At 40.2% G+C, this 72,089-nt stretch overlaps 2 pseudogenes; both read left to right on the forward strand.

Annotated features, from left to right (window-relative positions):
- The first annotated feature begins 27,415 nt into the window (after nucleotides 1-27,415).
- LOC133755309 (la-related protein 4B-like) lies at nucleotides 27,416-29,330 on the forward strand (annotated as a pseudogene).
- A 5,329-nt stretch (nucleotides 29,331-34,659) lies between these two features.
- LOC133755164 (NIF3-like protein 1) lies at nucleotides 34,660-46,333 on the forward strand (annotated as a pseudogene).
- Nucleotides 46,334-72,089: the final 25,756 nt, after the last annotated feature.

Consider the following 72,089-nt stretch of genomic DNA (forward strand, 5'->3'; position numbering starts at 1 on the left):
ATTGTTGGACAGATGAGTTTCTTGGAAGCAGCAAAAAGATGGGTTTTGTTCCTTAACCCAATCAGCCAATCATTGTCTTTTAACTGGACAGTTCAAGCCATTAACATTCAATGTGACTATTGATAAGGAGTAACTTTGCCCTGTCATTTGCCAAAGTTTTTTTCTAATACATGCTTTGAGAATCCTATGATCTTTTGCTGTGAGGTTTCCTTCCTTTACCTTCTTTCATATTGGTGACCGTGTTTCTGTGTTTCTGTATGTAACACATCTTTAAGCATCTTTTGCAGGGCTGGATGAGTGGCGAGAAATTCTTTCAATTTCTGTTTGCTGTGAAAGGTCTTTATTTCACCTTCATTCACAAATGAGAGCTTTGCAGGATATAATATTCTGGGCTGGCAGTTTTTTCTCTCTTAGTACCTGGGCTATATCTCGCCATTCTCTCCTAGCTTGTAGGGTTTCTGATGAGAAGTCAGCTGTGAGTCTAATTGGAGATCCTCTGAGAGTAATCTGGCGTTTCTCTCTTGCACATTTTAGGATCTTTTCTTTGTGTTTCACTGTGGTGAGTTTGATTACGATGTGTCGTGGTGAGGATCTCTTTTGGTCATTTTATTAGGGGTTCTTTGAGCTTCCTGTACTAGGATGTCTCTGTCCTTCTCCAAACCTGGGAAATTTTCTGCTAGTATATCACTGAAAAGGCCTTCTAATCCTTTCTCCCTTTCCATGCCTTCAGGAACTCCTAGCACCCGAATGTTGGGTTTTTTAAGAGTATCCTGTAGATTCCTGACAGTATTTTTTAGATTTCTGATTTCTTCTTCTTTTCTTTGATTTGCCTGTTTCCTTTCCTGTTCTCTGTCTTCTAATTCCAATATTCTCTCTTCTGCTTCACCCATTCTGTTTTTAAGGCTCTCTAATGTGTTTGTCATTTGATCTATTGAGTTCTTCATTTCATTGTGGTTTTTTGTCACTATCTCAGTTTCATGTTCTACTAGTTGTTTCATTTCATTTTGATTCCTCCTTAACATTTCATTTTTGCGCAAGAGATTTTCTATCTTGTCCTTTAAGTATTTCCGTAGTTCAAGAATTTGTTTTTGAGAACTTCTTAATGTTCTTATCAATTTTTTGAGATCTGCTTCTTGCATTTCCTCTATCTCTTCATCTTCATAATCTTGCATTGGCTTGTCTTTCTCCTTTTGGGGCGTCATAGTGTCTTCCTTGCTCTTGTTACCTCGGCTTCTATGTTTGTTTTTTGGCATGTTGGAGATAATTTATGGTGTTTTTGTTTGTTTGTTTGTTTCTGTGGTGTTTTTTTTTCTCATTATTCTATGCCTCTAAGTGAGCTCTCTACTTTGTTGGATCCTTAGGGGCTGTGATGAGTGTGGCCAGAGAGCTATGCTTGATTCTTCAGGTTTAAGGCTGTGCAAAGAGTGACTCTCCCAGATTGCTCACTCCCTTGCTCCTTGCTGGAATGCTTTCTCTCTCTCTCTCTCTCTCTCTTTTTTTTTTTTTTGACTCAGTTGGGAGTGGAGTTGAGGGTAGTTGAAATCTGGCCTCTGTGAGTATTCATTTGATCTACCCCTGGGACCACACGAAGAGTTTATGCAGCCCTCAATGTGTTCTCGAGTTTTGCTAAAGTTACTGAGTTTGGCTGCGCTTTACATATGTAATATCGCGGTGCTCTTTGTTTTGCTTGGTGAGTGAAGGGAGAGGCCTCTGTTTCCCCCCCCACATTGTCTCGGCTTTCTGAGATTTTTGTCTTACCCTCCTCCGTTGGTTCCCACGCTGGTGAGATTCTTTGGCTCGTCTCCCGCCGCTCAGCTCGTCTCCCGCCACTCGGCTCATCTCCCGCGGTTGGTTTTCCACGCGGTGGGCTCCCTGTAGGTCCTCTGTGTCACATCCACTGGATCCCCATTCTCAGGCTTATTAGCAGGGAACTAGATCAGAAGTGCAGAATGGGCTGCTGCTGTGGTGTAGCAGGTAAAGCCACCACCTACAGTGCCAGCATCCCATATGGATGCCAGTTTGAGTCCTGGCTGCTCCACTTCTGATCCTTCTCTGACTGGGAAAGCAGTAGAAGATCGCCCAAGTCATCAGGCAGCTACACTTGAGTGAGAGATCTGGAGAAATTTCCTAGGTCCTGGCTTCTGATCAGCTCAGCTCTATCTGTTGCAGCCATCTGGAGAGTGAATCAATGGATGAAAGACCTCTTTTTCTCTCTGTTTCTCCCTCTCTGTAGCTCTGCCTTTCAAATAAGTAAATAAATCTTTTAAAAAAAAAGAGAAAGAAGTGTAGCAGTTAGTACATGAAGCAGTGCCTATATAGGATGTCATCACTGCAGGCAATGGACCCAAGATATATTTTTGATAACTGTAATGCTTGATATCTTGGGGATATTTGAACAGGTAAACACATACATAAATGACATACATCCCAGGGTTCATCTTTACCTTTTGGGTAGGGCTAAACATCAATGGCTCCTCAGCACTCCAATTCAGAACCACTCTCAGTGGGTTTATATATTACACTGATGAGTAAACTTGCTTCAAGTGTTCCACAATGAGAAATTACTGAAATGTGTCAATTGGACTCTCTAGGGAGCAATAGTGATGTGCAGTAAAACTCCAAATCCAGTGAATTGTTGGATCTTCCATAACTCACGTGGGTTATGGAAGCCACAGGAAGGCTTAGGAGACTGCAGCTGACAAACCTGTCATTTGGAGGTTCAGAAAAGGGAGCAGTAGCATCTTTCTGTAACTTGGGGGTCCCAGCAGGGAAATCTTGTGGTGTTTCCTCCAAGTAGTACAGAGGCTGCTTCTCTCCTCTGGGATCAGGCCCCAGATTCCAGGTCTCTACAAAATTTAAATGTTCATTTGCACTCCCAGCCAGTGCTGAAGTCTTCTATGACCCCTTGCTAGCTGAAAGCTGCTGTCATCACAGCATCCCTTGTGACCTGGAGGATGGATGGGCTCTTGTGGCAACAGTGTTCCTGCTCAGAAACTGAATCTCAGAGGAAACAGGTTTGGAGGAGTAGTGACTAGGTTTCAGAATATGAGGGACACTTGTAACATGTTGAGGTACTGTAGAGTCTGACACATACAAAACCCCTTGACAAATACTCGCTGTCCCAGGAGCACTCTCAAAATATTGGAGGGGCACCATTGTGGCATAGTGGGTTAAGCCACTTCTAGTGATGCCAGCATCCCATGTGGGTGCCAATTTGAGTCTTGGCTTCTCCATTTCTGATCCAGTTCAATACTAGTGTGCCTAGGAAAGCATCAGAAGATGGCCCAGGGGCCAGCACAGTGGCATAGCGAGTGAAGCCACAGCCTGCAGTGCTGGCATCCCATATGGGATCTTTCATCTACTAGTCAACTCTCCAAATGGCCACAATAGCTGAGGCTGAGCCAGAACAAATCCAGGAGCCTGGAACTCCATTAAAGTCTTTCATGTTGATGAGGGGGCCCAAGTACTTGGGTGATGACTCCGGTGCTTTCCAACATATATTTATAGGGTGTTGGATTGGAAAAGGAGCAGTAATGACTCAAATGAATGCTCATACAAGATGGTGGCATTGCAGGTTGAGGCCTAATATTTGCACCACAGTGCTGGCCCTGATTTTCAGAGATTTCTATTGGTCACTATGGATGTCATGTAGAATGCTTGTTTTCTTGGAAACAAGCAGTTAAACAGTCACTCCAAAGACACCATGTTAATCTGTCATACAGATTTAGATGTACTAGAAATCTCACATCAAGTATGCCCACTGTCACAAAATTTCAGACAATAGTAACATTTACTATGACACTACAATGGATGTTAAGCATTTTAGAGTATAAACCAAGCTTTGAAAAGTTGATGAATGTTGGTGAAGGATAAAGATATGGATAGTAGAAATTCCTGTAATTTTTGTATTTGTCTAAGAAAGATACATGCTTTCAACAGCTTGAATTAGAACATCTCCTTGAGTCTTATCTTTCTGTTGAAATGATTCTGGGATGCAACAGTGACATCACTGCTGAGGGTTTGCACTATGTTTAGTGTCTTGATCCACAAATATGCACATCTCATCTGAATGGTGTGTGACTTGTCTGTGGGTTCTTTGTTGGGTCAGTCCATGTTGGGCTGTTTTGTTGCACTGGAGCTTACCCATGTCATGCAAAAGCTGGAAGTCATAAGTGATATCGCATGGAGGCCACTAAGGTAGCATGTGTGACACTTTTCCTGCACCAAGTCAAAAGCCTATGGCTTCATTTATACAATGAGGAGAGTTAGAGACAGTGGGAGGATTTTAGTAGGTGAGGAAACAAAAGTGCTTGGAACAGACAATCCAGAGAGGAGAGCACAAGGAGACTAATATGTCAGAGATCCTGAGACACTGGAACATCTAGAAGAAAAGTCAACCAGAGAAACAACCTGGGATGTGTTAAATAGCCTCCAGGAACAAGTCTGAGTGAAACCTACATTTGTTCTCAGAAAAATAAACTTTTCTCTGCCTTCTACTGCAGTTTAGTTCACAGGTTCAACACAAAAATGGAATAGGAAATAATCATCAAGAACATGAACATAAAATTCAGTTGCTGGGACTGACATTGTGGTACAGCACATTAAACTATCACTTATGATGCCTGCATCCCATATCAGAGTGCCAATTTGAATCCTAGCTGTGTTCTTTCTGATCCAAACTCCTAACCTGTATGTAGGAATTAGCAGATAATGGCTCGATTACTTGACCCATATGGGGTTCCTGACTGCTAGCTTCAGTCTGGCCCAGGCCCAACTGTTGCAGCCATTTAGGGGAGGGAATCAGTGAGTGGAAATCTCTCTCTCTCTCTCTCTCTCTCTCTCTCTCTCTCTGCTCCTCCCTCATGTCTGTGAATCTCCTTCCCTGTCACTCTGCCTTTCAGCAAAATAAAATCTTCCATCATGATCAAGCATTTGGAGATACTACACTTTAGCAGGAAATGGATTGATTTGTTCAGAGTACTCAAAGCAGCTCTTTTATATCCCACACTTATGTTTTTATAGCACTTATTATGGCATCAGTGTGTTTTATTCATTTTCTCATATCTGGTCCGTGACCTATTAAAAAGCAGCCTTCCTGATTGTGTGTCTTTTTGCTGCTCCATCCCATATACTTAGAAGAGTGTCTAGAGTTCCGGGCAAGATGGCGGAATAGGCAGAAGCACACTTAGTCTGGGGGGAGAGAAAGTTTAATATAAGTGGAGATACTGCAGGGTCAAGGAAGAGTAGGGGATGAAACAGCAGAGGAAACTCTTCCGGAACTAGTGATTCACAGTGGACCTGCGTGGAGAGCGTGGGAGCCCAAGTTCGGGACACCAGCGGCAGATTCAACGCACCAGCGCTGGAATGCGAGGTGAGCCGAACCTCCATAGCCCGAGATACCAGCGAGCAAGCAGAAAGAGGAGGCTAGAGGGAACGAGGCTTGAAACTCCGTGGGGAAAAGTTCACCAGGCTAACTAGAAGAGAGAGAAAAAAAAATAAAAAAAGTTACTGATACGGACACAAGTTTCTCTCTCTCCGCTCACCTCTCAAAGGCGAGCAAGACAGAGCAGGCGCCATTTTGGACATACGTCATAAGCAGGGCGACCTCAGGTCTGCACCGGCCCTGAGCCTAGCAGAAAAACCTGACTCTGGGGGGAGGGGTGAAATAACAGGAGATTAGCATCTAACTTGGCAACCCAGTGGGAGATTGCAGGAGAATTGGAGCCCACACTGAGGGCAGCAGAGATTCCCTGTGTGGTCCTTGGGAAAGAGCTTCCGATCTCTGGCTCCTGTGGGTATATCATTTGCCTGCTAACTACCTCCAATTACGTTCAGCTGTGCGGAATTACTTCCCTTTTGAATCAAAAAAGAGAGAGATTTACCACACCTAACCTGGGAGTATCATCTTTGACACACCCTCAGCCCTGAGGAACCAAACACAGCTATCAGTCCACACTCATCTCAAGCCTCTAAGGCACCACTGAAAGCAGACAGTCCACTTAATATAGAGCCATAGTGTAACAAGAAAAAACACCACAGTGAAGAAACCAAATATCTCCAACATGCCAAACAACAAACACAAAAACCAAGCTAACAAGAATAAGGAAGACACTATGACACCCCCAAATGAAAAAGACACCCCAATTCAAGATTATGAAGATGATGAGATTGAAGAAATGCAAGAAGCAGATCTCAAAAAATTGATAAGAACATTAAGAAGTTCTCAAAAACAAATTCTTGAACTACAGAAATCCTTCATGGACAAGATAGAAAATCTCTCTCGTGAAAATGAAATATTAAGGAGGAATCAAAATGAATTGAAACAACTAGTGGAACAAGAAATGGTGATAGTGATGAGAAATCATAATGAAATGAAGAATTCAATAGATCAAATGACAAACACATTAGAGAGTCTTAAAAACAGAATGGACGAAGCAGAAGAGAGAATATCAGACTTAGAAGACAGAGAACAGGAAAGGAAACAATCAAATCAAAGAAAAGAAGAAGAAATCAGAAATCTAAAAAATACTGTCAGGAATCTACAGGATACTCTTAAAAAACCCAACATTCGGGTGCTAGGAGTACCTGAAGGCATGGAGAGAGAGAAAGGATTAGAAGGCCTTTTTAGTGATATACTAGCAGAAAATTTCCCAGGTTTGGAGAAAGACAGAGATATCCTAATACAGGAAGCTCATAGAACCCCTAATAAACATGACCAAAAGAGATCCTCACCACGACATGTCGTAATCAAACTCACCACAGTGAAACACAAAGAAAAGATCCTAAAATGTGCAAGAGAGAAACGCCAGATTACTCTCAGAGGATCTCCAATTAGACTCACAGCTGACTTCTCTTCAGAAACCCTGCAAGCTAGGAGAGAATGGCGAGACATAGCCCAGGTGCTAAGAGAGAAAAACTGCCAGCCCAGAATATTATATCCTGCAAAGCTCTCATTTATGAATGAAGGTGAAATAAAGACCTTTCAAAGCAAACAGAAACTGAAAGAATTTGTCGCCACTCGTCCAGCCCTGCAAAAGATGCTTAAAGATGTGTTACATACAGAAACACAGAAACACGGTCACCAATATGAAAGAAGGTAAAGGTAGGAAACCTCACACCAAAAGATCACAGGAATCTCAATCCATATATTAGAAAGTATCTTTGGCTAATGGCAGGGCAAAGTTACTCCTTCTCAATAGTCACATTGAATGTTAATGGCTTGAACTGTCCAGTTAAAAGACACCGATTGGCTGATTGGGTTAAGGAACAAAACCCATCCTTTTGTTGCTTACAAGAAACCCATCTATCCAACAATGATCCATACAGGCTGAGAGTGAAAGGCTGGAAAAAGATATACCACGCCAACAGAAATGAAAAGAGAGCGGGCGTAGCCATCTTAATATCTTACAACATAAACTTTACCACAAAAACTGTTAGGAGAGACAAAGAGGGGCACTATTTAATGATTAAGGGATCCATTCAACAGGACGATATAACGATTATCAACGTATATGCACCTAATTACAGGGCACCAGCTTATTTAAAAGACTTGTTAAGGGACTTAAAGGGAGACTTAGACCCCAATACAATAGTACTGGGGGACTTCAATACTCCACTCTCAGAGATAGACAGATCAACAGGACAGAAGATCAACAAGGAGACAGTAGATTTAAATGACACTATAGCCCAAATGGATCTAACAGATATCTACAGAACATTTCATCCTACATCTAAGGACTTTACATTCTTCTCAGCAGTACATGGAACCCTCTCTAGGATTGACCACATACTAGGCCATAAAGCAAGTCTCAGCAAATTCAAAAGAATTAGAATCATACCATGCAGCTTCTCAGACCACAAAGGAATGAAATTGGAAATTGGCAACTCAGGAATCCCTAGAGCACGTGCAAACACATGGAGATTGAACAACATGCTCCTGAATGAACAATGGGTCATAGAAGAAATTAAAAGAGAAATCAAAAATTTTCTGGAAGTAAATGAGGATAACAGCACAACATACCAAAACCTATGGGATACAACAAAAGCAGTGTTAAGAGGAAAGTTTATATCAATAGGTGCCTACATCAAGAAATTGGAGAGGCACCAAATAGATGAGCTTTCAAGTCATCTCAAGGATCTAGAAAATCTGCAGCAAACCAAACCCAAACCCAGTAGGAGAAGAGAAATAATTAAAATCAGAGAAGAAATCAACAGGATTGAATCCAAAAAAACATTACAAAAATCAGCCAAACAAGGAGCTGGTTTTTTGAAAAAATAAACAAAATTGACACCCCATTGGCCCAACTAACTAAAAAAAGAAGAGAAAAGACCCAAATCAATAGGATCAGAGATGAAATGGGAAACGTAACAACAGATGCCACAGAAATAAAAAGAATCATCAGAAATTACTACAAGGACTTGTATGCCATCAAACAGGGAAATCTATCAGAAATGGACAGATTCTTGGACACATACAACCTCCCTAAAGTGAGCCAGGAAGACATAGAAAACCTAAACAGACCAATAACTGACATAGAAATTGAAACAGTAATAAAGGCCCTCCCAACAAAGAAAAGCCCAGGGCCAGATGGATTCACTGCTGAGTTCTACCAGACATTTAGAGAAGAACTAACTCCAATTCTTCTCAAACTATTCAGAGCAATCGAAAAAGAGGGAATCCTCCCAAATTCTTTCTATGAAGCCACCATCACCTTAATTCCTAAGCCAGAAAGAGATGCAACATTGAAAGAGAATTACAGACCAATATCCCTGATGAACATAGATGCAAAAATCCTCAATAAAATTCTGGCCAATAGATTGCAACAACACATCAGAAAGATCATCCACCCAGACCAAGTGGGATTCATCCCCGGTATGCAGGGATGGTTCAACATTCGCAAAACAATCAACGTAATACACTACATTAACAGACTGCAGAAGAAAAACCATATGATTCTCTCAATAGATGCAGAGAAAGCATTTAATAAAATACAACACCCTTTCATGATGAAAACTCTAAGCAAACTGGGTATGGAAGGAACATTCCTTAATACAATCAAAGCAATATATGAAAAACCCACGGCCAACATCCTATTGAATGGGGAAAAGTTGGAAGCATTTCCACTGAAATCTGGTACCAGACAGGGATGCCCTCTCTCACCACTGCGATTCGATATAGTTCTGGAAGTTTTGGCCAGAGCTATTAGGCAAGAAAAAGAAATTAAAGGGATACAAATTGGGAAGGAGGAACTCAAACTATCCCTCTTTGCAGATGATATGATTCTTTATTTAGGGGACCCAAAGAACTCTACTAAGAGACTGCTGGAACTCATCGAAGAGTTTGGCAAAGTAGCAGGATATAAAATCAATGCACAAAAATCAACAGCCTTTGTATACACAGGCAATGCCACGGCTGAGGAAGAACTTCTAAAATCAATCCCATTCACAATAGCTACAAAAACAATCAAATACCTTGGAATAAACTTAACCAAAGACATTAAAGATCTCTACGATGAAAACTACAAAACCTTACAGAAAGAAATAGAGGAGGATACCAAAAAATGGAGAAATCTTCCATGCTCATGGATTGGAAGAATCAATATCATCAAAATGTCCATTCTCCCAAAAGCAATTTATACATTCAATGCAATACCCATCAAGATCCCGAAGACCTTCTTCTCAGATCTGGAAAAAATGATGCTGAAATTCATATGGAGACACAGAAGACCTCGAATAGCCAAAGCAATCCTGTACAACAAAAACAAAGCCGGAGGCATCACAATACCTGATTTTAGGACATACTACAGGGCAGTTGTTATCAAAACAGCATGGTACTGGTACAGAAACAGATGGATAGACCAATGGAACAGAATAGAAACACCAGAAATCAATCCAAACCTCTACAGCCAACTTATATTTGACCAAAGATCCAAATCTAATCCCTGGAATAAGGACAGTCTATTCAATAAATGGTGCTGGGAAAATTGGATTTCCACGTGCAGAAGCTTGAAGCAAGACCCATACCTATCACCTTACACAAAAATTCACTCAACATGGATTAAAGACTTAAATCTACGACCCGAAACCATCAAATTATTAGAGAGCATTGGAGAAACCCTGCAAGATATAGGCACAGGCAAAGACTTCCTGGAAAATACTCCAACAGCACAGGCAGTCAAAACCAAAATTAACATTTGGGATTGCATCAAATTGAGAAGTTTCTGTACTTCAAAAGAAACAGTCAGGAAAGTGAAGAGGCAACCAACAGAATGGGAAAAAATATTCGCAAACTATACTACAGATAAAGGGTTGATAACCAGAATCTACAAAGAAATCAAGAAAATCCACAACAACAGAACAAACAACCCACTTAAGAGATGGGCCAAGGACCTCAATAGACATTTTTCGAAAGAGGAAATCCAAATGGCCAACAGACACATGAAAAAATGTTCAAGATCACTAGCAATCAGAGAAATGCAAATCAAAACCACAATGAGGTTCCATCTCACCCCAGTGAGAATGGCTCACATTCAGAAATCGACCAACAACAGATGCTGGAGAGGATGTGGGGGAAAAAGGGACACTAACCCACTGTTGGTGGGAATGCAAACTGGTTAAGCCACTATGGAAGTCAGTCTGAAGATTCCTCAGAAACCTGAACATAACCCTACCATACAACCCAGCCATTCCACTCCTTGGAATTTACCCAAAGGAAATTAATTTGGCAAATAAAAAAGCCATCTGCACATTAATGTTTATTGCAGCTCAATTCACAATAGCTAAGACCTGGAACCAACCCAAATGCCCATCAACAGTAGACTGGATAAAGAAACTATGGGACATGTACTCCATAGAATACTATACAGCAGTAAGAAACAACGAAACCCAGTCATTTGCAACAAGATGGAGCAATCTGGAAAACATCATGCTGAGTGAATTAAGCCAGTCCCAAAGAGACAAATATCATTTGTTTTCCCTGATCGGTGACAACTGAGCGCCAAAGGGGAAACCTGTTAAGTGAAATGGACACTATAATCAACAATGAACTGATCAGCTCCTGTCCTGACTTTAGATGTACAATGTAATACTTTATCCTTTTTAGTATTTGTTGTTGTTGTTGTTGTTCTAGTACTATTGGTTGAACTCAGTAATTAACACACAATTATTCTTAGGTGTTTAAATTTTAACTGAAAAGTGATCCCTGTTAAATCTAAGAGTGGAAAAAGAGAGGGAGGAGATGAACAATTTGGAACATGCTCAATCGGACTGGCCGCAAATGGTGGAGTTAGAAATGTGCCAGGGGATTCCAACACAATCCCATCAAGATGGCATGTACCAATGCCATCGCACTAGTCCAAGTGATCAATTTCAGCTCACAATTGATATTTCTGATAGGTCTAAGAGTCAAAGAGATCACACAAACAAGACAAGTATCTGCTAATACTAACTGATAGAATCAAAAAGGGAGAGAAAGATCCAACATGGGATGGCAGATGTCCTAAACAACACTCTGGCCTCATAATCAGCCCTCAAGGCATTCAGATCTGGCTGAAGAGCCCATGAGAGTATAGCAGGCATGGAAAGCCAAGATATCATGGAAAAAAAAAAGACCTAAATGAAAGATCTCTGTTAGTGAGATCCCAGTGGAAAGAACGGGGCCATCAAAGAAGGAGGTACCCTTCTCCGAAGGGAGGAGAGAACTTCCACTTTGACTATGACCCTATCGGAATAAGACCAAAGTCAGCGAACTCTAAAGGCTTCCATAGCCCTGGCAACTCATGACTAGAGCCTAGGGAGATTACTGACGCCATGAACAGGAGTGTCAAATTGTTAAATCAGCAACAGGAGTCACTGTGTACTTACACCCCATGTGGGATCTGTCCCTAATGTGTCGTCTAAAGCGAAGTGATGCTATAACTAGTACTGAAACAGTATTTTTATACTTTGCGTTTCTGTGTGGGCACAAACTGATGAGGTCTTTACTAATTATATACTGAATTGATCTTCTGTATATAAAGAGAATTGGAAATGAAAAAAAAAAACAACCTGGTGTTAAAATGGAAATGGCATAGAAAATTAATTAATTTGAAAAAAAAATTATGTAGGATCTCTGTCTTTAATGTGCTGTACATTGCTATTTAATGCTATAATTAGTAATCCAATGGTAGTTTTTTCACTTTGTGTTGCTATATGGGCAAAATGTTGAAATCTTTACCTAATATATACTAAACTGATCTTCTGTATACAAAGAGAATTGAAAATGAATCTTTACATGAATGGAAGGGGAAAGGGAGCGGGAAGGGGGAGGATTGCGGGTGGGAGGGAAGTTATGGGAGGGGGGAAGCCATTGTAACCCATGGGCTATACTTTGGATATTTATATTCATTACATAAAAGTAAAAAAAAAAAAAGAGTGTCTAGTGCCTGATATGTAAAGAACAATTGCTGAATGAGCAAACTGAGTTATTTACTAAGTGTTATGAAGGAGCTCATGTATAATCAATCCATTTATAAAATAAAGCTCAGCAGACTATGTAATGTTTATATTTTATATAAAATATATATGACTTTGCAGTCTGCCTTTGAACTTGGTCATAAGCATCAGCATCCTGGTCTCCTAAATGTGTTGTGGGCAATAAGAAGATTTCTGTCTGCTCTGCTTAAAGGTCCCCATGGTTCTCAGTATTCAAAGATCTTTTCTATTGGTGACCTTTCATGTCCACCTGGTTTCTCTTTGTATCTAAGCCTGGACTTGAGGATTGTGATTGTTGATATGTATCCCAGCTCAAAACTTAAAATGGGGGCTGGCACTGTGGTTTAGTGGGTAAAGCCACCACCTATACTGCTGGCTTCCCATATGGATACCAGTTCGAATCCCGGCTGCTCCACTTCTGATCTAGCTCTCTACTGTGGCCTGAGAAAGCAGCAGAAGATGGCACAGGTTCTCAGGCCCCTGTACCCATGAGGGAAATCCGGAAGAAGCTGCTGGCTCCTGGTTCCAGATTGGCTCAGCTTCAGCCATTGTGGCCATCTGGGGAATGATCCAGCAGATGGAAAACCTGCCTCTCTGCCTCTCCTTCTTTCTCTGTGTAACTCTGCCTTTCAAATAAATAAATAAATCTTTAAAAAACTTCAAAATGAACCCACTGAAATATTTTTTTTTATTTTCTTTTTCATTTCTTCTTCAAGCCAATGGCTGTTTGACAGTGTGAATTGAGATCCACGTATGTGTGACTTTTCCAGTTTTTCTAGAATAGATCTCTATTTTTATTCCAATGGAGATATGAAAGACAATGGCATGACTTCAATTTTCTAAAAATTGTTGACATATTTTTTTCTGAATTAGATAATCCCACCTGGAGAATTTTTAACAGCTGTTGAGAAAAACACATGTTCTGCTGCTGTCAGGTAGAATGTTCTCTGTGTAACTGTTAGGAAAACTTGATTTACAGTGTTGTTCAAATCTACCACTCTTTATTGATTTCCTACCTATTCTCTTTTATTTTGAAAGTGCAGTATTGACCTCTTTTGTTTGTTCCATTGCCGTTTATCCCTTCAGAGCTGTCAACATTTGCTTTATATATTGTAGTGTTCTGAGGTTGAGTATACATGATGTTCAACCTAAGAAAGTACAGAGGTGAACAATGCAAGAATATCAAGAATAATACGGGAACAAAATGAGGAATTCAAAATATGTATAGAACCATGAAGAAGAATCAATCAATTTTCAAGATGTAGAAAATTGTGAATAAAAAGAAAAAAAAATAAAAACTTCTACTTCAAGGAAATACAACAGAAGGATTATTTTGTTATGCACAAATGAGGTTGGATTTGTATGATCCTCAAGCTCTGATGCATTTCCCTGGCATAAAACCATGTCTTCTACTGAGAACATTGTCCCAGGACTTCTTCAGGGAGTGATCCGTCCCATCTGTCAGTGCAAGTGTTAAGTGAGGATAGAACTAGCTCTTGCTGCAGGGGCAAGGGTCATGCTTGTTCTCCCTGCTGTGGAATTTTTGGTACATGAGGAATTGGGGCTCAAGTGTGCACATATTTGAGGAAATGCACAGGCCCCGGGATTTAGCCCTGGCTGTGAACAAACGGTCTTTATCTTCATAACAAGGCACACCTGCTTGCACCTAAGTGTAAGATGCCCAGTGGAGCACCCAAGACTCAAACTGGCAGCCATATAAGATGTAGGCATCACAGGCTGGAGCTGTGCCATAGCCCATCCCCTATTTGAACACTTTTTAAATGTACTTTAGTGTGGTACTGACAAAACAAAATATAGCTGATGAATTTTATCATTTAAGCATTTCTTTTTTTTTCATTTTCAATTCTCTTTATATACAGAAGATCAATTTAGTATAAAGATTTCAACAGTTTGCACCCACATAGAAATACAAAGTGAAACATACTGTTTGAGTACTAGTTATAGCATTAAATCACAATGTACAGCACATTAAGGACAGAGATCCCACATGAGGAGCAAGTGCACAGTGGCTCCTGTTGTTGACCCAACAAATTGACACTCTAGTTTATGGCGCCAGTAACCACCCTAGGCTGTCGTCATGAGTTGCCAAGGCAATGGAAGCCTTCCAAGTTTACCGACTCTGATCATATTTAGACAAGGTCATAAAAGACAGAGTGAGGATAGTAACCAATGATCCTAAGAGTGGCATTTACCAGGTTTGAACAATTATACAGCATTAAGTGGGGAAGAGGACCATCAGTACACACAGGTTGGGAGTAGAGCCATTGGGGGTAGAGTAGAGGTTATGATTACAAAGGAATGAGGCCCAATTACACTAGACATGGCCTAGAACAAAGGACAGAGTCATTATTAGAGGAGCTAAGAAAGGTGCTGTCTGATTGAGAGGCAAATAGAACCTGATAGAAGGGGCTTGATAATAATCTGGTGGGCTTTAGGCCTTGTAAGTTAAGAGGCCCAGACCTATCTATCTCTTCACATGGGGTATATCCTAAGGGAGGTGTGAACCTCCTAGGGGAAGGCACTCTGTTGACTTTCATTACTTGGCTGGCCTGGGAGGAGAGCTGGCCAGGTCAAGGCAGGGGGCATCTCTAACAAGAAATTTACAGTTCTGCCTGCAATGTTGCTGACCCTACTTGACCATCCCCTCAGCTGCAGTGGTCACTTTGGAAGTTGGGCTGACTGAAGGGCTTTTCAGCTTAGAGCCAATAAGATCTGTGGCTCTGACCTGGGCATCCTTCGACTCCAGGGCAGGTCCATTTCCAGTGATCCAACTCTTGGCAGAGCTGCCAGGGCTCTTCACAAGCTGACTTCTGCTGAAGCCCAGGCTTACCACATTGAAAGCCACTGCAGTGGACTGGCCTGTTGGGTCTCCTTGAGGGCAGATCACTGTACAGATCAGCCATTCATAGGCCTGCCACCCATTGCTTCTGATGCCTAGCTTTCTTTTCCTCCTGGATTGTGTTCAAGCAGACCAGAGGATGCAAGTCAAGAGAGTGCCCGTGTCCCATCTCTAATCTTCGGTGGCCTGAACTACAAGTCTATAGTCACAGGCATGTTCTGTAGTAGTTTTTCTAAGGTAGACAATGCCCATGAGGAAAATTATATTCTCACTTTAAAACTTTCTTTCCCTTTGGTCTGAAAGGGAGGTTTTTTCTACTTACTGTATACTTCGCTGATGGCGAAGTGAATCTAGCTATGAGATTATTATTTAAGTTCTTATTTTGGCTATGCTATTACAGAAAAATGTTAGCCATCTCTTTTGTAAGGTCTAAAGATTAAATTGTGCATCCTACAGATTCCTTCATAATAGAATTAGTTTCCTACCTTGAAGAGAATAGAGAAATGAAAGAACAAGCTGGGCTTAGAATAGAGAAATGAGGGAGCAAGTCCTAGATCGCTTGCTGACAATAGCAATATCACATGAATACTTAGCAAACAGTTTCAACCCTTAGATAACAACTTAAGAAAACATTTACCAGAAGGTCCAATGCCTTCTATAAATTTTAAGAATCATGTACATGAAAACACCTCTTAAATATCTAACATGGTGTAGTTTGTTTAGCCAGTAAACTTAAGCACAACCATATAAAATGTTTTTAGTTTCTTTCTACCAACACGTTTAAAACATATGATACACAAATTCAGGTCACACAAATTAAAATGTATTTTTGATTCATTTTAGCAGCTTAAATTTATGGACAATCTTAGCTATAAGCCATTTAAAATAAAACTCTTAATAAAATTTCCCCATGTGGACATACAATGTGTACACACTTATAGCATAATAGACCAATATAGCAATTTTAATAATAGCTTTTAAAATCTTTAACTCTTTTTGTAGATTGCCAACTGATTTGAATTGCTTTTTTTTTAGTAACCTCAGTTAACCATACTTTCTCTCAGTTGGTACTGTTCATACATTATTGGCTTCATCTGTTTACAGAGCCATCCCCAAGTACTGAATACAATAAAAGTGGCTGGAAAAAGTCCATAGGAACCTATGGGAGGACAGCTAAACACAGGACCAACAACGCTTACTTTTATGAGCAGCACATCATATATAATTATGGATGACAAAAGACATTAAGTCGCCATGTTTAAAATTATAAACATATCAACCAACAAGAGGCACTTGCCTACTTCACAGTATTTTTGAAAGCACCTGTAGGATTCTACAAGTATTTAACCCTTTAGGCCTCTGGGGCTTTCACATTAAGATAACTATCATGTCTAGTAACACAAGACCATTAGACTTTTTAATTCTCAAACATTTCTATTAATAGCATTGTCCATTATAGAAACTTAAAGTCTGGTACCACATCACATCTTGACAGTCCTTCTAATATAATCCAAATAGACTGATTAGTTGCTCCCACACTCTCCACGCAGGTCCACTGTGAATCACTAGTTCCGGAAGAGTTTCCTCTGCTGTTTCATCCCCTACTCTTCCTTGACCCTGCAGTATCTCCACTTATATTAAAGTGTCTCTTGTAGGGTTTCTGAAGAGAAGTCAGCTGTGAGTTAATTGGAGATCCTCTGAGAGTAATCTGGCGTTTCTCTCTTGCATATTTTAGGATCTTTTCTTTATGTTTCACTGTGGTGAGTTTGATTACAACATGTCGTGGTGAGGATTTCTTTTGGTCATGTTTATTAGGGGTTCTATAAGCTTCCTGTACTAAGATGCCTCTGTCCTTCTCCAAACCTGGGGAATTTTCTGCTAGCATCTCACTGAAAATGCCTTCTAATCCCTTCTCCCTCTCCATGCCTTCAGGAACTCCTAGAACCCGAATGTTGTTTTTTTTAATAGTATCCTGTAGATTCCTGACAATATTTTTTAGATTTCTAATTTCTTCTTGTTTTCTTTGGTTTGCCTGTTTCCTTTCCTGTTCTCTGTCTTCTAATTCTGATATTCTCTCTTCTGCTTCGCCCATTCTGTTTTTAAAGCTCTCTAATGTGTTTGTCATTTGATCTATTGAATTCTTCATTTCATTATGATTTCTCGTCACTAACACAGTTTCTTGTTCCACTAGTTGTTTCATTTCATTTTGATTCCTCCTTAATATTTCATTTTCACGTGAGAGATTTTCTATCTTGTCCATGAAGGATTTCTGTAGTTCAAGAATTTGTTTTTGAGAACTTCTTAATGTTCTTATCAATTTTTTGAGATCCGCTTCTTGCATTTCTTCAATCTCATCATCTTCATAATTTTGAATTGGGGTGTCTTTTTCATTTGGGGGCGTCATAGTGTCTCCCTTGTTCCTGTTAGCTTGGTATTTGTGTTTGTTGTTTGGCATGTTGGAGATATTTGGTTTCTTCACTGTGGTGTTTTTTTCTTGTTACACTATGGCTCTATATTAAGTGGACTGTCTGCTTTCGGTGGAGCCTTAGAGGCTTGAGATGAGTGTGGACTGAGAGCTGTGTTTGGTTCCTCAGGGTTGAGGGTGTGTCAAAGATGACACTCCCAGGTTAGGTGTGGTAAATCGCTCTTTCTTTTTTTGATTCAAAAGGGAAGTAATTCCGCACAGCTGAACGTAATTGGAGGTAGTTAGCAGGCAAATGATATACCCACAGGAGCCAGAGATCCCAAACTCTTTCCCAAGGACCACACAGGGAATCTCTGCTGCCCTCAGTGTGGGCTCCAATTCTCCTGCAGTCCCCCACTGGGTTGCCAAGTTAGATGCTAATCTCCTGTTATTTCACCCCTCCCCCCAGAGTCAGGTTTTTCTGCTAGGTTCAGGGCTGGTGCAGACCTGAGGTCGCCCTGCTTATGACGTATGTCCAAAGTGGCGCCTGCTCTGTCTTGCTCGCCTTTGAGAGGTGAGCGGAGAGAGAGAAACTTGTGTCCGTATCAGTAACTTTTTTTATTTTTTTTCCTCTCTCTCTTCTAGTTAGCCTGGTGAATTTTTCCCCACGGAGTTTCAAGCCTCGTTCCCTCTAGCCTCCTCTTTCTGCTTGCCCGCTGGTGTCTTGGGCTATTGAGGTTCGGCTCACCTCGCATTGCAGCGCTGGTGTGTTGAGTCTGCCGCTGGTGTCCTGAACTTGGGCTCCCACACTCTCCACGCAGGTCCACTGTGAATCACTAGTTCCGGAAGAGTTTCCTCTGCTGTTTCATCCCCTACTCTTCCTTGACCCTGCAGTATCTCCACTTATATTAAAGTGTCTCTCCCCCGGACTAATCGTGTGCTCCCTGCCTATTCTGCCATCTTGCCGCTCTCTCATTTAAGCATTTCTAAGTGTATGTTGAGTAGTGTTGAGTATAAGCAAAGTGCTGTGTGACCAATATTCAGAACTGTTTTTCCTTATGAGACTGAAATTCTCTACCCAATGAATGAAAAATTCTTATAATTCCAACATCCCTAACTCCAAGTAACTGCCATTCTACTTGCCATTGCTCAGGCTACAGAGTTTTTAGGAGGTACAGTGATTTTTCAGGGTCATATAACTGAGAGGGTAGAGGGAACCCTCTTGGAACTCAGTTCTGTCTCTGCAAAGCTGGGTCTTGATTGTACCCAGGTACTCCCTGAGGTTTTTGGATTAGGCTATGTGGCATACATGTGTGTGATTATGGACATGGCATGAGGCGGAAGGAGGATGAAAGTTTGGAGAGGTCTTTTCTGCTGAGGAATCCCATGAAAGTGGATGCCAAAAAAATGAAATCAATTTTTTGATGAAACTCTACAATAGGACCTGGAACTCAAGCTTTCTTTGCTGAAGACCCACTGGAGAAAGCCATCTGTTCTGCTCTGTCCTGACTTTCCAGGGGCCCAGACTCAAGAAATTCTGCAGATATTCGCTCAGCTCTCATTATTGATACCTTGGACATTTGGGCAGGAAGGATCCCATGGTGATTTCAGTTGTCCCAAAGAAGGAAACTCTAGGCAAGGCCACCACTCTGATCCCACTTGGGCATTGCAACACTACTTCCCCTTTTGTGTGTGTGTTTTTGGAGCCTCATGTAGGGTGTTCTGTCCCATATAGGAACAATTTATTGGAAGAGTTAAAATATGGGTCAGCCTGTTAGGTTTACACTCTAGGTCATGGCAGACAGGATGGGAAGAAGAATGATGTGATTGTGCTCATCTTTTATGTGAATCCTAAGCTAGAGAAATGTTCAGACAAAAATCTGTGTTTGACCTTGCTAACAGAAAGTTACCTGGAACAGAAACAGTATTGTTAGCCAGATGGGGTTATGATACCACCAGACCTACCTTTAGAACCATTGCACAGGGGCCAGCGCTGTGGCACAGTGGGTTAACACCCTGGCCTGAAGTGCTGGCATCCCATATGGATGTTGGGTCAAGTCCTGGCTGCTCCACTTCCAATCCAGTTCTCTGCTATGGCCTGGGAAAGCATTAGAAGATGGCCAAAGTCCTTGGGCCCCCACACCCACATGGGAGACCTGGAAGAAGCTCCTGGCTCATGGCTTTGGATCAGTGCAGCTCCAGCCATTGGGACCAATTGGGGAGTGAACCGTCAGATGGAAGACCTCTCTCTCCCTCTCTGCTTCTCTTTCTCTTGTAACTCTGACTTTCAAATAAATAAATAAATAAATCTTATTTTTTTTGACAAGCAGAGTGGACAGTGAGAGAGAGAGAGACAGAGAGAAAGGTCTTCCTTTGCCGTCGGTTCACCCTCCAATGGCCACCGCGGTAGCGTGCTGCAGCTGGCGCACCGCGCTGATCCGATGGCAGGAGCCAGGTGCTTCTCCTGGTCTCCCATGGGGTGCAGGGCCCAAGCACTTGGGCCATCCTCCACTGCACTCCCTGGCCACAGCAGAGGGCTGGCCTGGAAGAGGGGCAACCGGGACAGGATCGGTGCCCTGACCGGGACTAGAACCCGGTGTGCCGGCACCGCAAGGCGGAGGATTAGCCTAGTGAGCCGCAGCGCCAGCCAATAAATAAATCTTATTTTTAAAAAAGAACCATTTCATGAAGTTAAAAATGTAGTTAACAGAGTCGTATACTTCTCCCTGGGTGAGGAGCAATTGCACCACACTGACAATGAAACCCAATGCTGCATCACTTTGAGTGCACATGCAAAGATATTTTCATAACCATGGCCTGAAAATGGCCAATAAGATCTCCTGCTCCTGTTCTTTAAAAAAATGGAACACCCAATTGTGTTGGTGAAGATACAAAGATTTTCAGCCTCATGTGCATTGTTTGTTGTAACGTAAAATGGCACAATCAGCACAGAAAACAGTGTCTCTTAATTAAATTAAAAATGGAATTTTTATGTTATCTGATACTCTCATTTCTGAGTATACATCTAAAAATATTGAAAGTTCAGTATAAGCAAAGTATAAATATTATTCACCACAGCATAATTCACTGTAGCCAAGATTTCTAGTGTGGCCTGTACTCAGTGAAAAGTTATGCAGGCACAGAAGAAAAGGAAATCCTATGACATGGATGAACCTTGAATATATTTGACTAAATGAAATTACCCACAAATATCATCCCCAAAGGAAAAATACTGCAAGATTCTAATCATATGAAATAAATAAAGTGGTCAGAGGGACCTGCCTGCACTGTGGGGCAGTGGGTTTAAGCTCCTGCCTACAGTGCCAGCATCCCATATGGTTGCTGGTTCTAGTACTGGCTGCTCCACTTCTGATCCAGAACTCTGCTATGGCCTGGGAAAACAGGAGAAGATGGTCCAAGACCTTGGACCCCTGCACCTGAGTGGGAAGCCTGGAAGAAACTCCTGGCTTCTGGCTTCAGATTGGCTCAGCTCTGGTTATCTTGGCATTTTGGGGAGTGAACCAGTGGATGAAAGACCTCTCTCTCTGGCTCTACCACTCTCTGTAACTCTGTGTTTCAAATAAATAAAATAAATCTTTAAAATAAATAAAATAGCCAGAATACTAGAAACATAAAGTAGAAGCGTGGTTATAGATGGTAGAAGGATATGCTATTCAATAGAAATGGAATTTTTAGATAAAAAAAAATCCTAGCGATCTGGTGTGTGTGTGTAGACACATGTATATGTCACTTACCTTAGAATGACACCTGTCCTTGTGAGATACAGTACTCAAGCCCTCTTCTACCTGACCCTGGATAAGAAAAGGGCTCCCTCTGTTGGTCTTTGGTCACTCTTCAGGTGCTCGTGAGTAGGGCTGATGGCAGGCTATTCCCAAGAGTGGAGATTCATGACTGGTGTTATCTAGGAATGTTGGTAAGACTGCAATCTTGTCTCCTTTCTCTCCAGTTTGGTCTTCTTAGTTATCACACTCTCTTTGGGTGAGAATACAGGAAGATACACAAGTCTCTGCTGAGTTTATGATGTTGCAACTGCAGTTCATCCTATGAATGGATCCTCCTTTGTAAGAAAATGGGCAGCCTCTGATCTTAGCCTGAGACTTTGAAATGCATCCAATAAATATAGTTCTAGTTTTATTTTTGTAGGACCTCTGTCCAAGTGTATCAGGCCAGAGGATGATCAATAATATTTTTCCAACATATACATTAACATTTCTTTCTCCATGAAGAATTTTCATACAGTGAAAAAACATGAAAGACTGTGATTTTTCTCTTCTATGTCATGGAATTGCTAAGGAAATAATTCCCTCATTAACCATTGGAGTGATCAAAGTGAATTTAAGTGAGTGGTGAACACAGAAGATAGAGCTGAGTGAAGGCAGAAGTTCACAATGCAGTGGGGAGACAGATACTCCTGCAGTGAGCTCAATCAGTGTTAAAGGTACTGGGGGAGGTTGAGCAACATTGAGTGAGGGAGAAATGAGAGTGTTGGATAGAAGAGCAAGATGGAGTTATTCATTTGTGTTCACCAATTTAAACTTAAAAATTATTGGATGTATAGGAACATTTGGATAAATTCTTTTTTTCTCTTTCAACATTTAATTTATTTTATTTACAGTTTAACATGAGGAATTACTATGAATCAAAGCATAAGCACACAAACATATATGCAATCCAAAATAGAGGAACAGCATTAGATATGAAGCAAAAAGTCACATTCATTCACACACACGGTGGACTCAGATCTGGTCAACCTGGTTGTTCCCAGGCAGGTTTGTAAAGATGATAAAGTGTGACTGTGGAGAATAAGATTTCTGCCAGAGCACTCTTAGTGAAGACATTTTCTTCCTAGTACACAGCATGTGACCTCAGATAATGATTAAGGATAGCTTATGACCTACTAACAAGAAGAGCATTGAGCCCTTGTGAGAATGTAGGCTTCACAAGAACACGCAGCTGCTTTCTCAGACATGCTTGTTAGGGTTTGTAACCATGACTGAGAACTACAACCAAGACCATGCTGAGCAAAGAAAAAGTTTTAGGGCAAAGAACTGCCAGGAGTATCCTCAGAGGGAGAGGTGCTCTGGGCTCAGGTGTAGGGCTGGGGTTTTATAGGGAACTTGTACAAAGGGAGGTGGGAGATAAGTTGGAGAAGCCAAACAAAGGGATGTGGGATGTGGGCTGGAGCAGCTGGAGAAGATACTTGATACCAGGAGGCACGGGATGTCTGCCTGATTTATAACTAGGGGCAGTTGCGGGAACAGTGAGGCACAGAAAGTCTCTCAGGCCTGATTTGTGGGAATGATGAGGCTCCCCATAAGCACAGCACCTCTGGGTTTTTGCTTTCTGATGCCAAGAAAGAGTGGGGGAGACACCTCAGACCAGTGTGGATTCAGGACTCTCACAATGTTTATCTAATGTATCTTGCTAAATATGTTTCAGAGAAACATTAGTTCTATGAACACATGCACGTGCTCTACAATAGGCTGTTATAATCCTTATCAGTATAGAAACCACACCTGGTTAGTCTGTGCACACTTTGTGGAGGAAGAGACCCCATGTCCTTTGTTCCTTTCATTTGCATACCCCAACATGTAACCTTGGTTATCCAGACTACTGTGACCAAATTAGATATTTGGTCATCACACTAAGCATCAGTGTGTGAGCATGCAAACTAAACATTTCATAATGGTCTGGTTTTGAAAAGATTTCTGTGTATCAAGGTAGTTGTAAAAGATTGGCTGCAGAATAAAATCAACTATTAGGCTTAAAGCTCCCTGTCACTGGTCCACTCCCAAATATCTGCAATGGTCAAGATTGTGTCAATACTTAAGGTGGGGTCAAGAACTCTATATAGGTTTCCTAAATGTGTGACAGGAACCCAGTTAGTTGAACCATCACCATTGCTTTCCAGGGTCTGCAGTAACAGGAAACTGGAGTATGGTTCTGGATGAAGATATAAACTTATGCACTGTAATGTAGGATTCAGGCATGTAACTACTAGATCTGCTGGCTCCTCTTATCCATATTTTTAAAATACATATAATATATGAAGAGTAATTTTATTTACTTTTTTCTGTGGATTTAAGATTTTTTAAAAGAATTATTTATTTATTTGAAAGTCAGAGTTACACAGAGAAAAAAGAGAGAGAGAGAGAAAGAGAGCAAGAGATCTTCTTTCCACTGTTTCATGCCTCAAATGGCCACAATGCTCTGGCTGGAATCAGGAGTCAGGAGTTTCTTTCAGATCCCTCACATGGGTACAGGGGCCCAAGCACATGGGCCATCCTCCACTGTATTTCCAGACACATTATCAGGGAGATGAATTGGAATTGGAGCAGCTAGGTCTTGAACCAGCACCCATAAGAGATGCTGGTGTCACAGGCAGTTTCTTTACCCACTATGCCACAATGCTAGCCCCCTGGCTATAGATTTAAAAGGCATGTAACAATAAAAAAATAATGTTACATGACAATATTTTGAATGACTGTTGAGATGACATTAAATTGGAAATATTCTGTTTCCCATTTAGCAGATAGACTGGATTAAGAGACAAGGAGATGGGACTGGCACTATGGTATAGGAAGCTAATCCTCCTCCTGTGGTACTCATATGGGCACTGGTTGGTGTCCTGGTTGCTCTACTTCTAATCCAGCTCCCTGATAATGGCCTGTAAAAGCAGTGGAAGATGGCTCAGATGCATGGGCCTCTGCACTCACATGGGAGACCCAGAGGAGATCCTGGCTTCTGGCTTGGGATTGGCCCAGCTCTGGCCATTGTGGCCATTTGGGAAATGGACTAGATGATGGAGGAGCTCCCTCTCTCTTCTCTCTGTCTAAAACTCTGCCTCTCAAATAAGTAAATAATAATAGTAACAGATACAAGGAAAATGATAACTGATGATTGGAAACCCCAGAGAAGAGAGAAGGGAGTCCTCACCACAGAAGAAATCAGGCTAAGATCATCATATTGCAGCAATTCAGGAATCCAAGCCTGTCCAGAACTGCTTCTTATTTGTGACAGTGAACACAATGGAGATAGAGGTGAAAGACCCGCACCTGCTGAACCCCAGGTTTGTATTTAGACTGTTCAATCTGAATAGTGCTGGTCACTCTTTCATCATCCTCTCCACCTTAACACAAACAGACATAAATCCCATTTATTATTTTCTACATAAGGAACACCATATACTTTAGCACTTTGCCTCTTCCAATGTTCAGTCATTTTGTGGAGGAACCTACTGTTCATATCAGAGAATAGTTAACTCATGGTCATAGTTGATATGTCAGAATTAATTCATATTTAACTTCTTCATAATGAGTTAGGAGATGCATTTGAAACTGATAAGGAAAGAGTTTTGTATTCTTAAGTTCAAAAATTTATAATCATGTATAATCTCTCACTTTACTCAGACATCTACAGGCTATTTCACAGCATAGCTGTGACACTCCCATATATTGAAATGACTGACTGTTCAGACTGTGTACATATCCCAGTGATTGTGTGGGAAAGACACTTGGAAGGCCAGCACAGGGAAATACTTGAGGGTAATCCCAACCATGGTTTAAATTTTCTATCCATAGAGCCACCCCTTTGGTACAGTTATGACCTGATGGCCTTGGCTGAGCAAGGATGTCCATATTTTAGGAGTTAGTCACATTCAGGGATATGATTATGGATGTCACCAAGGAAGCTCAGACCCCGCTTGAGACATCTGAGGGAAAGCTGTAGAGGATGTGATTCTGAAGAACATCTTTTATAAGCAGTAAGACATATGGATTCTAATTCAATGAAGAGTTTTTAGGAAAAAAAATGTAGCATTCACTTACCTAACATTTTAACGCTCAGGTATTCACCCAAGGGAAGTGAAAATACATATTAAAAAACATTTTCTCAAATCTGCCATTAGGCAAGGAGACAAGACCAGAGAGTCCTGGATTATATAAAGCAAATGGTCATAAATGAGATTAAAATAAAATCAGAGAGATTTTTTCAGATGCAGAATAGGATTGCAAATTGGGAGACAGATTCAGTTTAAAGTGAACCATGATTCTTCTGAGGTGGAGCAGGACTGAGACTTTTAAAATAAGGAAAGGGAGGGGATGCCCAGCTTTGCATTCTTTGAATACATATAGGATAGAATGAGTGAACTGGTTTGAATTGATGTAGGAACTAGCATGTGATTCAATAGGTTAAGCTGCTCTTCTGACATTGGCATCCCATAGAGGAGTGCAGGTTTGAGTCCTAGCAACTCCTCTTACAGTCTAGATTCTTGCTAGTTTGTCTGAGAAAGCATGGATAATGGCCCAAGCATTTCTGTCAACCATATGGAAGACCTGGTTGAAGCTCCTGACTCTTGTCTTTCATCAAATTCAGCCGTGATTGTGGTGGGCATTGTGTAGTAAGCCAACAGATGAGTGATTTCTGCTGCTTGTCTTTCTCAGTCTCTCTGACTTCCAAATAAAAACTAAATTAAAAATTAAGGAGTGGCCATTTGACCTAGTGGTGTGACCACTGCTTGGGATGCCTGCATCCCATGTCAGAGAGCCTGGGAAAAGTCCCAGCTCTGCTTCTGACTCCAGCTTCATGTTGGTGTGCATTCTGAGAGAAAGTGATGAGGGTTAAAGGAATTGAGTCTGTGCCACCCTTGTAGAGACCCAGATTGTGTTTCAGGTTTCTGGTTTCAACTTGGTCCTGCCCCAGTTGTGGCATAAAGTTGGGGAGTGAACCAACAGATTTGAGATACACCCCATTTCTACTTTTCAAGTACAAAAATAAAATAATTATTTTTAAAGAACAACAGGGTTTTCAAAACCTTTAAAATAGAAAGATCAAGCTGTTTCCAAACTATCAGAAATATATTCCCAAAAAAGAAATGCATTGTGAATGTTATTCTATTTTTTGTGCAGTCTTCACACAAACATGTAGATGCTTAGAAGGGGACAAATTTTACAACTTCGGCCAATAAGAATTGGGTAAGGTTTAGCTTTCATAGTATTTGTTGCTGTCCCTGCTTTACTAACATGATATGGATATTGTCATCTTACAAATTGGTCATTTTAAGAGTAGTTAATTTTGAAATTATTTCAAACTTACAGAAATACCATGAGTGAGTCCTATTCATTGAGAATGCCCAGTTATTATCCTTTTAGCACTTTTGCCTCTGACCCACCTTAAGCTGGGTCCCTCCAGTGTTCCTTTCTGAGAAAATGTGGGCCCTGTATTATCAGAAGCACGGTGGTTTGATGCTGGACTCTGCTCAGTCTCCCATCTATGCTATGATGGATGCTATCAACTTGGTATTTAGTGAATTTCTGCCAGATTGATTCACATACAACCTTTTAAGGATTTTTTAAGTGTGTTCTTATGCGAAGGGAAGGAGTGTTGGAGATCCAGAGTCTCAAGGTTGAGACATTTTCGGCCCGAAAGGGGAAGAATCCGCTTCCGCCACTGCACCCGGCCCATGCCGGCCCTTGCTCCCTGCGTCCAGCCTGGTGCTGCAGTGCCGCCTCTTCCTAGTCTCCCTCCTCAGCTCTCCCTCCATGTCGCGTGGTCGCCGGGCACCGGGGCTGCAGCAAGGAGTCCCCCAGAGGCCAGTTGGGCAAGGCGGGCAGAGCTAGCAGCATCCTGAAGTTTACATTAAACTTCTCCTAGTGGAACCCATGACTTCTGGTCAGGACGCTAAAGTTGTGGCTGAACTGCAGGCACAGTGAGGTCAAGAGGGCAAGGGCAGCTCTCATCTGATGAATGGTCCTATATCTCAAACCACTTCTCAAACAAGTTCCATCCCAGCTTTGAGTCAGGTACCGACAACTAAGGTTTCTGAGCTAAACCCTAATGCGAAAGTGTGGGGGACTTATGTTACATTTGGAAGCAAGTAGTGTAGCTGTCGGTTTGAGTGCTGCATGGGAGGAGACAGCTGGGCATGGTGCAGACTGCAGCCTGCAGGGATTGGATGTCAATGGTGATGGTGACAAAGTTATGAGAATGAAGCATTACCAGATTTACCTGAGTCAAAACAGACATGAATGCTTTGGCTCTGGATCATGCAGAATACAAATCTCTACCTGAAAATAGTGAAACAGGAGGAAATGCATCTCAACCAGAAAGCCAGGAAGATTCTCAAGAAGTACTTAAAAAAATTGGAATTCTGTTTATCTAGGGAGACTCTTGCTAGTGCCATCTATCTTACATCACAGATGGATAGTGATCAGTATGCTCTAATTACAATGGTAGCTAACCTTGACCATATCAAGAAACTCAGTACTAGTGTGGCTTTGATTGTTGAAGTGCTAAGGTGGATGAGAAGGCAGAAAAAGTAAGGCCAAATCAAAATCATTGCATAGTAATATTGCGAGAAATATCTGAATCTACCCCTGTGGAAGAAGTAGAAGCACTATTTAAAGGAAATAACTTACTGAAATTTATAAACTGTGAATTTGCCCATAATGATAATTGATTTATTACATTTGAAGCAGAAGTTGATGCATAACAGGCTTACAAATACCTGCGAAAAGTCAAAACTTTTCAAGGAAAACCAATTAAAGTGCAGCTAAAAGAAAAGGAAATAGCTATAATCCCATTTTTGCCAAAGAATGGATTTAGGTCTCTCTACATGAACCTTTATACATAGCAGTGTTACACACCATTTATTTACCTCCAGTATACAGTCCCCAACAAGAGTTTCCTCTGTACAGCCTGACTGCTCCCAGACATTGTCATTAATGCATAGCTATTTCAATCCAACCTTGGTAACTATTTCCAAATACTGGAATTATACATGGGTTTACATCTCCAACCTTCAAGCCTGCAGCCTCTCCTCTGACTTCACTCATACAGTATCCTCCCAGAAGCAGGAAAAATTCCTTTGGCTATAAGAAGAAAAGGGAGGAAAAGTTTATAAGCAGCCAAACTCAGTCTCCAACACGACCAAAGCCTCCATCACAAACTTTGAACTGGGGATGTCCAACTTCCCCCCATTACCTGGAGCTGAGGCAATTTGAAGACAGAGGACTTGTTTGAAAACGGGCTATCTAGCTTGATAATAGGATTATCAAAGGAAAGGAGCCCCCATGCAGATGCAAGTAGGAACACTATTCCTGTAGTGGTCCCCAGAGAGCCCTCACTGCTGGCTTCTTGTGCTGTATCAGCAATGTATGAATGATCCCCATCCCTAGCTCATTTACCTGAGGATCCCAAGGTGGCAGAAAAGCAGAGGGAAACCCTCAGTGTGGACAGACTCCCTTCTGTCCTTACTACAACTGTGTGTAAATCAGAGCAGGTGCATGGAGCTGCCACAGAATTGCAAAAGCACAGATTTGTCAGAGAACGAGTAGAGAGCCACCTTCTTCTCCACTGCAACCCTCAAAAGAACAAAAGTCAAATGATGGCAGTTGTAGGAAGGAGGAGAAGAAGCTTTCTGCACCTGTGTGGAAATAGAGGGAGCCCCCTGTCCTCAAGTCCATTCCCAGAGTCCCCAAAGACCAGGGGAAGCAGCCTGGGCACTGGCCCTCACCACCAGCTGTTGGAAAGTGTCTTCACAGAGGACAGAACACTACCCCCAAGTCTCATCAGTAAAAATTCTATGTCTGGGAGGGGTTGCAAAGAGCTGCGTTAGCCACAAATGAAACACTTTTCCCACTCAGTATGAGGATGAGTGGCTGGTTGGGCAGTTGCAGTATCTGTGAGCCCCATGGAATGCCTGCAAGTTATTTTTTCTTCTGTGAGTCAGATTCTCCCCCTCTAAAAAAACTATTTTTCTGGATTTAATTAATATAAACCTTATTTTTCATTGGTGCTTAACTGGAGGTGATGTGTAAGTCTGATTTTTTAGGATAGAAAATGCATTTATCCCAACAGATTGGAGTTTTCTGTTAAGCCTCTGTGTGGTTCTGAATGCAAGCTATATATAGTGAATTTTTCTAAATTAAGGGAACTATACTACTTTATTTTTTTAAATTATATTGATCTACAAGTGCGTATCTCAGATGCCCCAGCAGATGGATGAGGGCTGTCAAGGGTGGCCTTAGCCTCAAGGTGGAAGGGGGTTGGCAGTGTCAGGTCACTGACACACTGGCATGGGAGCTGTGCTTTCATCTAAACTGTTAACAAATAATTCTAGCATTTAAAAATACATATAAATGTACATATAGGCCTTTTTTGATCCAGTGGGCAGAAATAATCTGCAGAGAACACCCTAGAGAAACCTGAAAGCTTTGAGTTTTGACATCCTGTCAGCAAGTAGCCAGCTTCTCCCCTCAATTGCAAGTGGCTATTACCTAAAATCAATTCAAAACATGTGAATAGAACCTAAATGAAAATATACTTTTTTGGCCACTGACATGCTGCCAGTATGTTGTATCATGAAATGGTTTGGATCCCTGTGAGCTGGCTGCTCTGGCTCTTGGCCTAGTGCACCTGCTCCATGCACATTTCTGTCCATGTTCCCCCAACCCCCAGGCACTCTTTCAGAAGAGTTCTCATCTTAACTCCATGACAATGTCTTCCTGAACCTCTGCATCAGCACATGGATTTAAAAGTTATGAGTGAGAGTAGTGTTTGTAGTTTTATTCCCCTCTTTGGCTGGTGGAGGACAAAAATTGTTGCTCTTTTTACCTCCAAGATGAGGGTCTCATTGATTCACTTCTAGAAGTGTTGTACTTCTGAACAAGGAAGCACTAAAGTTATCAAGTTTATAATAAATTTAAATATAAATTATTTTGTCTTAAAATGCCTAAAATTATTCTCTTTATTTATTTGACAGATAGAGTTATATAGTGAAAGAGAGAGACAGAGAGAAATGTCTTCCTTCCATTGGTTCATCCCCCAAATGGCCACCATGACCAGAGCTATGCCGACCTGAAGCCAGGAGCCTGGTGCCTCCTCCTGGTCTCCAATGTGGGTGCAGGGGCCCAAGTACGTGGGCCATCCTGGGCCTTCCTGGGCCACAGCAGAGAGCTGGACTGGAAGAGGAGCAACTGGGACTAGAACCCGGCACCCATATGGGGTTCCAGCACTGCAGGTGGAGGATTAACCAAGTGAGCCACGGTGCTGGCCCCCAACATTTTTCTTTAATTATTCTAAGCAGCAGACATTAAAATATTTCCTGCTACATGTAACCATACAGTTTATTCCATAAAATGTTATTTAACAAGACTGAGGTTTTTTAAAAAAAAATATTTTCATCCAATATTTAAAGGCTTGAATTGCATTTAAACTTGAAAATGACTTTGCTTTAACTTTTGTATAAGACAGCTAAGAGTTCATGGAGACACCCCAGGTTGACATGAGTGGATCATAATTACTCAGTTACTGTGTGTGTATTTTGTCACTAGTTTTACTGAGTAAGCATACCATAGTACAAGAACTAGCAGCAGTTTTTGTAATATACCTTAAGGATCTTAAACAGGTGATCTTTTTTCTGATTGTTGAAAAATCCTGTAAATGCAAATAGTTGGTACTGTATTAGATATGTGCACTTTGGGAGTGTGCTTTGCTTGTACAGTTGTAAATAATCTGAACATATTTAAAAAAGGTTCCCTACAGAGAAAATCTGATAAAATTATTGATATATTATAAATGTTGATGTTGAGCTGGATGTAGACATACTTAATGCTGTGGTTTGAATATTATTTTAATTTGTTGAGTTTTTTTTCCCCCTCTCATACTGGTGTGTTGAACTGGCTTTGCCTATTTGCTGCAAAAGGGAAAAGGAAAGTTTTATTAAAAGCTGTGAGATGTTTTTATACTCTCTTTCAAAATATGGAAATGCATATTATTCATATTTAATGTGAAAGAGTTCTGAAGACAACGTAGTAAGCAGGAACTGGTAGGATCTTTAAGTCAAAATGGAAAATGATCTACTAATTTGAATCATATATTACTAAGTGTGATTTACCCTACCAGAGAAAACCTGCCTGGTGTCTCTCATTGTTTTCTTCAGAGAAGTAGTCATTATTCAAAGATGAAGAAATACACATATTGCTAGTAAGTTTCAAATGCCTGATTAAGGAATGGGAGAATTAATTTCTTGGTAGCTGTCAGACTGCTGGACCAAAAACTCAGAAATAATTGACCTCTTCAAACCAAACCAAGAGATGCTGTAAACACTCAAAGAATAAGTTCTGAGATCTGGGGCCCTTTGTGTCATTTCTTAGTAGCAGATGCCAGGGTGTGCTCAGCCATCCCTGTCCCCAAACACCAGTGGGTCTGTGACAGTAAGTCCTCTCTCAAACATGTGATATTTGCAGCATGATGTGTGTGATTAGAGCCAACTGTGGTTGGTTGGTTGCAAACTAAAAGGCTAGAGCTCAAGAGCAGCATGCAGGAGAGCAGTGGGCATGTGGAGTGGTGTCATCACAGAGAAGGGGCTGTGCTTGTGGGTTCTGCTGCCATCTGGAAGAGGTCAGTACACTGTAATTATCACTTAGCCAGTGACAGTCTGTTGCATCCAGAGCCGAAACCTTGCTCAGATGTGATTTTTATAGTAAAGGTGATATGCCAAATAACTTTTTAAAAAAAGATATATTTATCCAAAAGTCAGAGTAACTCAGAGAGAGGAGAGGCAGAGAGAGGTCTTTCATCTAATGGTTCACTCCCTAATTGGCCATAATGGCCAGAGCTGTGCCAATTGGAAGCCAAGAGCCAGGAGCTGAATCAAAAGTGGTGCAGCCTAGTCTTGAAGTGGCGCACATAAGTGATGCTGGCACTTCAGGCCAGGGCATTAACCCACTGCCTGATATTAAAATAGTGCACTCAGAGAATTTCTTTTTTTTTTCTTCTTCACAGTATTTTTTTTTAACTTTTATTTAATGAATATAAATTTCCAGTATACAGCTTATGGATTACAATGGCTCCCCCCCCCCCCATAACTTCCCTCCCACCCGCAACCCTCCCCTCTCCCGCTCCCTCTCCCCTTCCATTCACATCAAGATTCATTTTCAATTCTCTTTATATACAGAAGATCAATTTAGTATACATTAAGTAAAGATTTCAACAGTTTGCACCCACATAGAAACACAAAGTGAAACATACTGTTTGAGTACTAGTTATAGCATTAAATCAAAATGTACAGTACATTAAGGACAGAGATCCCACATCAGGAGCAAGCGCACAGTGGCTCCTGTTGTTGACCCAACAAATTGACACTCTAGTTTATGGCACCAGTAACCACCCTAGGCTGTCATCATGAGTTGCCAAGGCTATGGAAGCCTTCCAAGTTCCCCGACTCTGATCATATTTAGACAAGGTCATAAAAGACAGGGTGAGGATAGTAACCAATGATCCTAAGAGTGGCATTTACCAGGTCTGAACAATTATACAGCATTAAGTGGGGAAGAGGACCATCAGTACACACAGGTTGGGAGTAGAGCCATTGGTGGTAGAGTAGAGGTTATGATTACAAAGGAATGAGGCCCAAGTGCACTAGACAGGGTCTAGAACAAAGGACAGAGTCATTATTAGAGGAGCTAAGAAAGGTGCTGTCTAAGCTACAATTGAGTTTTCTGATTGAGAGGCAAATAGAACCTGATAGAAGGGGCTTGATAATAATCTGGTGGGCTTTAGGCCTTGTAAGTTAAGAGGCCCAGACCTATCTATCTCTTCACATGGGGTATATCCTAAGGGAGGTGTGAACCTCCTAGGGGAAGGCACTCTGTTGACTTTCATTACTTGGCTGGCCTGGGAGGAGAGCTGGCCAGGTCAAGGCAGGGGGCATCTCTAACAAGAAATTTACAGTTCTGCCTGCAATGTTGCTGACCCTACTTGACCATCCCCTCAGCTGCAGTGGTCACTTTGGAAGTTGGGCTGAGTGAAGGGCTTTTCAGCTTAGAGCCAATAAGATCTGTGGCTCTGACCTGGGCATCCTTCGACTCCAGGGCAGGTCCATTTCCAGTGACCCAACTCTTGGCAGAGCTGCCAGGGCTCTTCACAAGCTGACTTCTGCTGAAGCCCAGGCTTACCACATTGAAAGCCACTGCAGTGGACTGGCCTGTTGGGTCTCCTTGAGGGCAGATCACTGTACAGATCAGCCATTAATAGGCCTGCCACCCATTGCTTCTGATGCCTAGCCTTCTTTTCCTCCTGGTTTGTGTTAAAGCAGACCAGAGGATGCAAGTCAAGGGAGTGCCCGTTTCCCATCTCTAATCTTCGGTGGCCTGAACTACAAGTCTATAGTCACAGGCATGTTCTGTAGTAGTTTTTCTAAGGTAGACAATGCCCATGAGGAAAATTATATTCTCACTTTAAAACTTTCTTTCCCTTTGGTCTGAAAGGGAGGGTTTTTTTTTTCTACTTACTGTATACTTCGCTGATGGCGATGTGAATCTAGCTATGAGATTATTATTTAAGCTCTTATTTTGGCTATGCTATTACAGAAAAATGTTAGCCATCTCTTATAAGGTCTAAAGATTAAATTGTGCGTCCTACAGATTCCTTCATAATAGAATTAGTTCCCTACCTTGAAGAGAATAGAGAAATGAAAGAACAAGTTGGGCTTAGAATAGAGAAATTTTATTAAGAGTTTTATTTTAAATGGCTTTTAGATAAGATTGTCCATAAATTTAAGCTGCTAAAATCAATCAAAGATACATTTTAATTTGTGTGACCTGAATCTGTGTATCATATGTTTTAAACTTGTTGGTAGAAAGAAACTAAAAACATTTTATATGGTTGTGCTTCAGTTTACTGGTTAAACAAACTACACCATCTTAGATATTTAAGAGGTGTTTTCAAATACATGATTCTTAAAATTTATAGAAGGCATTGGACCTTCTGGTAAATGTTTTATTAAGTTCTTATCTAGGGTTGAAATGGTTTGCTAAGTATTCATGTAATATTGCTATTGTCAGCAAGCGATCTAGGACTTGCTCCCTCATTTCTCTATTCTAAGCACTCAGAGAATTTCATCATGACAGCCTCCATTTTGGACTACACCTTCAACACTGTAAGTTTCTACAGCACCAGCAGCAGTGTGGGCCATTAAGGATTCTTGCTGGAAGAGATAAGAGGAAACTTTCAGCATCAGTGATTCATGCATTAGCAAGACAGAATTTCTGCAAATAATTTAAATCCATAACCATCAGCTTTGTTCAAAACTTTGTTTTCCATAACTGTGAAAGTGAAATTAAGGGAGAGATTTGAGACAGAATTCTTAAAGATACGTGAAAGAAGGTTACTGAGTGGTACCTAACTTGGCAAACCTGCAGCAGCAGGTTTTATATAAGGAACAGATCACCCATAAACAGCTTGCTCACACCATCAGAGTGCCCAATCTTGTCTTCCTTCTCATCAGCTTCACCTCCACTATTATCAATTTTATTCCTGTTTTAGAATTTAGGCTCTCTTTAGTTCAATTTGAAGGTATAATCAGAGGATATCACTACTCTCAATCTAGGTAATACTAGCAAGCAAAAACACAGTGTCTTCAGTGTCAAACACCTTTCAGTATTATGCTAAACTCATTAAAGAACATGATACTGGCATTTTTACAATGATGAAATAATAAAAATCATTAGAGCAATTTATCAGGTTTATAGTGCACACAAAAAGAAAGTGCTGTCAGTGTGTCAAATGTAGAGCACAGTGTGCAAATTGTTGAATATTGTCAGTGAGAAGTGAAAAAATTAAGACAAATCATGCTGGGTAAAAGTATATGGGAACAAGATTTCAGCAGGCAATGTTAAGCAGAGAAGCACCACATGGAAGTATGGAATCATTGTTTATTTGTTGGATGCCCTATTCAGTGTTCACAGCTGGGAGGTAGAAATACACTTGGAGATCCAGAGGTCCCTGATCCTCTTCATGATGAGTCTTATCCAATCAAGAAAATATTCTTAGTCATTCTCACATGGAAGCAAGTGTCTTTTTGCCTTTGTCTCAGCTGTGGACTCTTTCAGTTATGCTTCTGCCAGTGCTGGACTTAAGTATCCTGCAAGTGAAGCAGATTTTCTTTCCCAGAAGAGCAGCTGGAGACAACAGTGGGGAATCAGATGTCAATGATTGTGAAAATGTAATTGACCCTACAGAGCCCTCTAGTGGTGAACAGTCACACTCAAATGATTCATGACCCATTATTATAGCCCAATGAGGACCCCAGCAACACTCAGACCTCCTAGAGTTAATTAAACCAAAGATGTTCTTCAGTTAGCACACCTTCTCTCGCTTATTATTGAGAGAGGCACTTGAGGACTTAATCTAGGAGAGCTACTTTGTCAGATGCTTTGACCCTCAAGAGGAGAGTATTTGCACACAGTAATCATAAGCCTCTCTCCCTGGTCCATGTCCCTAGATGCAATGTGCAAGCTTCATGACACAGAAAAATTAACAAAAAGGAAGAAAGAAAAAGAAAGAAAGAAAGAAAGAAAAAGAAATAGAAAGAAAGAAAAAGAGAGAAGAAAGAAAAAGAAAAGAAGGAAGGAAGGAAGAAAGGAAGGAAGGAACAAGGGAAGGAGAGAAGGAGGGAAGGAAGGAAGGAAAATTGTGTTGTGGTACAACTCATGGGTTTACTGTAAATTTAGATAAAGTGGGAAGCGGTGCGTGCCATAGTCATTAAGCCTCTGCCTGTGGCACTGGTATCCCATACAGGTGCCAGTTCATGTCTCAGCTGCTCCATTTCCAATCCAGCTCTGTGATAATGACCTGGGGAAGCAGAGGATGGTGGCCCAAGTGCTTGGACCCCTGCACCTATGTGAGAGACCCAGAAAAATCTCTGGCTCCTGGCTTTGGATTGGCCCAGCTCTGACCATTGTGGCCATTTGGGAGTGAACCAGGAAGACTTCTCTGTCTCTCTCCTGACTGTCAAATAAGTAAGTAAAAATTTAAAAAAATAGATAAGATGAAATTTATATGTGTAATTTCTGTTCTATAAAGTAAATCAGAAATTGGAGACTAAGTATATTGGTTTTCCAATGTTCTATAAATCAAAAATTTACCTCTTGTAGATTCATCCAGTAAAATTTACTTTCTCAGAGAGGAACACATTTAACAAGAGCCTTCAAAGAATTTTCTATGATGATCCAAATTCACTGTTGTCAGAAAAAAATTTGTGAATTTTAGGAAGACCTATTAGAATAAATTAGATATGCCTTCTATTCACATGACTTTGTGAGATTAAGAGAGTGCTTTGTTTCAACCTTTTTTTTTTACAGGCAGAGTTAGTTAGAGAGACAGAGAGAAAGGTCTTCCTTCCATTGGTTCACCCTCTAAATGGCCACTATGGCCAGTGTTGCACCGATCTGAAGCCAGGAGCCAGTTGCTTCCTCCTGGTCTCCCATGCGGGTGCAGGGCCCAAGGACTTGGGCCATCCTCCACTGCCTTCCTGGGCCACAGCAGAGAGCTGGACTGGAAGAGGAGCAACCGGGACGGAACCGGCACCCCAACCAGAACTAGAATGCAGAGTGCCAGGGCCGCAGGTGGAGGATTAGCCTAGTGAGCTGTGGTGCCAGCCTGTTTCAACCATTTTCTACTAGGCTGATGAATATTGTCACTTGAAATATTTTTATTTAAAACTAAATTCTAATTACCAATAATTAATCATTCAAATTAGTACATGATAATATACATTGGTTGGCGCCACAGCTCAATAGACTAATCTTCCGCCTGCGGCGCTGGCACACTGGGTTCTAGTCCTAGATGGGACACCAGATTCTGTCCCAGTCACTCCTCTTCCTGTCCAGCTCTCTACTGTGGCCTGGGAGTGCAGTGGAGAATGGCCCAATTCCTGGGGCCCTGCACCCACATGGGAGACCAGGAGAAGCACCTTGCTCCTGGCTTCAGATCAGCGAGGTGTGCGGGCTACAGTGCACCGGCCACAGCAGCCATTGGAGGGTGAACCAATGGAGAAGGAAGACCTTTCTCTCTGTCTCTCTCTCCCACTGTCCACTCTGCCTGTCAAAAAATATATACATTAATTATTTTTCTTTTAGTACATCATAATGACAAAAGTGCAGTAGTAGCACATTTATAGTCTGTTCTGGAGTCCTTATTAAAATATTTATTTGTTTTTTTCTTGAATCTGTTCTGCTTAGTTTCTTTTTTAAAAATTATTGATTTACTTATCTGAAAGTCAGACTTTCCAGAAGAGAGGGAGGGAGAAGGGGAGAGAGGGAGACAGGGAGAGTATAAAGCACTGTGTGAAGATTACTTTTACAGTTAATTCTCATATTACAACACATTAATGACAGAGGTCCTACATGGGGAGCAAGTGCACAGTGACTCCTGTTGTTGATTTAACAATTGACACTCTCATTTATGATGTCAGTGATCACCCGAGGCTCTTGTCATGAGCTGCCAAAGCTATGGAAGTCTCTTGAGTTCACAAACTCTGACCTTATTTAGACAAGGCCAAAATCAAACTGGAAGTTCTCTCCTCCCTTCAGAGAAAGGTACCTCCTTCTTTGATGGCCCCTTCTTTCCACCAGGATCTCACTCACAGAGATCTTTCATTTAGGTCATTTTTTGCCAGTGTCTTGGCTTTCCATGCCTGAGAAACTCTCATGAGCTTTTTAGCAAGATCTGAATGCCTTAAGGGCTGATTCTGAGGCCAGAGCGCTGTTTAGGGCATTTGTAATTCTATGAGTCTGCTGTGTATCCTACTTCCCATGTTGGATCATTCTCTGCTTTTTAATTCTATCAATTATTATTATCAGGCAATGATATTATTTATGTAATCTCTTTGACACTTAATCCTATCTTTATGATCAATTATGAACTTAAACTGATCACTTTGACTAGTAAGATGGCATTGGTACCTGCCAACTTAATGGGATTTGGAGTCCCATGATAAATAGCAAGAGAACAAGTTTTTCAAATGTTGTTTAGTTAAAAGCATATCCATGGGGTTTTGTATATTTTTTCTTATTTAATCTTTGAAGTACACCTCTACTTATGGATTGAATTCCTGATTCCGTGTGAGGAGAAATGTAGGTCAAAGTTTTAGTAATATAACAAAATTGCCTTGCAAAATATAACATGGCAAGAATTTGCATTCATATGTACTTCTTTTCAAAGCTCAGAATCCTAAACATGTACATCTTTAGTGGTACGTATCAGATGCAAATTTTATCTGGAGTATCATCACCTTATAGCTTATTCACACTATTGTTCTATATGACTCATTTATAGTACTGCAAGGGGATTCCCCCTCTATTGGACCCACTTCCAATAACACCAACCTCTTATTCATATTTTCCAGTTCACTGTAGTTATTCATTTAATCATACATTAAAAAAGACTCTAAATTCTCATTCACCACATCTTCTGGTTAAGGATGTGAGCTTGGTAACTCCAAACATTTGCAGATCCTGTGGCTGCTTCTGACAGAGCATATGACTAGTGTATTTATACTGGTATAACTAAACTCATCTTTACAAAATCACTTAATATGTGTATCTTTCTATATCTAAAAGTTACACAATTTTTGTCCATGAATACTTTATATCATCATGAATGGGTTGAGTATTTTCACATATTCAGATCACCATTCCCTGTTTATGTGGAATAGATAATATGACATAATGTCTCCACTGATGCCATAAGATTTATACATAGGGGCTGGCACTGTGGCATAGTGGGTAAAGCCACTGCCTGCAGTGCCAGCATCCCATATGGGAACCAGTTCAAGTCCTGGCTACTCCACTTCCAATTCATTTCAATAATAATTTTATTTTGCACATTGGAATCGAAGGGTGAACCCAATCACAACTCTCTCCATTCATCTTCTCTTCCAGTTATGATCATAAGTACATCTATATATTTCCAAGATCAAAGAAAATTAATTTTTCTCCAGTAAGGTGATTACTTAATTATTCTTAAGCTTATTTTCAGTCTTCTCTTATTTTTAATTCAACTTTCTGCAAACTCTTTGAAGTATGCTTTTTATGTTGGTTGCTAAATCTCATGGGCCTGGCACTGTGGCAAAGTGGATAAAGCCACTGCCTGCAGTGCTGGAATCCCATGTAGATGCTGGTTGAAGTCCTGCCTGCTTCACTTCCCATACAGCTTTCTGCTATGGCAGTGGAAGATGATCCTAGTCCTTGAGACGCTGCAATCACATGAGAGGCCCAGGAGAAGCTCTGGATCCTGGCTTCAGATTATCTCAGCTCTGGCTGTTTGTAGCCATTTGGGGAGTGAACCAGTGGATGGAAGACCTCTCTCATTCTCTCTCTCTCTCTCTCTCTCTCTCTCTCTCTCTCTCTCCTTCCGCCTCTCTGTAAATCTGCCTTTCAAATAAATAAATATTTAAAAAATCCTTCCCTATTCTCATTAGAAAATAGACATGAACTAAATTTAAAAAAAAAATGGGGCCGGTGCTGTGGCATAACTGGTAAGCCTGTTGCTGGCAGTGCTGGCATCCATATGGACACTGGTTCAAGTCCCAGCTGCTCCACCTCCAATTCAGCTCTCTCTATGACCTAGGAAAGCAATAGAAGATGGCCCAAGTCCTTGGGCTCCTGCACCTGCTTGGGAAACCTGGAAGAGGTTCCTGGCTCTTGACTTCAAATCAGTGCAGCTCCAGCTGTTGCAGCCAGATGGGGAGTGAACCAGTGGATAGAAGACCCCCCTCTCTCTCTGCCACTCCTTCTTTCTCTGTGTAACTCTTTCAAATAAATAAATAAATAAATCTTTAAAAATTTTAAAAATAAGGCCGGCACCGCGGCTCACTAGGCTAATCCTCCGCCTTGTGGCGCCGGCACACTGGGTTCTAGTCCCAGTCGGGGTGCCAGATTCTGTCCCGGTTGCCCCTCTTCCAGGCCAGCTCTCTGCTGTGGCCAGGGAGTGCAGTGGAGGATGGCCCAAGTGCTTGGGCCCTGCACCCCATGGGAGACCAGGAGAAGCACCTGGCTCCTGCCATTGGATCAGCGCAGTGAGCCGGCTGCAGCGCGCCAGCCATGGCAGCCATTGGAGGGTGAACCAACGGCAAAAAGGAAGACCTTTCTCTCTGTCTCTCTCTCTCACTCTCCACTCTGCCTGTCAAAAAAAATTTTAAAAATAAAAAACTTAATAGTCTCATGGTTTTCTAAAGTTCTGTGCTTTTCCTTCTCTTTTTTTAAATTAACACGATATCCTCCAGAAGCTAGTATTCTGTTTTGTTTTAAAGGTTTATTTATTTAATAGGCAGTATTACAGAGAGAGAGGAGGAGACAAGGAGAGAGAGAGAGGGAGGAAGTGGGAGAGAGAGAGAGAGACAGAGAGAGAGAATGAGAATATTCCATCCATTGGTTCACTCACCAATGGCTGCTATGTCCAGGGCTGGGTCAAGCTGAAGCCAGGAGTCAGGATCTTCATGCAATTCTCCCACATGAGTGCACGCTCTCAAGTACTTAGGGCATCTTTTGTTGCTTTTCCAGGTATATTAATACGGAGTGATCAGAAGTAAACCAAGCCAGGACTAGAATCAGTGCCCAAATAGGATGCCAGCACTCCAGGCAGCAGTTTAACCTGCTAAGCCACATGCTACCTCTCCATTTTCCTTCTCTCTTTCCTGAAGATGAGAAAATATGTATTGATCTATTTTCAGTCTTAGTCTATTTTGTATTGTTACAAAACCGGTGTACAATGTGTAATTTATAAAGAAAAAGTGTATCTTGCAGTCATATGAGAAGTCAATGATCAAGAGGCCCCATCAGGAGAGGGCCATATTCCTGTAACTTAACTTGGCAGAAGTCATTACATGGTGAGAGAGTGTAAGAGATAAAACTTATCACCTCAAGGTCCTTTTAAAATTGGTGTCAATCTATTCCTGAGGGTTGAAACTATTGTCTTGGGGATTTTTTTAAGATTTTGTTTATTTGAGAGGTAGAGCTACAGACAGAGAGAGGGAGAGACAGAGAGAAAGATCTTCCATTTGATGGTTCACTCCTCAAATGGCAACAATGGCTGGAGCTTGGCCAGTCTGAACCTGGGAGCTAGGAGCTTCCTCCAGGTCTCCTATATCAATGTAGGGGTCAAAGCACTTGGGTCATTCTCCACTGCTTTCTCAGGTGGCAGAGAGCTAGATTGGAAGAGGATCAGCCAGAACATGAACTGGTAACATATGGGATGCTAGCACCACAGGCAGAGGCTCAGCCCACAGTGCCACAGCACCAGTCCCAGGTATTAGGTTTCCAATACATCATCTGGGATGATACATGTTAAAGTCAGACCATTTTAAAAATTATATTGCATTTTTATTACTATTCAAATTTATTTGGCCTACAAGTAGAATTTTTTATTGTAGTTATTCTATTTCACAGCTATTGAAATTAAATGTCAGTTTTTAATTTTTTTTAATTTAAGGTAAACAGATTTCACATATTTCATATATACAGATTTAGGAACATAGTGATACTTCCCACCTTATCCTCTCTCCCACCCACACATTCTCATTCATCCTTTCTCTCTAATTCCCTGTCTTATTTTTCCTTAAATATCTATTCATTTTTTTATTTGAAAGGCAAAGTTACAAAGACAAAGGAAGGAAGAGACAGAGAAAGATTTTCCATCCACTGGTTTAGTCCCCACATGGCTGCGATGGCTGGAGATGGGCTGGTCCAAAGCCAGGAGCCAGGAGCTTCTTCCAAGTTTCCCATGTGGTTGCAGGGGCTCAAGCCCCTGAGTGATCTGATCTTTTCCAGACACAATAGCAGGGAGCTGTATTGGAAGTGGAGCCTCTGGGACTGAAACTGGGCACAGTTCTCCCCACTACTCCACAGTGTCAGCCCTACTTCCTACACTGATCTACTTTCAGTGGACTTTTTACTCTTAAGATTCACCCTATACTTAGTAAAGAGTACAGCACTGTTGTTCAGCAGTAGAGACAAGGGCTGTAAAAAATCATAAACTCTCAAAATGTCAATTTCACTCTTATACATTCCATTTTTTGCTGCTCTATTAGTTACCACAGATCAAGGAGAACATAAGGTGTTTGTCTTTTTGGGATTGGCTTATTTCACTAAATTTAATGGTTTTCAATTGTATTCATTTTGTTGCAAAACAAGGGATTTCATTATATTTTATAGCTGAGTAGTTGTTTATTATAAATACATATATAAGTATATATATATATATATATATATATATATATATATATATCACATTATTTTTATCCAGTCATCAGTTGATGGACATCTAGGTTGAATCCATATCTTAGCTATTGTTAATTGAGCTCAATGAACATGAGGATACAGAAAGCTCCTTCATATGCCTATTTCTTTTTTTAAGATTTAAATATTTGAAAGACAGAGTTACAGAGAGAGGTAGAGGCAGAGAGAGAGGTCTTCTACCTGCTGGTTCACTCCCCAGATGACTGCAATGGCCAGAGCTGCACTGATCTGAAGCCAGAAGCCAGGAGCTTCCTCCAGGTCTCCCATATGGTGCAGGGGCTCAAGGACTTGGGACATCTTCCACTGCTATCCCAGGCTATAGCAGAGAGCTGGATCAGAAGAGGAGCAGGCAAGACTAGAACTGGTGCCCATATGGGATGCCAGCACTTCAGGCCAGGGCATTAATCTACTGCACCACAGCGCTGGCCCCTTATATGCCTATTTCATTTCACTTAGATTAATTCCCAGGATTAAGATTGCAGAGTCATATGGTATATCTATGTTCAAGTTTCTGAGGTGTCTCCATACGTCTTCCACAATAGCTGTGCTAGTTTATTTTCCCACCAATAGTAGATTAAGATGCCTTTTCCCCACATTCTGGCCAGCATTTGTTGATTGTTGATTTCTGTATGAGAGCCACTCTGACAGGGGTGAGGTCAAACCTCACTGTGATTGTGATTTGTATTTCTCTGGTGACTAGTGATATTGAGCATTTTTCACTTGCCTGTGGTTTCTAAAATTTTCTCTTTTGATAAGTGCCTGTAGAGCAGCTCACATTGGTTGTCCAGAGAACCAGCTATATCCTGTGCCTTCTTATGCAGTCAGAGTTTCCACAGTCTCAGCACACAGGGCTCCCACTGTCAATGGGTGCAGAGGATTTGATCCACCTTGCTAGACTGTCTCATTCACAGAGAGGCAGAGACATTCCCAGAGCCTCGACAGTTTGAGCACTGAGAGATTGCGGGGACCTCAGTAATATGTGGGTGCACAGACTCTAGTCAATTTGCCCAGCCAGACTCAAAGTCAATGGGAAACATGGAGTTTTCCTTCTGTTAGAATCTCTGGATCACACACATGCACAATAGCCACCAACCAAATGCTTCCAATTCTCCCCATCAGTTGCAAGTTGCATGCATTCAAGCTGCTGCCACTGGTACTGTTAGAAGATGGCATCTTGTCTCAGCCAGGTGCTGAGCATGTGCACAAGAGCTTCTGCATCTTCTGTTTCTGTCCAAAATGGTGCACACCTTCTCTCAACTGATTATTGGGCACCATTGTTTAGTGAATGTAGTAAGAGAAACATGCCCCCCTTGTTTTTTACTGGGTCAGTGGGTACACTTTCCCCCTCAGAGCTCCAGGCCAGACTCACGTCAAAGTCTCCCTATGTCTATATCACCACTGGTATGGGTTGCTGCAGTCTGATCTCACCTTATTCTCCAAAGCCGGTGCTTTCTCCTCCTCTTGGCTGCTGGCATCCTGTTGTGTCTGTGTTCATGCTGCATGTCTGCATCTTCCACACAGATCCATGGCATTTCTCTCCTGTAGAATTTCCACCACAGTTTTCTCTAACTCTTCCTCAATAATGTGCTTCCAACATTTTTTGAAACTAGTTACCACTAGTATATGTGCTTCCCTATTCCACCATCTTGGAATCTTCCAACATGCATGCTTTTTATGGAATTTTAGGTATATAAAATCTGGAGATACTCTATTGAAAAATGGTAACATGGCATCCCAAGAGTATCCCTGTATTAAGAGGAACATAGTTAATATCATTGAATTATTTTTCAATTGTTCATTTGTTAGTGACACATGATCTTTCTTTGGAATTCTGTAATTTATTTGGATAAAAATTCTTAAAATTATGTTATCTTTACTAACTTTATTTCTTTTTACAAAATCAGTAGCAAATGAATGTCTTCATGAAACCAAGTTGTGTTTAATCTTTACCAATTAATAAATTGTGAGTGCCCTTTCAAGAATGTCTTTCCAAAAACATTGTGAGGTGGAGAGCGGCAAGATGGCGGAATAGGAAGGGAGCACACTGATAGTCCGGGAAAGGACAGCTTAATAAAAGTGGAGATACTGCAGGTTCAAGGAAGTGTAGGGGAAAAAACAGCAGAGGAAACTCTTCCAGAACTAGTGATTCACAGTGGACCTGTGTGGAGAGCGTGGGAGCCCAAGTTCGGGACACCAGCGGCAGAATCAATGCACCAGCGCTGGAACACGAGGTGAGCCGAACCTCAATAGCTTGAGACACTGGTGGGCAAGCAGAAAGAGGAGACTAGAGGGAACGAGGCTTGAAACTCCGTGGGGAAAAGTTCACCAGGCTAACTAGAAGAGAGAGAGAGAGGAAAAAAAAGTGACCAATATGGACAGGAGTTTCTCTCATCTTGCTTACTCCTGGTCCCCATGACAGTCTGGTTTATGTAATCTCTGAACTGCAATTCTTCCTGTTCCTTCATGGGTCTGAAGACTCATTTCCTCCTTGAATGACTTTGCATCCCTGTCGTCTGCTGAGAGTTGGGACAATATTGGATTGCTGGTGGAACCAAGCCCACCAAAAACTATAAATACATTCTTCCTGACCAATGACTTGACTGAGAAGGTGATGGAGGAGGCTCTGCATAAGAAGGCAGGTCTCATCTTTTCCTACCTTCCACCTATTTTCCTACACATAAAGCATATTACCTGGATGTCCTGAAAGGAGCACCTGGTGTTCTGGGCTTTGGAGATCAGAGTTGGCATCTACTCTCTTCACACAGCCTATGATGCTGCACCCCAGGGATTGAAAAAGTGGTTTTCCAAAGGGCTTAGAGCCTGCACATCGAGGCATATATATCCTTCCAAAACTCATGGCTATCCTATAGAGGGTACCACTGAGTACAATTCAACATTAAGCATACCCAAGATATGGATAAAGTTGTGTCTGCAGTGAGAGAAGTTGAAGGTGTTCCTGTCACTTCTTTTTCTGCTAGGATTGATGAAGAGAAAAATAAGGATCAGCCTGGATTGTACAGAGAAGACTTTGATACAGGTGGTGGCTCAGCTCTCTCAAAACAGATAACTTTACCAGAGAACTGAAATTCTTTCACAGCAGAAGCCTTTGCTCTACATACTGGAATGGGTCAATCATGCACCCTGGATGAATCTGTTGCCCTGGCAACCATGATTGAGTGAATCAAAAGACACCTCAAACTAATTCATATTTACTTAGCTCTTGGGGTAGGAAGGACCTTAGCATCATGAGTCAAAGCTTTGGCCCTGTGTGCTGGTTCTGAGAGCAGGGTGTGGAAGCAGACCTGTACCTCAACAGGTGGAATGTCCCATTATGATGGTCTGGATGCTACTTCCTAAGGAATAAATGCCATCCTCTGTGAACACAGTAATACTGAATGAGGCTTTCCTACTGACCTTTGTGATATTCTGGGTGCCCACTTGGAGAATAAGATCAATATTATCCTGTCAGAGATGGACAGGGATCTTCTTTGTGTGGTATAAGGCATACAGAAACATCAAGATGATACAACCTAGAGATTGCATCTCCACTCATGTGGATGTGTAACATAAGTCAGTGGAGTCGACATATCATTCTGGAAGAGTATCTTAAGATGCATGAGGATGCTTCAAAAAGTTCATGGACATGTTTATTTTGAGAAAACTGCATACATTAAAAAATTCACAAAATAAACAACTTTTAACTCCATTTTCTGCAAACCTTTTGAACTGCCCTTATATTATCTTTTCTAGTTTATCTGGTTCAACAAATGTTTTATAGTTCATAAGGAAATAACTGAACTACCATAATGAAAAACAAATATTAAGAAAGATCAACTAAAATCAGTTGACTAAAGATTCTTGGGAAGTAACCAAGTAATTCTCTCCTTAGTTTAATTATAGTTGGGATATGTTAACGTAGATGTCTCTGCCATTGGTTAGTTTTAAAATGTCCTTTAAAACTTGGAATCGAACACCTATTTTTAGGCAGTAGCCAGTTTGGGATGATATGGTCTGTCTCTGTGTCCATGTTCTGTAGATCCACCTAAATTCCAGTCTTTCACCTCAGTTTTAGAATTAACATGAGATTTATTAGGAGGAATTTTTTAAAATATGATTGGTATTCATATTACTATGTCTTTATTGCTTTTCATTTTATAAAAATAAACCAAATTATAACATTAGTCCAAGCCCTAATCCTTACCTTGGCCCTAGCCCTAGCCTTAGTCTTAGTCCTAGCCCTAACCCTAAACCTAATCCTAGATCTAAACCAATTCTGAAGCCTAATACTAGGTCTATCCCTAGACAAAGCATTAACCCTACACTTGGCCCTCATCTTAACCATAACCTTACCTTAATTCTATACTTAGCCAAAATCCTAACTGTATCCTAACATGGTGCTTTAACCCAATCTAAACTCTAATCCTATCCCTAAAGTTAGCCTTAATAACTCAAGCATTAACCTTAATCCTAATATTTGCCCCACCTCTAACCGTAACACTAATACCAAAACTTAAACCTAACCCTGCCTTAACCCTAACCCTAACCCTGGCCTAAAACCTATCCATAGTCCTAACTTTAACTATCACACTAGCTCTAACCATAGTCCTAACTCTGGCTCTAACTCTAAAATTTACCATAGAACTAAATATAACCCTAATCTTAAACTAATTTTAAATCTCACCCCAACACTAATCCTATCTTTCTGCTTTGGCCTAACCATAAAACAAACTAGCATTCAGTGTGAACTTAAACATAGTCCTGAAGCTAACTTTAATGCTATATCTAACACTAGCCTTAAACTAACCATCATGCTAACCAAAGACTAAGCCTCATCCTAGTGATGATGACCCTAACTTCATCTACAACTTTATATTATATATAACCAGAGCTCTCTCTATATATTATATATAGATATATAACCATATACATTTATAACCATATATATATATTGTATATATTATATATATAATGTATATAAAACCACAGCTCTAACTCTATCCCTAGCCCTACACCTAAACTTATCCCTAATCCTAGCTCTATCCCTAGGCCTAACAATAGTCTTAACCATATCTATAACTGTAATCACAAATCTAATCCTAAATATAACACTAGTCCTAGACCTAATCCTTATTCTAACCCTAAAGCTAAACATAACTCTATGTCTAGCCCTAACCCTAAGCCTAGCCCTAACCATAACCCTAACAATGGCTTTTAATCTAACCCAGACCTAAGCCTAAACTTAACAGAACCCTAATCCTAAAACTAGCCCTGACTCTTGCCATAAGCCTAATACTAGCACCGACACTAAACATAAACCTAGCTCTAAATCTTACCCTAACCCCAACCCTAACAATAGCCTTAATAATAACGTTCAATCTAAACCTTAACACCAGTCCTAACTCTCATCCTAGTCCTAATAATAACACTAATACTTATCCTATATCTAGCCCTACACTTACTTCTAACCCTAAATGACAGAATTTGCATTCACATGAACTGTGAGGGTTTATATACACTTGAGTAACTGAAATGGTCAGAGAAACAGAAAGAGAGCCCAAGCCCTTTTGTGTTTGAATGGTGCCATCATTAGTCACCAATTCTGAAAACACCCCATTTTCAAGCAAATTGTTGTTAAAGTTCTAGGTGTCACTGTGGTGATACATATGGGGAGGCTTGTGGTTTAGGATGAGGAAAAACTGCAACTTGGCAAAAAAAATTCAGAAAACATCAGTTATTGAAGACATAGAATGGCCGGCGCCGTGGCTTAATAGGCTAATCCTCCGCCTTGTGGCGCCGGCACACCGGGTTCTAGTCCTGGTCGGGGCACCGGATTCTATCCTGGTTGCCCCTCTTCCAGGCCAGCTCTCTGCTATGGCCCGGGAAGGCAGTGGAGGATGGCCCAAGTGCTTGGGCCCTGCACCCGCATGGGAGACAAGGAGAAGCATCTGGCTCCTGCCTTTGGATCAGCGCAGTGCGCCGGCCACAGCAGCCATTGGAGGGTGAACCAATGGCAAAGGAAGACCTTTCTCTCTGTCTCTCTCAGTCTCACTATCCACTCTGCCTGTCAAAAAAAAAAGACTAATAGAGACTTTATGAGTAACTGCAATGGATTGGCCCTCTAGTCCTAGTATAAAATTTGTAACAGGAGGAAAGCAAACAAAATGCTGAAAATATATCATTTGAAACATATTAAGTGAAAAAATAAATATAGAAGGCAGATCAAATGAATTTTATTGTCTACAGATAAAAAAATGAGCTGAATGCCAACAGTGGCTGTGTTCTATGATGAAAGATAATATCTGAGTAGTACTTGTGGAAATAAACTGCATCCTCTCAGGAAGGCCTGGAAAAGTGATGCTCACAGTCAAGCATTTAGATGTAATGGGTAAAACACTCCACAGAAAAAGAAAACCTTGAATTTGATCCTAAGTCCAGCTCTAAATAACTCTTCAAACCACAAAAGAGAAAACAGGCATTTTGCATTTTTCCCCATCAGAATAGCAGCAAAATATGCAGTCATGGGAACAGAGAGGAAAGGGAGGACTGAGAAACAGTGAGCAAACCTAAATCTGTTTGTGATTTAATGGTGCTGTGATTTTGCACCTGTTCTCAAAACTGCCCATTTTAAAATAACTTTATCTTTTTATCTTCTTGTGGTGCATTGGCTTTGGGAAGTGGGTTGGCATGGGGACACAGTCACCTTGTGGGCTGCCTTAGATGCTAGAACTGAAGGCATCAAGATCAGCAATGGGGTCCAGCTCTGAGATTAGACCCGAGAACCCTGGGGCTGGCTGAGGTATCTCAGCTTCCAAGCAGGTCCTGGAGGCTGGGGGTGCCTCATCTTGCCAGGCTCTGCTAGATTTCCCCAGGTGCCAAAGTCTGTGCTGTAGGACAGGGTGCTGATGCTTCCCTGCCCCCATTCCTGGCCTTCTCCTACCACTTGCCTCATAGCAAGCAGCGCTGGTTTCTTTAGTGAATTCACTATTGTGTACATGGCGGTTTAATTTTCTGACTTTGTGTTGACTCTGAAACCAGATGCTGTGGAATTATATGGACTTATTATATTTATCCAGAGTAACTGAAATGCTGTTTGTAAAAATTCACCTGAGTATTTATTTTAAATACATAATTCAAGGTTTAGATGGTTACATTTTTAGATGCTTAATTTTGGTAGCAACCACAATATTTTGACAAAACTATTTGTAGAAATTTCTTTCAACCATGAATTCATATAATATAAAATGTGTGTTGTGTTGATGTTATCATTTGCTGCTGACACTGTAAGTTCATGAAAACTGAGGAATTCACTAGCAAAACCTGCCCAATTCAGTAAGAGGTGGAGCTCACTTGTGCTTTTCATTCCTTCCCAGCAGATGTCTCCCAGACTTGTTTCCATTAAGTAAAAGATTCTTTTTTTGCTATGTTTTATGTTTTCAGGTGGGAATGCTGCTTTCATTTTATAACCATAATGCTCTTCACAAGTGCCAGTAATGGGAGGATTGAATAAATGCTGAGATCCCTTTCAAGGCCAGCTCAGTAAAGTAGAATAAACAGGAAATCAGATGTCATTTAAGGGATTTTTTTCCTAAATGTACAAGGTTTTATATATATAATATATGTTATTATATTTATACAATTATATATTATATTATATTCATTTGTTATTAATATATTATATATTTATTTTATTATATATATACATATATATAATAAAAGAACAAGCACTTGCCAAAAACAAATACAGTGCCAATCTTAAGTGATTTGGAGTGCTAGTTTATTGTGTTTTATATCTCAGCATATCAATTATATTCTTTTGTATGCATCAATATTACATAAGAATGTAAAATAGTCTTTACAAAAAAGAAGTAAATATAAGAAAAGTAAATATTACTAATATGCAACAGTACATATTTATTATTTGCAAATGGTTCAAAGATTACAAGGCCCATTTTTTTATGATTAAACTTTTATTTAATGAATATAAATTCCAAAGTACAGCTTATGGTTTATAATGGCTTCCCCCCTTCCAAAACTTCCCTCCCACCCACAACCCTCCCCTTTCCCGCTCCCTCTCCCCTTCCAATCACATCAAGATTCATTTTCAATTCTCTTTATAAACAGAAGATCAGTTTAGTATATATTAGGTAAAGATTTCAACAGTTTGCCCCCATATAGCAACACAAAGTGAAAAAAAATACTGTTGGAGTACTAGTTATAGCATTAAATAAGAGTGTACAGCACACTAAAGACAGAGATCCTACATGATATTTTTTTAAAAAATTAATTAATTTTCTATGCCATTTCCAATTTAACACCAGTTGTTTTTTTCATTTCCAATTATCTTTATATACAGAAGATCACTTCAGTATATAATTAGTAAAGATCTCATCAGTTTGTACCCACGCAGAAACACAAAGTGTAAAAATACTGTTTCAGTACTAGTTATAGCATCACTGCACATTAGACAACACATTAAGGACAGATCCCACATGGGAGGTAAGTACACAGTGACTTCTGTTGCTGACTTAACAATTTGACACTCCTGTTCATGGTGTCAGTAATCTCCCTAGGCTCTAGTCATGAGTTGCCAGGGCTATGGAAGCCTTCAGAGTGGGCTGACTTTGATCTTATTCTGATAGGGTCATAGTCAAAGTGGAAGTTCTCTCCTCCCTTCAGAGAAAGGTACCTCCTTCTTTGATTACAAGGCCCATTATTAATAAGATAACAATACATGTGAATTATGACTTATCAACATAGAGTGTAAAGGAAGTTACATATTTATATTAAAAATACACATGCAAATACATACCAGTCTCTCTCAAGTGCTCACCATACACTGCTTCAGAAGCAGGAGGCATGAAGCTGTAGCAGTTTGAGTATACACAACATACTGAAATCTCTCAAGCATAAAAACTGTACCTAAATTGCCATAATATTTTCTTTCTTCAAGTGTTTGGGTCTGAACTCAAAGAAAATAATGAACACCAATGATTTTCATTCTATGAAAATATAAACAGTCTAACAGTTGTAAAAATCTTGAAGAATATGGAGTTTATGAAAATGAGAAATGCATTTCATAAAAAAGGCCATAGTGGATCTATTTCTTTGGGGCTGTATATTTTTTAATTTAAGATCTCTGTCTCTTTTTCTTCCCCCTCCCTCTTTGTAACTCTGCCTTTCAATTAAGTAAACCAATCTTTAAAAACAGTGCTGTACACTCTTATTTAATGCTATAACTAGTACTCCAACAGTATTTTTTTTTTCGCTTTGTGTTGCTATATGGGGGCAAACTGTTGAAATCATTACCTAATATATACTAAACTGATGTTCTGTATATAAAGAGAATTGAAAATGAATCATGATGTGATTGTAAGGGGAGAGGGAGCGGGAAAGGGGAGGGTTGTGGGTGGGAGGGAAGTTTTGGGAGGGGGAAGCCATTGTAACCCATAAGCTGTACTTTGAAAATTTATATTCATTAAATAAAAGTTTAATTAAAAAAACAGATGGACAGATGTGGCTGCACATACCCAAAAGAATAGATACACAAAGGGAGAATGTTGGATACATGTAGTCTCCAAGTGCAGGATTAGAATGATACTGAACAATCAGTGGTAGGATGACAGCTGCACTGCAGTTATTTTCAGATCAGTGGCAACCCTCAATTCCACAATCCAACTTGCAAAAGTTGGAATTTAGAATTCTCTTTTCCCACTCAAGGATTACCTGAGCCACACATACTGAAAAGGAACTAAGAAGGAGGATCTTCAAGCACATATAGTCATCATTCAATTTCAAAGTCAGAGCTTCAAATGCTAAGGTTAGTCTGAAAGATACCAGGCCCTTTTAGCTTCTTAGGGAACACACACTATATTTTTATTTTTTAAGAAATCTTTTATTTAATAAATATAAATTTCATAGGTACAACTTTTGGAATATAGCAATTCTTCCTCCCATACCCACCCTCCCAACCCCGGGTCATCCTACCTCCTACTGCCTCTCCCATCCCATTCATCATTAAGATTAATTTTTAATTATCTTTATATACAAAAGATCAACTCTATACTAAGTAAAGATTTTAACAGTTTGCACCCACACAGACACAAAAAGCACAAAGTAATGTTTCAAGACAAGTTTTACTATTAATTCTCATAGTACAATTCATTAAGAACAGAGGTTCTACATGTGGAGCAAGTGCACAGTGACTCCTGTTGTTGATTGAACAATTGAAACTCTTTTTTTTTAACTTTTATTTAATGAATATAAATTTCCAAAGTGCAGCTTATGGACTACAATGGCTTCCACCCCCCCCATAACTTCCCCCCACCCACAACCCTCCCCTTTCCCGCTTCCTCTCCCCTTCCATTCACATCAAGATTCATTTTCAATTCTCATTATATACAGAAGATCAGTTTAGCATATATTAAGTAAAGATTTCAACAGTTTGCAATCACATAGAAACACAGAGAGAAAAATACTGTTTGAGTACTAGTTATAGCATTAAATCACAATGTACAGCACATTAGGAAGAGATCCTACATGAGGAGTAAGTGCACAGTGACTCCTGTTGTTGACTTAACAAATTGACACTTTTGTTTATGGCATCAGTAATCACCCTAGGCTCTTATCACGAGTTGCCAAGGCTATGGAAGCCTTTTGAGTTCACCAACTCTGATCATATTTAGACAAGGTCATAGTCAAAGTGAAAGTTCTGTCCTCCCTTCACAGAAAGGTACCTCCTTCCTTAATGACCTGTTCTTTCCACTATGCTCTCACTCGCAGAGATTTTTCATTTAGGTCATTTTTTTTTTTTTGCCAGAGTGTCTTGGCTTTCCGTGCCTGAAATACTCTCATGGGCTTTTCAGCCAGATCTGCATGCCTTAAGGCTGATTCTGAGGCCAGAGTGCTGTTTAGGACATCTGCCACTCTATGAGTCTGCTGTGTATCTCGCTTCCCATGTTGGATCGTTCTCTCCCTTTTTTATTCTATCCATTAGTATTTGCAGCCACTAGTCTTGTTTATGTGATCCCTTTGGTTCTTAGTCCTATCATTATGATCAATTGTGAACAGAAATTGATCACTTGGACTAGTGAGATGGCATTGGTACATGCCACCTTGAAGGGATTGAATTGGAATCCCCTGGTATGTTTCTAACTCTACGGTTTGGGGCAAGTCAGCTTGAGCATGTCCCAAATTGCACATCTCTTCCCTCTCTTATTCCCACTCTTATATTTAACAGTGATCACTTTTCAGTTAAGTTTCAACACTTAATAATAACTGTGTATTGATTACAGTATTCAACCAAAAGTACTAAGTAGAACAAACAAAAATACTAAGAGGGATAACGTATTAAATTGTTCTTCAACAGTCAGTACAAGGGCTGATCAAGTCACTGTTTCTCAAAGTGTTCATTTCACTTTAACAGGTTTCCTTTTTGGTGCTTGATTAGTTGTCACTGATCAGGGAGAACAAATGATATTTGTCCCTTTGGGACTGGCTTATTTCACTCAGCATAATGCATTCCAAATTCCTAACAGGGATCATTTTTCAGTTAAAATTTAAACACCTAAGAATAATTGTGTGTTTATTACAAAGTTCAACCACTAGTACTAGAACAAAAAAATAAAAATGGATGAAGTATTACATTGTACATCAACAGTCAGGACAAGAGCTGATCAAGTCACTGTTTCTCATAGTGTCCATTTCACTTCAACAGGTTTCCCCTTTGGCGCTCAGTTGTCACCGATCAGGGAAAACCTATGATATTTGTCCCTTTGGGACTGGCTTAATTCACTCAGCATGATGTTTTCCAGATTCCTCCATCATGTTGCAAATGACTGGGTTTCATTCTTTTTGACTGATGTATAGTATTCTATAGAGTACATGTCCCATAATTTCTTTATCCAGTTTACTGTTGATGGGCATTTGGGTTGGCTCCAGGTCTTAACTATTGTGAATTGAGCTGCAATAAACATTAATGTGCAGACCCCTTTTTTGTTTTCCAATTAATTTCCTTTGGGTAAATTCCAAGGAGTGGGATGGCTGGGTTGTATGGCAGGGTTATGTTCAGGTTTCTGAGGAATCTCCAGACTGACTTCCATAGTGGCTTAACCAGTTTGCATTCCCACCAACAGTGGGTTAGTGTCCCTTTTTCCCCACATCCTCTCCAGCATCAGTTGTGGGTAGATTTCTGAATGTGTGCCATTCTCAATGGGGTGAGGTGGAACCTCATTGTGGTTTTGATTTGCATTTCCCTGATTGCTAGTGATCTTGAACATTTTTTCATGTGTCTGTTGGCCATTTGGATTTCCTCTTTTGAAAAATGTCTATTGAGGTCCTTGGCCCATCTCTTAAGTGGGTTGTTTGTTTTTATGTTGTGGAGTTTCTTGATTTCTTTATAGATTCTGGTTATCAACCCTTTATCTGTAGCATAGTTTGCAAATATTTTTTCCCATTCTGTCAGTTGCCTCTTCACTTTCCTGACTGTTTCTTTTGAAGTACTGAAACTTCTCAATTTGATGCAATCCCAAATGTAAATTTTGGCTTTGACTGCCTGAGCTTCTGGGGTATTTTCCAAGAAGTCTTTTCCTGTACCTATATCTTGCAGGGTTTCTCCAATGCTCTCTAATAATTTGATGGTTTCAGGTCATAGATTTAAGTCTTTAATCCATGTTGAGTGGATTTTTGTGTAAGGTGAAAGGTAGGGGTCTTGCTTCATGATTCTGCACATGGAAATCCAATTTTCCCAGCACCACTTATTGAATAGACTGTCCTTACTCCAGGTATTGTTTTTGGATCTTTGGTCAAATATAAGTTGGCTGTCGGTGTTTGGATTGATTTCTGGTGTTTCTATTCTGTTCCATTGGTCTATCCATCTATTTCTGCACCAGTACCATGCTGTTTTGATAACTACTGCCCTGTAGTATGTCTTCAAATCAGGTATTGTGATGCCTCCGGCTTTGATTTTGTTGTACAAGATTGCTTTAGCTATCCGAGGTCTTCTGGGTCTCCATATGAATTTCAGCATTATTTTTTCCAGATCTGAGAAGAATGTCTTTGGTATCTGGATTGGTATTGCATTGAATCTGTAAATTGCTTTTGTGAGAATGGACATTTTGATGATATTGATTCTTCGAATCCATGAGCATGGACTTTTTTTCCATTTTTTGGTATCCTCTTCTATTTCTTTCATTAAGGTTTTGTAATTTTCATCATAGAGATCTTTAACATCCTTGGTTAAGTTTATTCCAAGGTATTTGATTGTTTTTGTAGCTATTGTGAATGGGATTGATCTTAGAAGTTCTTCCTCAGCCGTGTCATTGCCTGTGTATAGAAAGGCTATTGATTTTTTGCATTGATTTTATATCCTGCTACTTTTCCAAACTCTTCCATGAGTTCCAATAGTCTCTTAGCGGAGTTCTTTGGGTCCCATAAATAAAGAATCATATCATCTGCAAAGAGGGATAGTTTGAGTTCTTCCTTCCCAATTTGTATCCCTTTAATTTCTTTTTCATATGGTTTTTTTTCTTCTTCAGTCTTTTAATGTGGTGTATCACGTTGATTGTTTTGCGAACATTGAACCATTCCTGCATACCAGGGATAAATCCCACTTGGTCTCAGTGGATGATCTTTCTGATGTGTTGTTGCATTCTATTGGCCAGAATTTTATTGAGTATTTTTGCATCTATGTTCATCAGGGATATTGGTCTGTAATTCTCTTTCAATGCTGCATCTTTTTCTGGCTTAGGAATTAAGGTGATGCTGGCTTCATAGAAAGAATTAGGGAGGATTCCCTCTTTTTCGATTGTTCTGAATAGTTTGTGAAGAATTGGAGTTAGTTCTTCTCTAAATGTCTGGTAGAACTCAGCAGTGAATCCATCTGGTCCTGGGCTTTTCTTTGTCGGGAGGGCCTTTATTACTGTTTCAATTTCTGTGTCAGTTATGGGTCTGTTTAGGTTTTCTATGTCTTCCTGGCTCACTTTAGGTAGATTGTATGTGTCCAGGAATCTGTCCATTTCTGATAGATTTCCCTGTTTGCTGGCATACAAGTCCTTGTAGCAATTTCTGATGATTCTTTTTATTTCTGTGGTGTCTGTTGTTATATTTCTTTTTCATCTCTGATTGTATTGATTTGGGTCTTTTCTCTTCTTTTTTTAGTTAGTTGGGCCAGTGGGGTGTCAGTTTTGTTTATTTTTTCAAAAAAAAAAACAGCTCCTCGTTTGGCTGATTATTTGTATTATTTTTTTGGATTCAATCCTGTTGATTTCTTCTCTGATTTTTTAACTTTTATTTAATGAATATAAATTTCCAATGTACAGCTTGTGTGTTACAATGGCTTCTCCCTTCCCATAACTTCCCTCCCACCCACAACTCTCCCCTTTCCCGCTTCTTCTCTGATTTTAATAATTTCTCTTCTCCTACTAGAATTGGGTCTGGTTTGCTGCATATTTTCTAGATCCTTGAGATGAATTGAAAGCTCATCTATTTAGTACCTTTCCAATTTCTTAAGTTAGGCACCTATTGATATAAACTTTCCTCTTAACACTGCTTTTGCTGTATCCCATAGGTTTTGGTATGTTGTGCTGTTATCCTCATTTACTTCCAGAAAATTTTTGATTTCTCTTTTAATTTCTTCTATGACCCATAGTTCATTCAGGAGCATGTTGTTCAATCTCCATGTGTTTGCACGTGCTCTAGGGATTCCCGAGTTGCTAATTTCCAACTTCATTCCTTTATTGTCTGAGAAGCTGCATGGTATGATTCTAATTCTTTTGAATTTGCTGAGACTTGCTTTATGGCATAGTGTGTGGTCAATCCTAGCGAAGGTTCCATGTAGTGCTGAGAAGAATGTAAAGTCCTTAGATATAGGATGAAATGTTCTGTAGATATCTGTTAGATCCATTTGTTCTATAGTGTCATTTAAATTTACTGTCTCCTTGTTGATCTTCTGCCCTGTTGATCTATCTCTGAGAGTGGAGTATTGAAGTCTCCAAGTACTATTGTATTGGGGTGTAAGTCTCCCTTTAGGTCCCTTAACAAATCGTTTAAATAAACTGGTGCCCTGTAATTAGGTGCATATACATTGATAATTGTTATATCTTCCTGTTGAATGGATCCGTTAATCATTAAATAGTGCCGCTCTTTGTCTCTCCTAACAGATTTTGTGGTAAAGTTTATGTTGTCCGATATTAAGATGGCTATGCCCGCTCTTTTTTCATTTCTGTTGGCATGGTATATTTTTTTCCAGCCTTTCACTTTCAGTGTGTATGCATCTTTGTTGGGAAGATGTGTTTCTTGTAAACAGCAAATAGATGGGTTTTGTTCCTTAACCCAATCAGCCAATCGGTGTCTTTTAAGCGGACAGTTCAAGCCATTAACATTCAATGTGACTATTGATAAGGAGTAACTTTGCCCTGCCATTTGCCAAAGATATTTTCTAATACATGCTTTGAGTTTCCTGTGATTTTTTGCTGTGAGGTTTCCTTCCTTTACCTTCTTTCATATTGATGACTGTGTTTCTGTGTTTCTGTGTGTAACACATCTTTAAGCATCTTTTGCTGGACTGGATGAGTTGAGACAAATTCTTTCAATTTCTGTTTGCTGTGAAAGGTCTTTATTTCACCTTCATTCACAAATGAGAGCTTTGCAGGATATAATATTCTGGGCTGGCAGTTTTTCTCTCTTAGTACCTGGGCTATATCTCGCCATTCCCTTCTAGCTTGTTGGGTTTCTGATGAGAAGTCAGCTGTGAGTCTAATTGGAGATCCTCTGAGAGTAATCTGACATTTCTCTCTTGCACATTTTAGAATCTTTTCTTTATGTTTCACTGTAGTGAGTTTAATTAAAATGTGTCCTGGTGAGGATCTCTTTTGGTCATGTTTATTAGGGCTTCTATAAGCTTCCTGTACTAAGATGTCTCTGTCCTTCTCCAAACCTGGGAAAATTTTCTGCTAGTATCTCACTGAAAAGGCCTTCTACTCCTTTCTCCCTCTCCATGCCTTCAGGAACTCCCAGAACCTGAATGTTAGGTTTTTTAATAGTATCCTCTAGATTCCCGACAGTATTTTTTAGATTTCTGATTTCCTCTTCTTTTCTTTGATTTGACTTTTTCCTTTCCTGTTCTCTGTCTTCTAAGTCCGATATTCTCTCTTCTGCTTCGCCCATTCTGTTTTTAAGGCTCTCTAATGTGTTTGTCATTTGATCTATTGAATTCTTCATTTCATTATGATTTCTTGTCACTTTCACAGTTTCATGTTCTACTAGTTGTTTCATTTCATTTTGATTCCTCCTTAATATTTCATTTTCTTGCGAGAGATTTTCTATCTTGTCCATTAAGGATTTCTGTAGTTCAAGAATTTGTTTTTGAGAACTTCTTCATGTTCTTATCAATTTTTTGAGATCCGCTTCTTGCATTTCAGCTATCTCATCATCTTCAAATCTTGAATTGGGGTGTCTTTTTCATTTGGAGGCGTCATAGTGTCTTCTTTGTTCTTGTTACCTCAGTTTCTGCATTTGTTGTTTATCATATTGGAGATATTCTTTGGTTTCTTTGCTGTGGTGTTTTTTTTCTCATTATACTATGACTCTAGATTAATTGGACTGTCTGCTTTTGATAGATCCTTAGAGGCTGTGATGGGAGTGGCCAGAGAGCTCTGTTTGGTTCTTAAGGGTTAAGGGTGTGCCAAAGGTGACTCACCTAGATTGTTCTCTCGCTGGCTCTCTCTCTCTCTCTTCTCTCTCTCTCTCTCTCTTTTGACTCAGTTGAGAAGTAATTCCACACAGCTCAGTGGAATTGAGGGTAGTTGATGTATGAAATCTGACCCCTATGGGTATTTGTCTGCTCTACCCCTGGGACCACACAAAGTGTTTATGCAGCCCTCAGTGTGGTCTCAAATTTCTCGGCATTCTCTCACCAGGTTGCCCAGGTTACCAAGTTTGTGTACGTGCTGAGTTCTCTCACCCCCCCCCTCAGATTTTCACAGTCTCAGTTTATTAGCTCCACACTTTCATTAGGCCTTAACCTCCTGTTATTTCTTCTCACCAGAGTCAGGTTTTTCTGCTTGGCTAATGGCTGGTGCCACTTTACATATGCAAAATGGCACCTGCTCTTTGTCTTTCTTGGCTTTGTAAGGTGAATGGTGAGAGAGGCTAGTGTCCATGCCGGTTCCCCTTATTTATTCATTTTTTTCTCTCCTCCAGTCAGCCTGCTGAACTTTCCCCAGTGTGGCTTCAGGCCTAATTCCCTGTAGGCTCTTTTTGCCTTTCCCCACCAATGTCTCGGCTTACCGAGTTTTTTGTCTCACCTCCCCTTCCAGCACTGGCATGCAGACTCTGTGGCTTGGCTCCCACGGCTCGGTTTCCACACGGTGGGTGACCTTGCTCTCCCTGTAGGTCCTCTGTGTCACATCCACTAGATCTGGAAGAGTTTCCTCTGCAATTTTTTTCCTGAGCCTTTTCCTCAGGCTATAGTAACTCCACTTTTATTAAACTATCTTTTCCCGGACTATTGGTGAGTGCCTTCACTATTCCGCCATCTTGGCTCCGCCTCCCAATTGACACTCTTATTTATGATGTCAGTGATCACCTGGGGCTCTTGTTAGGAGCTGCCAAGGCTATGGAAGCATTTTGAGTCCACAAACTCCGTCAGTATTGAGACAAGGCCATAAGCAAAGTGGAAGTTCTCTCCTCCCTTAAGAGAAAAGTACATCCTTCTTTGATGGCCCCTCACTCACAGAGATTCTTCATGTAGATCATTTTTTTGCCACAGTGTCTTTGCTTTCCATGCCTGAAATGCTCTCATTGGGTTTTCAGCAGCTCTATGTTTTTAAGAATTATAATTCTCAGGGCCAGCACTGTGGCGCAGTGGGTTAATGCCCTGGCCTGAAGCACTGGCATCCCATATGGGTGCCGATTCAGGTCTCGGCTGCTCCACTTCCAATCCAGCTCTCTGCTGTGGCCTGGGAAAGCAGTAGAAGATGGCCCAAGTCCTTGGGCCTCTGTACCCATTGGCAGACCAGAGGAAGCTCCTGGCTCCTGGCTTCAGATCGGCACAGCTCCAGCTGCAGTGGCCATCTAGGGAGTGTACCAGTGGACAGAAGACCTATCTCTCTGTTTCTCCTTCTCACTGTCTGTAACTCTCTCAAATAAATAAAATCTTTTAAAAATGAATTCTTATTCTCTATACAAAGCTGCAAGTAAAGCTAGAACAAGCCTGTGACAACATCTGAGAACATTTGTACTATGAGGTTCCTGAGTTAAAGGGATTTAAGTAAATAGATGTGGTTGATTTCCAATGAATCTTTATTTACAAAAAGAGGTGAATCTTTTTTTTCAGAATATCTTGCATGCATGTTATTACCCATTTTACAGATAGCAATGTGTGCCACCCCACATTTTTCAGTGGAACTTCAAATAAAACTTTCAAATCTTTAATTACAAAATAAGGTTTCTTTCTGCTTTTTTTCTTTTATTTTGTAAGTAATTCAAAATTTAAATATGATTAAGAAATTTTATATTTGACTAGGGTAGAATTACCAAGTCTTTAAGATTTTCAAACATTTTATGGTATCTATAAATCTAAGCAAGATGATAAATAGTATACATTATACATATTTGGGAATTTTGAAGAAGTCATTTTATTCTTTAGCTTTAGATGTGTATCATTTAGTACCTTGATCTGCCTTTTACTGCTATACATTCATTTCATAGTTTAAAAGCTTTGAAGTATTGCCAATATAATTTCTAACCATTATTTAAGGATTAGAAAACTCAGATAAAGTAAAATTAGATTGTGTATGATTATGTCACTCAGCAATGATGACTGTGAAAGGACTCTTTACGCATTGTCTCAAATATCCTTTTCCTTTACTCCTTAACTCATTCCAGTAATTTCCACTCCCCTGACCATTCACAATTTGTTCTCTCAAGGTTGACAGTTACTTTTATAAAATTAGAGGTCATTTCTTCAATGTCATTTAATATAACCTGCCAGTAGTATTGTTCTCAACAGAAAACTCTTCTCCAAAATAGCTTCCTCATTTGTCTTCCAAAATATTTGCATCTAGGGAGTTATTTTAGCTCATTTGTCAAATGTTAGTTGGTTGTCAATGTGTGTGTTCATTTCTGGTGTTTCTATTCTGTCCCATTTGTTTACATGTCTATTTTTGTTCCAGTACTAGGCTGTTTTGATTACAGCAGACCACGATTATGTCTTCGAATCTGGTATTCTGATGCCTCCAGCTTCGTTTCTGCTTAAAATTGAGTAATTGGGGTCTTCTTTTTTTCCATATGAACTTTAAAATCAGTTTTTTCTATAATTGTGAAGAATGTCCTTGATATTTTGATTTGATTGCTTTGACTCTATCAATTACTTGGGGTAGTATGGACATTTTGATGATATTACTTTTTCCAATCTATGAACATGAGAGATTTTTCCCATTTTTATGTCTTTTGTTTCTTTAATTAAGGTTTTGTAATTTTCATTGTAGAGATCTTTCACATTCTTGATTAAATTTAACCTAAGGATTTTTTTTTTTTTTTTGCTACTGTGAATGGGCCTAATCTTACAGTTCTTTCTCAGTCAGAGAATTGTTCATGTATAAGAAAGACACTGGTTTTTTGTGTGTTGATTTTACATCCTGAAAATTTTCTTAATTCTATTATGAGTTCTAATAGTCTCTTAGTGGAGTCTTTTGGTTCCTGTATATAAAGGATTATATTATCTGCAAACAGGGATAATTGGAATTCCTCCTTTCCAATTTGTATCACTTTGATTTTTTTTGCCTAATACCTGACTAAAACTTTCAGAAATCTACTGAAAAATAATAATGAAAATGGCCATCTTTGGTTCCAGACTTAGTGAAATTTCTCACAGCTTTTCCTCATTCAGTATGATGCTGCCTGTGGTTTAGTTATATATTGCTTTGATTGTGTCAATGTATGCTTTTTCTATCCCGAATTTTAAGGGTTTTTATCATGAAAGGATGTCATTTTATCAAATGGTTCTCTGCCTCTATAGAGAAAATCAAATGGCTTTATCTTTCATTTTATTGATTTTAAATAACATATTTATTAGCATATGTTGAACTACCCCTGAATCCCTTCAATAAATTCTACTTGGGGTCTCATTGATGTATTATTGATGGTTTTATTGATGTATTTCATACCATTTTGTTGAGGATTTTGAATCTATGTCCATTATGGATATTGGTATATAGTTCTTATTTATTGCATCTCTGTGCTTTTGTAATTGAGCTAATTCTTGTCTCAAAGAATAGATTTATCCCTTTCAATTGTTTTGAATAATTTAAGAATGGGGATCAGTTCTTCCTTCAAAGTTTGATAAAATTCAGCTGCTTCTGGGCTGGCTCTGGGGCATAGAATGTCAAGTTTCCACCTGCACTTTCTGCATCCCATATGGGTGCTGGTTCAAGCCTCAGCTGCTCCACTTCCAATCCATGTTTGTTCTAATGCACCTTGGGTCCCTGCACCCATGTGAGAGACTCAGAAGGAGCTCTGTGCTTCTGTAGTTTACCTGGCCCAGCCCTGACATTTGGGGAGAGAACCAGCAGACTGAAAATCTCTTTCTTTGTCTCTCTTCCTCCCCCACCATATCTCTGTCTTTTAAATAAATAAATAAATATTTTAGAAATGAATTCTGTCTCTTCTATAAATGATGTTTGGAAAGTTGGATTTCCACTGTTGTAGTTCAAAATCAAACCTATATCTTACTCCCTATACAAGAATCAACTCACAATGGATCAAGGATCTAAATCTAATACCTGAAACCATCACATTACTGATGAACAACATAGGGGAAAGGCTATTGGCCTAAGCAATGAAGCACAAGTAATAAAACAAACACCAATAGACTAAAGTGATTACATCAATCTAAGAAATTATTTCACAAAAAAGAAAATAATTAACAAAGTGAAAAGGTAATCAAAACAATGAGAGAAAATATTTGAAAACTATGCATCCAATAAAGGATTAATATCAAGAATATATAAGGAGTTCCAGAAACTCAACAACAACAAAATAATCCAGTTAAAAATGTGCCAAGGGCAAGAACAAGCATTTTCAAAGGATGAAATAAAAAGGGCCAACATGGGGCCAGCACTGTGGCATAGCAGGTAAAGCCACCGCCTGCAATACCTGTATTCCATATGGGTGCTGGTTCAACTCCCAGCTGCTCCACTTCTGATCTGGCTCTCTGCTATGGCCCAGGAAAGCAGTAGAAGATGACCCAAGTCCTTGGGCCCCTGCACCCACATGGGAGACCCAGAAGAAGCTCCTGGCACCTGGCTCTGGACTGGCTCAGCTCTGGCCATTGCAGCCATTTGGGGAGTGAATCAGTGGGTGGAAGCCCCCCCTTCTCTCTGTGTGTAACTCTGACTTTGAAATAAATAAATAAATCTTTTTAAAAAAAGAAAGGCCAACAGACAGATGAAAAAACTCCAGAATCACTGTCATCAGGGAAATGCAAATACAAATTACAGTGTGGTGTCACCTCACCCCAGTTAGAATGGCTGTCATTCAAAAATCAAAAATAGAAAATGCTGGTCATTATCACTCAAAAATATTCTGAAATAAGCATTAAAACTATCACTCACCTAGTTTTCCTATTGCTTTTCTAGTGTATCCATAACAGCCTGTTTCTTTTGATTTTTTCTCATCTCCCCCTTTTTAAACAGAAGTGCTGTAAAGCTCAATCTTTGATATTCTTTCTAATTACTTTTACATCTTTGTTTGCACTAATGGTTTCCAAATTTGTATCTCCAGCACAGGAACCCCTCCTTAATTTCAGATCGGTATATCACACTGCCTACTTGAGACCTCTCTTTGATTATCTATTGTGTATTTAAATCCCAACAGGTCCAATATATTACTAATGTTATTCTTTCTCATACATTTCCCTTAGGTAGTCTTCCCTACATGAGTTAATGGCAACTTCTGCAGTTGCTGTGCTGAGATCCACAATGCAATTATTTATTTATTTATTTATTTGCCAGGCAGAGTAGACAGTGAGAGAGAGAGACAGAGAGAGAGAGTTATAGACAGTGAGAGAGAGAGACAGAGAGAGAGAGAGTTATAGACAGTGAGAGAGAGAGACAGAGATAAAGGTCTTCCTTCCATTGGTTCACCCCCCAAATGGCCACTACGGCTGGTGTGCTGCGCTGATCTGAAGCCAGGAGCCAGGTGCTTCCTCCTGGTCTCCCATGCGGATGCAGGGCCCAAGCACTTGGGCCATCCTCCACTGCACTCCCGGGCCACAACAGAGAGCTGGACTGGAAGAGGAGCAACCAGGACAGAACCGGCGCCCCAACTGGGACTAGAACCTGGGCTGCTGGCACTGCAGGCGAAGGATTAGCCTTGTGAACCACAGCACTGGCCCACAGTGCAATTCTTGATTAATCTCTCTTTCACAACTCCTCTCTTGTCTGTATACAAATCCTATCAAGTTTACCTCAAAAATGTTTCCAGAGGCAAGAAATATCTACCTTTAGTTCACCAACAGATGCAGTCTATATTAGTAGGCTAATTGCTTTTCTTCATTGTTTTTTTTTTAAATGAAATACTCAGTTAATTGATTTTAATGCAGGAGTCTGCTACAAGTGAATGATGAAAACTGTTCATGTGATCAGGATAAAAAAGGTAAACAAAATCCTTCATTTTCTTTTGCAAAAATGTTTGCAGTGATAACTTTTCTGGAAATAAACCAGGATTGTATCTTCCCTGGGTCATAGCAAGAAAACATTTTACTATATCAATGACCTTGAATGCTTTATAGGTAGCTGATAATTGAATTTGTTAAGGAACCATTTCAATAGATGGTTGCTATAGAATTTTGACTGATATGGTTAAATTCAGAGAACTTAAAACATTTTTAATAAGAAAGGCAATAGAAAAGTTGGTGATAATTGAGGAATGTGGAATTCTAAGAAGTTTTCTTTTAAAAATTAATCAATTACAATATGTTTTTACAGTGCTTTAAGTGATCTGGTAGAGAAGGCTGTGTTTATTCTATATACTTTTGTTTGCATGTGTAGGCAGTACAAATCTTGAAACATATTTTATAAATTTACTGTGACAAAATATACATATGTTAGCAAAATCGAGACTTTAAAATGTGAATATGGTTTACTGCGCTTGTCTATACTCTTGAAGAACAGTGGTTTTCCTACTTGATATCTAGTGAATTCTTTACTTCATGGAGTTTTAAAAGTATGTCATTGTAAAAATTAAAAGAAAAATTAAGAAAAGAAGGAAGAGGGAATATGGGAGCAAGGGCGAGAGAGTTGGTGGGAAGTATTACTATGCTCCTAAATCTGTACATATGAAATGCATGGAATTTGTTCACCTTATGTAAATAAAAAATTTAAAAATAATTCTGTTTAGAACTTCAATTGCTTTATAGTTCATGGTTAAATGTGATTCTTTATTAAATGACTCAGAAATAGAATTACTGTCATTTTTTAAATTTGGAAGGCATAGAGACAAAGAGATAGGAATTTAATGAAAGAGCTAAACTCTTCATGTCCACTCCATGAGTGCCTAAACACTTGGGGTTAGGTCAGCAGAAAAGCACTCAATCAAGGCCTCCTAGGTTGGTAGCAAGAGCAGTTATCTGTCTCCCAGGATCTGGATTATCAGGAAGCTTGAGTCAGGTTCTAGAGCCAGAAATGAAACCCAGGTACTCTAACATGGGATGCAGGCATCTTAACTTCTAGGTTACATACCTGCTCCACAAATGAAATATTCTAGAACAACTGAACACTGAAATGCTGAACTGAAAGTTGACCTATCATAAATTTATGTGATAGTAAACAGAAACAATAATGACATTCTGAATATAATTTACCTATTTCTTTTCCTCCCTAGGACTCCTGGAAAAGGATGACATGAGGCTGCTGTGGGAATTTCTTAGGTGTAGACAGTTGAGAATTAACATTTTTTTTTTGGCAAGACAATACTGGGTTATGCTGCAAATTTGGGCTTTAGGTTTTGTAATTCACTTTCATGAAATTAATTTTATAGTTCTGATGGTTTCTTGTAGTAATAATTATTACTTTTTATGCAGAAGTGTAAGTTTACCTACTTAGAGCTTTGTATGTAGTAAATTATCCAAAGGAGATAGCTGCTGTTGAGAGCACTGCATTTCTAGTAATAATGCCTATTACTGTATGAATGTCTCTAGAACAGTTGCCACAGATTGGTGTTCTTTTCCTTTTGAGAATTACCCTAACAGTTGCCTTGGAAACCCCAGGAGGCCAATGAAGTGATCCTAACCACCCCCAAACTTAGAGAAAGCAAATGAGGACATTGATTTCATCCTGGAAGGTCTTTATTTGTGGTGAAGAAATGAGCAGAACTCATCATACATTTTGGTTATTAACATCTGTTTTGTTTAGATAATTCTGATTTCCTAAGCTGGGAATTTGTACAACTGTTACACGTGCATGTATATTTTGTTGCATCAAAGTAGCTTCTATATGTTATTCAGATTTGATTTTTTATATTCTCAGAGTTATACTGTAGGATTTGTGTCTAGTAAAATCAAATTCTTGCCTCACGTGCATTTGGGATTGTCTTTTAATAAAGAAGGCCAACTTCATATGTATGTATTTATTTATTTATTTATTTTTGACAGGCAGAGTGGATAGTGAGAGAGAGAGACAGAGAGAAAGGTCTTCCTTTTGCCGTTGGTTCACCCTCCAATGGCCGCCGCGGTAGGCGCACTGCGGCCGGCGCACCGCGCTGATCCGATGGCAGGAGCCAGGTGCTTCTCCTGGTCTCCCATGGGGTACAGGGCCCAAGCACTTGGGCCATCCTCCACTGCACTCAGGGTCCACAGCAGAGAGCTGGCGTGGAAGACGGGCAACCGGGACAGGATCGGTGCCCCGACCGGGACTAGAACCCGGTGTGCCGGCGCTGCAAGGCGGAGGATTAGCCTAATGAGCTGCAGCGCCGGCCCTTCATATGTATTTAAATTTCATAGTAGCTCTGCAAAGTCTGTGTTTTATCTCTGCAGATGAGGAGACAGATGCTGAGGAGCAAGATCATTGGCTCAAAGTCTTGTGACAGACTAACATGTTGCAGGACCTGGATTGGAACCAAGACTGGTTAGTTAAGTACATGTTGTCTCTACTACTCAAACCTGAATTACACACTTCTCCATATTTCTTGTTATTGTGCCTTGTCTTCACTCGAGTTTGGCTTACCAGTCTCTCTGGTCCATCCAGCTACAGAAGCTGAGGATTTTGAAGTAGGGCTTGGGGATAGGGTATAGGCTTCAGTGCTGCTGAACAGAGTAGAGGCCAGCTGATGAATGATGATGGCTACAGTTCAGCTAGGGGGGAAGTATGGCATCTGTTTACCAAAAGGGCACCAGACCCTGGACAGATGCTTCATGAGATGGAGAACATACTTCAAGCATCATGTTGAAAAATGTGTTTCTCTTCTTGTCTCATTGGAGTCAACCTAACTGGATTCTTTAGCTGTCTTTTCTTCCTGGGGCATCTCAGTTTCTGGGAAGCTTGTTTCTGAATTTTGGAAAGCAAGAACTTTTGGTGTGGACCATCACTCTTTCAGCTAGGGTTGGCTTTTGCTGGTTCAGAGCTTGCACTCTTGTCCAAACTCTTCTCTTCCTCAAACTGCCAGCTGCCTCCACGAAAAAAGGAAAAAATAGCAGCACCCTAGGTTCATTTTCTTATTCGTTCCATGATGCTATGTTATCTCTTTGTCCTAATGTAGTAAGTAGCTGATCTAATAATCTAACAAATTTTCATTGGCTAACATAAATGTGTTAGAGGAAGACCTGACCTTTTTTTTTTTTAATAGGGAACTCTATGCTGTCTGTCTTGATCCAACTCCTTGGTGACCTTAGCCATGAGAATTGTAATCTACAGGCTCTGGGAAGACACAAAACCCATGAAGTGTAGGATTGTTCTTGTCTTTTTTTAGTGCCTATTTGTTGAAGGACATAACAGTGACCGTTGAATGAAAGAGTGGCTGTTTTTGGAGGTAGAAGCACACAAGTGTCCAAAAAGCAGCATCTAAACAGGAGATGAAGTGATTTGCTCTTCACATTAGTTGGCAGGTGCATTCTTTTTCAGAGAGTGAAGATGATACAGAATCCAAGTTAGAGAGGGCAGTTTGTAGGGAGGGAGGTTCGGTTGGGAAAATGAGCTTAGGGTGAAGCCTTTCTAGTAGTGTTCTCACAAGCATGCATCCAATAAAAGCAATTTGAAAGATGAAATTTAGCATTCCTTAGCATTATATATATTTTATATATATATATATATATATATATATATATATATATATATATATATATATAACAGTGTCATTGACCCTGTTATCATAAACGGCTATGATTTTTCAGGGTACTGTATAATACTTGTTTATACTCTAAGGAAAATGAGAAGACTTGGTATATGTACTTTAGAAAATAAAATATTGGCAATCTATCACAGATTATCATTTTTATTATAAAATTTTAAAATTTAAAAGCCATGTCTCTTTCCACCATGACTATTAGGACATGCATTGGTTGTTCAATAAGTATTTGTTGAACCCAATAATAAACAATTGAACAGATGAGTAATTGAACAGATAATGAATTTCTTGAGAAAAAATAAATCAAGGATTGGATTAAGATGGAGGAATAGAGGGAGCTTACTGTTGTAGAAGATAGTATGAAAAAACTGGAGAGAGTACAGTCTCAAGGACGAGTTAGGGAAAAAATGGCAGAGGAAACTCCACACAAATTAGAGGGACACTGTGGACCATGTGCAGGGTGTGGACATGCACAACTCAGAAACCCAGCAGCCAAGAACCTCAGCAGCAGCTCAGGAAGTGAGACCAGACTGGAGCATCCCAAGCCACTGGTGATAAAGTTGCAGAAAGATCCTGGTGGGAATCCAGCTAGGAGCCCTAGGTAGGACAGTGTACCTGTCATGTTTCTGTCTCCCTGACCACCCTGAAACTGGCATTCTGTAATAAGCTGATAGAGATCAGGCATCATTTTGGACATATGTAATAGATGCACCAGTGTCTGTACACCCAGCAAACAGCAGAGCAGAGAAACTTGAATTTGGTGGGGGGAACTGATGGAGGGCTGGGTGCCCATGACTGTGGGAGGCTTGTGTGCTGGGACTGTGAGAACACTGATGCTGTGTGGGAGGGCTCAGGGTGTGGCTGGGACTTTGGGCAGTCACTGTGGGAAGTTGCATCTACTCAGGGCTTGCTGATTACCTGGTGAGGATCACTGCATATCAGTCTCCCACATATGTGCCAGGGGGTCAGAATATGTGTGGAATCCACTGCTGCTTTCCCAGAAGCATTAATATAACTGGTTTGGAAGTATAGCAGCCAGAATTCAAATCAGCACTCATATAGAATCCCAGTATTGTAGGAGATGGCTCAACCCATTATTAAACAACAGCTCCCTTTCCTGTCTTCTGTGGTGAACTATTTCTAACATGCTTACTATTTTAGAATTAAGGGTTGTTTTGTTGGCATCTTATGTATTACACTATAAAATTTAATTTATCAGGTATATTTTTCCTTTTTCTTTTTTTAAAAAAAGATTTATTTATTTACTTGAAAGCCAGAGTTGCACAGAGCGAGAAGGAGAGGCAGAGAGAGAGAGGTCTTCCAACTGCTAATTCACTCCCCAGTTGGCTGCAATGGCCAGAACTGTGCCTATCCAAAGCCAGGAACCAAGCATTTCCTCTGGATCTCCTATGAGGGTGCAGGGGTCCAAGGATTTGGGTCATCTACTACTGTTTTATCAGGCTATTGCAGAGAGCTGAATCAGAAGTTGAGTAACTGGTACTCAAACCGGTGCACATATGGGATGCCAGTACTCTAGGCAGAAGATTTACCCACTATGCCACAAAGCTGGTCTCAGTATATTTTTAAAGGATTTTTTTTTGCTCTGACTTTCATTCTTTAGACAGTATTTTGAAAAGAAGTTTTTGGGGCCATGATATGGCATAGTGGGTAAAGCTGCTGCCTGCAGCGCTAACATTCCATATGGGTATGACTTTGAGTCCTGGCTGCTCCACTTTTGATCAAGCTCACTGTTATAGCCAGGGAAAGCAGTAGAAGATGGCCCAAGTGCTTGGGTTCCTGCACCCACATGGGAAATCCAGAAGAATCTATTGCCTCCTGACTTCAGATCAGCCCAGCTCTGGTCATTGTGGCCATCTGGGGAGTGAACCAGCAGATGGACGATCTCTCTCTCTCTCTCTCTCTCTCTGCATCTGCCATTCTGTAATTCTGCCTTTCAAATAAATAAATAAGTCTTGAAGAAAAGAAGTTTTAGGCTTTGATTAAGTGTTAATTATCCCTGTACTCAATTATAGATTTTAATTTTTTCTTGTATCTAGGAAATCTTTGCCTAACTTAAAGTGAAAAAAAAATTCTTCTATGATTTTTTTTTCTGGAAGTATTGTAGTTTTCAGTACTACAGTTAGATCTGTGGCATATTTTCTTTTCAATTTTGTAAATAGAAGCTATTTTATTGGAAATTAGTATCTCATTGTGCTAACACCATGTGTTGAAAAGGCTATACTTTCTCCCCTGCACTGTGATAGTGCCTCTGTAGAAAACCTGTGCACTGTGTTTGGATCTTCTCTGGAACCTCTTTTGTGTTCCATTCATCTGTCTGGCTTTCTGTATGACAACAGCATACTTTAGATTAGTATAAATTTATAACACTTAAAAATCATCATCCCTTTGATTTTATTATTTTTTCAGTTATTTTGGCTATCCTAGATTCTTTGCATTTTCATATGCACTTATATCAGCTTGTTACTTTAAAAATAACCAGGTTGCTAAATGAAAGATCTCTGTGAGTGAGATCCCAGCAGAAAGAACAGGCCATCAAAGGAGATATCTTTCTCTGAAGGGAGGAGAGAACTTCCACTTTGATTATGGCTTTATCTAAATAAGGTTGGAATTTGTGAACTCAAGAGGCTTCCATAGCCTCGGCAACTCAAGATAAGAGCTTTGGGTGATTACTGACTGTCAATTGTTAAATCCACAATGGGAATCACTGTACACCTGCTTCCCATGTAGGATCTCTGTCCTCAGTGTGTTGTACTATGTGAATTAATGGTAAAACTACTACTCAGGCTGGCACCTTTGGAACAGCATGGTGCGCCGGCCGCAGCGTGCCAGCCGCAGCGGCCATTGGAGGGTGAACCAACAGCAAAGGAAGACCTTTCTCTCTGTCTCTCACTGTCCACTCTGC

Source organism: Lepus europaeus, unplaced genomic scaffold (assembly GCF_033115175.1).
Source record: "Lepus europaeus isolate LE1 unplaced genomic scaffold, mLepTim1.pri SCAFFOLD_3_1, whole genome shotgun sequence".
In the NCBI taxonomy this organism is placed as follows: Eukaryota; Metazoa; Chordata; class Mammalia; order Lagomorpha; family Leporidae; genus Lepus; species Lepus europaeus.